Source organism: Prionailurus bengalensis, chromosome C1, assembly GCF_016509475.1.
Source record: "Prionailurus bengalensis isolate Pbe53 chromosome C1, Fcat_Pben_1.1_paternal_pri, whole genome shotgun sequence".
Taxonomy (NCBI): Eukaryota; Metazoa; Chordata; class Mammalia; order Carnivora; family Felidae; genus Prionailurus; species Prionailurus bengalensis.
Window position 1 is genome coordinate 177,274,316 of NC_057345.1, and position 72,089 is coordinate 177,346,404.

At 36.8% G+C, this 72,089-nt stretch overlaps 1 protein-coding gene and 1 long non-coding RNA gene across 3 annotated transcripts; one reads left to right on the plus strand and one right to left on the minus strand.

Annotated features, from left to right (window-relative positions):
* Nucleotides 1-18,390: 18,390 nt before the first annotated feature.
* On the minus strand, nucleotides 18,391-23,721 carry LOC122481559. The gene is made up of 2 exons (XR_006296887.1): nucleotides 23,460-23,721; nucleotides 18,391-18,560 (listed from the first exon to the last, which is right to left on the minus strand). It is a non-coding gene; the product is annotated as an uncharacterized LOC122481559 (long non-coding RNA).
* Nucleotides 23,722-23,823: 102 nt separating this feature from the next.
* Nucleotides 23,824-54,427, plus strand: WDR75 (WD repeat domain 75). Of its 2 annotated transcripts, XM_043577278.1 has the most exons (21): nucleotides 23,824-24,005; nucleotides 29,352-29,481; nucleotides 32,257-32,322; nucleotides 33,202-33,292; nucleotides 36,709-36,833; nucleotides 38,143-38,213; nucleotides 39,452-39,571; nucleotides 40,080-40,168; nucleotides 42,086-42,244; nucleotides 43,045-43,104; nucleotides 43,190-43,305; nucleotides 44,346-44,521; nucleotides 45,666-45,823; nucleotides 46,227-46,407; nucleotides 47,235-47,329; nucleotides 48,111-48,206; nucleotides 48,763-48,932; nucleotides 49,717-49,776; nucleotides 52,652-52,798; nucleotides 53,114-53,205; nucleotides 54,090-54,427. In XM_043577278.1, exons 1-21 carry the CDS (start codon nucleotides 23,920-23,922, stop codon nucleotides 54,292-54,294), a joined length of 2,493 nt encoding a protein of 830 aa, XP_043433213.1. In that variant the 5' UTR covers nucleotides 23,824-23,919; the 3' UTR covers nucleotides 54,295-54,427. The 2 variants fall into 2 exon arrangements, with proteins under 2 accessions (XP_043433213.1, XP_043433214.1); XM_043577279.1 differs by lacking the exons at nucleotides 23,824-24,005; nucleotides 29,352-29,481 and adding an exon at nucleotides 29,732-29,862.
* The last annotated feature ends 17,662 nt before the right edge of the window (nucleotides 54,428-72,089 follow it).

A 72,089-nucleotide genomic window follows, 5' to 3' on the forward strand; every position in this document is an offset into this window, starting at 1 on the left:
TATGCTCACTGAACAAGCATGCTCCTGCTGAACCAAGTTTTTGCAAAGCCACCAAAAGGGAGAAGAGAGAGCCACCAGGGTAATTTCCAGAACAAACCGAGCCAAGATGTATCTTTTCTCAGTTTTAAGCCCTAGTCCTACCATTATGTGCATTGTTCAGACACTTGGCTCCCATGGGCCTCCATCTCCTCTTAGTGCACTAGAGATAATAATAGAGACTTGATAAATTTAATTCCAGCTATGGTATTAGGACACTGTTTTCTAATTCCTCACAAAGTGTGGCCAGGCTCAAGCTTTGCATAACACAATTTACGCTTACTCTAATCTACTTAGATCAGTGGGTTCTCAGCCTTAGCTGCACGTCAGAATCACTAAGATGTCAATTTTCACTTTTATTACAAACTAGGTCAAACATATATAAGTAATTAGAAGAGTACATGAACGCTCATGTATCCATTACCAGACTTCAATAATTATCAATATCCGGCCATTCTTATTCTGTCCATATCTTCAGCCACTCCACACTCCATCCCCATTTAATTATCATTATTCTTAACAGTTTTAAGGTATAATTTAACATAAAGTACAAAAATCTTAGAAGTACAATTTTGATAAATGAGTACAACCATATAATTCACATCCCTACCACCAGGTAGAATATTTATTTCCACCTTCCCAGAAAGTTCTCACATTTGGAACTGCTTTTGAACTTCATATAAATGGAAACATACAGTTTGATTTATTTTGCCCAGCTTTGTTTGCTTAACATAAAAGCAAAGAAGTAATGTTTTTTTAAGATACATTCCAATGTATATTTTGTGGAAACAACACATTTCACAAATAAAATGAAGAAATGGTAGACTCCATCTCTGAGATAGTAACATCTCAGACACTACTAAAAGTTGACTAATGTCCAGGAGAAATATCCAAGGCCATCCAAAAGCATATATTGCTAAAATCTGAAAAATCAGTTTTAGTGCATATTTCCTGCCACCAATTATAGTCTTATCCTTGCACTTCACTTCAGTCTAAATGTTTATTTATTTATTTTTTTTTGAGAGAGAGAGAGAGAGCACATGTGAAAGCAGCAGAGGGGCAGAGAGAGGGAAACAGAGGATCTGAAGCAGGCTGTGCACTGACAGCAGTGAGTCCACGTGAAGCTCGAACTCACGAACCACAAGATCATGACCCAAGCCGAAGTCAGACACTCAACTGACTGAGCTAGGTGCCCCAGCACTTCACTTCAGTCTAAAATCAAGTTCTTTCCCCTGCCAAACCCCACCAGGAAATGTACCCCTTGAGGGTCTTGGGAGATAATATCTATATGAAAAAAGGTTTGTAACTAAACATGATTGACCCAGCTCTCACCTACAGCCATGTGTCTAGGAAAAAATGAAAACTGGCTTAGACTGGACTACTTATATCTTAAAAGCACCTTGGGCATGGTATTCTTCAGATACAAGAAACAGTTATTAATTTGTTAATACATCTAAAGTGTGGGAAATTCAGAAATGGTGCAGGCAAGACCTTAACAATGTTCACACAAGAGCCCGAGATAAATCATCACAAAAGCAAGAAAGATAGAGCTATAATTTATATGGTTGAAGAAACTGGAAGGATCATTTCCTATAAACTCTAAAGGGAAAGTATTGTAATTGGCTTGCCTGTTACAACCCAAATATCTGTGGACATGTATTAATTTGTACTGTTTGTGCTGGCCAAGTTCTTCCCAAGCAGGAAATGCATTTGAAAATGTGTCAATGGCTATACCTTAAGAAGGTGTTTTAAGATTATACCAAATTTTCAAGAAAATAATGTTTTTCAACCATTTTTGCTTCAAGTAAGTGTTCAAACTCCGTTCTGTAAAAGTTTTCTTAAAAAATGTTAGTTAGAAGGTAAACAGTCGTAGGAAGTACATGGTAAGAAGAAACTGCAAACTTTTTAAATCCTTTGCCTTGAGTCTGGAAAGTGTAAGAGTAAGGAGGAGGTGGAAGGAAATGTTTACATCTCTCAAAACATAGCTACAGCTGTTTTGCATCAAAGGAAATGTTTTTAAAATGTGCTAAAAGCTAGCTCAAAGTACCTAAAAAGAGATTCACTACACATTGAAAGGGATGTCCACCTTCCTCAAAACTTAGTTTTGTAAACTATTGTTACTTGGCATTGTATTTATGTGATCATGATCTAACATTTTAATCGCAAAAGATAAGACTGTTTTTGAAAAATCCAAAAGCCTCCAAGAGCTCAGCAGCTGTGGATGATTAAGAATGTAAATAGGCTCAAGAGACTGATTCCACTTCCAGGTTCTCTGTTTATGAATCACCTACCCAGAGACATAATTTTAATGGCAACAGAATTTCTTTCTAAAGCAACAAATAAATTCACTTTTGGAAACACTGCAGCAAGACACTTCTTTAACTAGTACTGTTGTACTGACCAAAATCAGACTCCATTTTCTTTGCTTTAAGACATTTGTAACAGTTGGCATGTCAGAAAATGAGAGATTCTCTGTTTTTCATTTTCTAGGAAAAGAAAAATATTAAGGTTGTATTTCCAGTCACACTTAAACTTCAGATCTTGTTATGGCAGATGAAAGATCTTTCACTGAGGATGGGTACAGTATTTTCAATGGTGAAACTAGAGTGCATTACTTAAGGCTGATCAAGCCAAGATTCAGTTGAGTGGTTCTATTAACCTGGGCTGTTAACCTGTTAATCTTGACCCTGATTCATGTGCTTGATTTACAGTTCAAGATGAAATCCACTCTGACGTCTGTGTTGTAAAAAACTGTGCTGTGTTCGTCAGCCAGTTATTTAGCACAAGAGGCCCACTCCATGTCAGAAAGCCATTATTCTGAGTGAAAGACAATGGGAAGCAAATGCAAATCTAAAGAGAAATAATACTAAGTTATCTGAAGTAAGAGGCTATACCTGAAGCTGAAGCTAAAGGTAATTAAATCTCATTGACATTAATACCCTGCTCATTACAAACCACAGAACTTGGATATATGCAGTTTTGTTTTTTGCCTCTCCGATGGTGTGATGTTGAAAATGTGTCGATAGCATTGCTATGTAAACAGACTTGGAATGCTACATTCAGACTTTTAAAAACATCTGTGTCTATCAAAACATCAAGTTATACACCTTAAATATATATAATTTTTGTTAATTATATCCCAAAAAAGGTGTTTTAAAAAAAAAATTTCTGTGACTCCTAATTCTTAATTCTGGTTTGAAGACCACAGCATATAAATTATAAAAAGGAAAGCAACACAGAGAATAAAACTCAGTGAATATGGTTACCTTTGATGGTCATTCTTTAATTGGAATATAATATAAATGTATCAAATAAATACATTTTACAGCTTAAACTTACACAATGTTATGTCAATTAAATCTCAAAAAAATTTAAAAAATAAATTGGAATATAATAAAAATTTAAATACCATGATTCATACATACTAGTTTATCTTTTTATCACTAGCCTTACTTTAAATACCCTTACATTTTACTGATTTCCATAAATCCACTCAATGCTGGGACATATGCCCTAGTCAATCAGAAATGCAAGTCTAATTGCTCAATTAGCATTGTCCTACAACATTGTGTAAGGAATTCAAAGAAACGAGGAATTTTTTTTTTACTTCTCCTCAATATGTTCTCTGACAAGCCCTAGAAATAAGAGTTAGATTCTACTTCTAACTAGGAGGTGAGGTGAGAAACCTTAAGAAATTATGAAAATTCAGATTGAAATTACCACTTAAATCCTTACTTTTCAGATTTACTTCATCTGAAAAACAGAACGTGGATGGAACTAGAGTGTGTTATGCTAAGAGAAGTAAGTCAGCCAGAGAAAGACAGATACTGTATGATTTCACTCACATGTGGAATTTAAGAAAGAAAACAGATGAACATAGGGGAAGGGAAGGAAAAATAAAATAAAAACAGAGAGGGAGGCAAACCATAAATACAGAGAACACACTGAAGGTTGCTGGAGGGGAGGTGGATGGGGAGATGGGTTGAATGGGGGATGGGCATTAAGGACTGAACTTGGGATGAGCACTGGGTGTTATATTTAAGTGATGAATCACTGGGTTCTACTCCTGAAACCAATACTACATCATATGTTAACTAACTTAAATTTAAATAAATAAAATTCAAAAATAAAAAGAGAATTATCTTAATGCAAAAAATAAAAAGCATAATCTTTATAACACCCCTTTGTAAGACTGAATTTATTTGTGACAAAATTATTAGTGAATTATTTTTTTCAAGTGGCTTTCATAAATGAAATTACTGAAGCTTTACAATTTATTTATGAAATCACTCAAGCAGACCAGAAAACCTGAAGAATATCATGTTAGTTTTCTATCCACTCCCTAACTGCACTTTGCTGAGAACTTTAAAATGGAAAGCTAAGTACTAAGAATTTGTTTGTTTTAGAATTATAATTCAGGCTGAAAAAATAAAGGAGTTAAATGTCAGCATTAAATGGAAGAAAGCAATATGAATGCTTTTTTCTTCATTTAGAAGTATGTTTTATTCTGATCCAATAGAAAGATGGGATATATAAAATACTCTGAAACATCCAACAACATTTTTTTAAACATCCACATTTGCCCCAACAAATAGCATCAGTCATTTCCATGTAAATAAGACCATGGTAGCAGGACCAAAAGATGTATGATTTGAGAATAAAACAAATACTAAAATCAAAAGTAGAAAAATTTAACTTATTTTTATAAAATAGGATTATCAAAAAAACCTACAGCTAATGAAACCCTTTCATCAGTGATCCTAAAAACTAAACAACATGGAATTTATTTTTTAAACATGAATTTCTCCACATATACTTTGAACTTGGGTTTTACTTTCTAAGGAAAATATTGTCCATTCTTTGTGAGGAAAACTCTGTTACATTTAATACATAAATTAAATTATTCCTGTTATATGTAACATATACAAGAGCTATCTTTTAGCTAAGTTGCCCATTAATAAAGGCCAAATTACCAATATCAATTACCAATACAGCATTATAATTATACATCTGCATAATTTTTCACTTAAACTTTGCTTCTTAATCTAGTAGCTAAATATCATGAACTTGAATGATTAAATATAAAGACAAATTCAAGGAGACTTTTGGGTTTATGTAACAAAATTATGTGAATTACATGGAATTGCATAAATTTTACTCAATTGATGTATTTTACTGATGCGTGTAGAAGGTAACTCACTAACTTTAAGACCATCGGCTCATTATGATATCTATCTAAACTTTTACTATACAGAAAAAGGTCACATACTACCACCCTGAAGTAACATAAAACAAAACATTATTATGAATCAAGAACATATTATAAATTATGTGTCAAAAATTTAAAACTATAATCACTAGTTTTTAATTTAAAAAAAGATTTTACATTTTTATTTCCAAACCGTTCGACCTAATTCTGGCCTCACCCTGTCTTTCCATTCTCATCACCTAATTACCACATCCCCCACCCCAGTATCCGAAGAAAACCGTAACAGAGTCCAGGTTCCACAAACCCACCCTATAATGCTCATATCATTCTGCTGCCTAGAAAATCTGCCTTCCCTTTCACTGCTAAGAGAAATTCTCCTCCATCATCCAATGCCTAGCTCCAATATTATCTCCTCTGTAAAGTCTTCTTTAGTTCCCCAGAATTGTGGGTTGGCTCTTCTGTGCTACCAGAGACTTTTAATTGTGCGTCTTTCTTTAACACCAGGATCTGTCTTTAAGGCTAGCATGGTACCTGGGGTAGGCAAGATTAACAAATATCTTTGAAAAAAGAAAAGGAGAAAGGAGAAGAGGAAGGAAATAAGATACAAAGAAAGTAAAGAAAAGTCAGATACTACTTCCAGTAACTCTACTTTTGGGTTTTTTTGGGTTTTTTTTTTGTTTGTTTGTTTTTCTGGAAATTTTTGGAATCACCAAGTGTGTGACTTGAACTCTATGAACTATTATCAACATAATTCAGTTTGGGAAGACTTTCAAATATGGTACATTAATATCTCAAAACACAGTAATAAGGTACATAGGTGTTGCAAAACATCTGCCTTTATTATTGCTAATCTTTAGGAAAATCACAGTTTAGAGTTATTATTTAAATCACAGTATCAGTAAGATCTAGTTTGGTTTGTACTGTTAGAGTGAATAGCTTCCTAATTAAAGAAGAGTTAAACAAAGCTTACAGAGAAGGAAATAGAATCATACGGTTATTAAAGAAGGACTTTAAAGCAGATTCTAACATTTATTTGGGGCAATTGTTTCCCAGGAATGAATTTCTACACACTAATGGGGTCAAAGACACTACATGATTCCCTAGAGGCCCTTTTCTATTCAAAAGAGCTTTCAAAATAAAGTAGGGGTAGAATAAGAGGCAAGGAAACTATTCCTTCGTGCACCAAATGCATTCTCAGAGTACTAACATCTGTTTCAGTTTACATACTTTGAGAATGACTTTATACATGGAATTAAACTTAGGCAACATGCCTAAGAAGCCTGTCTGCAAAAGAACTACATGTACCATCAACAGCTGGAATTTGTATAGGTCCACATTCTACACAGTCTAATATCCTGGGAGTCACCAATGACTCCAGTCAAAACCTAAAGGTCAAAGAACAGTCCCTAATGCTCATGAAAATTTTATAGTAGAGAGGGATAAGAAAGTAAAGGAATTTGGTTCTAAAACAACATGGCATGTTAGATTTTAAAGAGATGTTTTTGTAAATAAAGAAAAAGATACAAAAAGCTTTTTGAATTTTTTAAAATTAAGAAATGCTTATTCAATAACATTTCCCTAGTCTTATTAGGCATTACAAATCTTTTTCCTGTGCTAATAGGACAATTATAATTTCTCATAGACTGAAGTAGAATACAAAACCTGTAAAATTAATGATGTTCCTTTGCTGCCACCATGTGGTATATCTGTATCTTTGCAGTCATAGTTTGAAGTTTGTAAATAATAACTTTTATACCTAGTTCTGAAGTCTTCATCATTAGCTCAAACCGCTGGTATGCAAATATTATCAAAGTTTTAGGAACATAGGGTCGGTTCACAGATAATTTACATACTAATTTATCATCAACCAATAAGTAGGAACTATTTTCTCACAATGTAGGAAGCACTGAATTATGATACCTGGCAGAACAGTATATTGTTTTGATCACAAAAAAGCACACATCTGTTAACATCAAAAAACACTGACAAACCTCTGAAAACTATCAATCATTGGTGAAAGAAACTGAAAAGAACATAAACAAATGGGGAAACATTTCATACTCATGGATTAGAAGAGTATAGTTAAACTGTCCATACTATCCAAAGTAATCCACAGATTTATTCCATCCCTTATCAAAATACCAACCACATATTTCACAGTACTACAACAAACAATACTAAAATTTGTATGGAACCACAAAAGACCCAAATAGCCAAAGCAATCTTGAGAAAGAAGAATAAAACTGTATCATAATCCCAGATTTCAAAATATACTATAAAGCTGGAGTAATCAAAGCAGTATGGTACTGGCACAAAAATAAACATACAGACGAATGAAACAGAACAGAAACCCCAGAAATAAATCCACACTTATATAGTCAATTTGACAAACGAGGCAAGAATATATAATGAAGAAAAGACAGTCTCTTCAATAAATGGTGCTGGGAAAACTGGACAGATATATGCAAAAGAATGAAAGTGGACCATTTTCTAATACCATACAAAAAATAAACTCAAAATGGATTAAAGACCTAAATGTGAGACCTGAAACCATAAAAATCCTGGAAGAGAATGCAGGCGGTAATTTCTTTGACACTGCCTGTAGCAACATTTTTCTAAATATATCTTCTAGGTCAAGGGAAACAAAAGCAAAAATTAACTATTGGGACTACACCAAAATAAAAAGGTTTTGCACAGCAAATGAAACCATCAACAAAACAAAAAGGCAACCTACTGAACTGCAGAAGATATATTCAAATGATATATCCAATCAGGGGTTAATATCCAAAATATATAAAGAGGTTATACAACTCAATACTTAAAAAAAAAAAAAAGCAATCTGATTAAAAAATGAGTAAAGGGTATGAATATTTTTCCAAAGACATACAGATGGCCAACAGACACATGAAAAGATACTCAACATCACCAATCATCACAGGCAAATCAAAACCACAATGAGATGTCATCTAACACCTCTCAGAATGGCTATTAACAAAAAGATAAGAAATAACAAGTATTGGCAAGACTGTGGAGAAAAAGGAACCCTTGAGCACTGTTGGTGGGAATGTAAATTAGTACAGCCACTGTGAAAATCAGTATGGAGGTTCCCCCAAAATATATATATGATCCAGTAATTTCACTATTGGGCATTCACCCAAAGAAAATGAAAATGCTAATTCAAAAAGATATATGCACCCTTATGTTTATTGCAGCATTATTTATAATAGCCAAGACAAGGAAGCAACCTAAGTATTCATCAATAGACAAATGGATAAAGAAGATGTGGTGTGTATGAACGTATATATATGTATATATGTATGTGTATATATACGTAGTATACACATATACATGTGTATGTATGTATATATATATATATGAATATTACCCAGCCATAAAAAAGTATGAGATCTTGCCATTTGCAATGACGAGAATGGAACTAGAGTGTATTATGCTAAGCGAAATAAGTCAATCAAATACCATATGATTTCACTCATGTGGAATTTAGGCAACAAAACAGATGGACATATGAGAAGGGGGGAAAAAAGAGAGAGAGAAGCAGACCATAACAGACTCTTAACGACAGAGAACAAACAGGGTTGGTGGAAGGAGGCTGGGGGGAGGAGGGTGGGTTAAATGGGTGATGGGCATTAAGGAGGGTACTTGTTATGATGAACACTGGGTATCATGTGTAGGTGATGAATCACTACATTCTACTCTTGGACCCAATATTATACTATATGTTGACTAACTAGAATTTAAATAAAAATTTGGAAGCAAAAATAGAGAGAGAGAGAGAGAGAGAGAGAGAGAGAGAGAGAAGAGAGAGCAAACCAAGAAACAGACTCTTAGCTATAGAGAACAAACTGATGGTTACCAGAAGGAAGGTGGGTCGGGGATTGGGTTAAATAAGTGATGGTGATTATGGAGTGCACTTTGATGAGCACCGAGTGATGTGTGGAAGTATTAAAACACTATATTGTACACCTGAAACTTATATTACACAGTATACCAACTAACTGGAATTTAAATCGAAACTTAAAAATAGGGACACCTGGGTGGCTCAATTGGTTAAGCATCCAGCTTCCACTCAGGTCATGGTTTCATGGTTCGCGAGTTTGAGCCCCACATCAAGGTCTCTGCTGTCAGCACAGAGCCTGCTTCAGATCCTCTGTCCCCACCTCTGTCTGCCCCTTCCCCCCAAAAAATAAACATTTAAAAAAAGCTTAAAAATTAAAATTAAAAATGTAAAAGAATACTAAGTTTGGCAATAGGTATTCTATTTCTTGTCATGTTTTGAAAGTACTAATATACTTCACTTAAATATAAAAACTCATCTCTAACCTTATAGTAGGCCCATAGACCAAATTAAGATATTCTTCTCTGATATCTCTTCTACACACAAATGACCTCACTATAACTTGCAGCTTCAGAATCCAAATCCCTGTGGCCTTCAATTTCAACTTTTGTATCCCAAATTCCTATGTGGGAGAATCTGATTGGCTCCTTAGCTCAGATACCCTCTCCAATTGTCTGTGTCTTAAAGGGATATCTCTGAGGCAGTAGTTTCCAAAGAGGGTCACTTATAAGATGATGCCTGGGGGTATGAGATTTAAAAATTATAACTTCAATTTACCTTTATTATTTATCTCATCCTCATCTCATCTGGCAAGAAGCTTCCCTGCTTAAAAGCCAAATGTCCCACAAGAGACAATATTTCTTGCACCAAACCCATACGCATTACTTCAGAGTTCACAGGAGGGACATGCTCAATTACAAGATTGAACACACTCAGAGGAGCATAAAGCGTCCTCATCAGGTATGTATGGTTCATTTATGGTTCCTCCTTAACCAGATGCAATTTATTAATCAGGGGTCATTTTACCATAAGTAATATTGCCTGTAATATAATTGATATCCTATCTTTATATGGTTTCCAGTAGGACAGAGATAGAAAGTTAACTAAAGGTCACATTACTACAGTAGAAGAAGTCAAGGTTTTATTAATCCTTTGCCCACACTCCTCACAATGGGTCCTTTAATGTACTTACCTGGGATTGACAGATTTGATCTGAAGCTCCTCTCAAACAAGGAAACCACAGGCCAGAGAGTGTTAGTGGAATTAGGCACCCTCCTCTCTCCTGCACCACACCCACCTCCTAAATCTCCTGTCCAAAAATGCTCAGGGGACATATTGATTGCCCAGCTATATCTCAATGTGCATGGGACTCTTAAGACCCATAGGAAAGAAATGTATCCCTATCTACATACAAATTGATTGAGATATAGATACTCATCTGATGGAATGACTAAAAAGGGGTATAGAACAAAAAAAGGCCACATTATAAGGAGATTCAATTGCACCCCTGAGAGAAAAGATCCCCAGGACTAATAAATATTTTAGGACCTGAGAGTCAGGAGATCATTGGTTTCCAGTACTGTTTCAAACTGTTCTTAACTGCACGCCTATTCATCCTCCAAAAGTGCCTGTGTAGTAAAACGAAAGGATACATTGCTGCAGGTTCATATCATGCTCTTAGGGATGACTGAAAGCATAGAAGACTGTTCCCCACTGGTTGGAGACACAGGCAAACATCAATAGAGCAGCTATATTGCTGGCAGAGGCTCCAGTCATAGGAATCCCAACACCTGTATATACCTTGACAAAAAGTAACCTCACCAAGAACACACAAACTAGTGAGACCAAAACATTCCATAAAGGGAAGGAAAACCTGGAAAAGAGGACACTTCCTTTGTGTGAATATATACGCTTGAGGACTGTATTTTATAGAGATGACTATTATGTCTCCTGTCTTTTCTACAATATGATGGTACCGCTTCTTCCTTGGAAAAGTCAGTCAACTTCCCCTTTAGTTGAAACTAGGCAGCCTTGTGACTGCTTTCAAGTCTCCAACTCTAATAATGGATTCAATTTATTTCCTTGAAGTTCTAACAGTTTTTGCCTCACATATTTTGATGCTCTGGTGTTAGGCACATACACATTAAAGACTGTTGTCTTCTGGGAGAATTGACCCATTTATCATGATGTAATGCCCCTTTCTTGCTTGTAATTTTCCTTGCTCTGAAGTCTGCTTTGTCTGAAATTAATATAGTTCCTCCAGCTTTCTTCAAAAAGGTGTTAGCATAGCGTATCTTTCTTTACTTTTAATCTGTGTCTTTACATTTAAAATAAATCTCTTATAGAAAACATATAGGTGGGTCTTCTTTTTTTAATCCACTCTGATATTCTCTTTTTAATTGGTGTATTTAGACCATTGATGTTTAAAGTGATTATTGTTATAGCTGAATTAATAGCTACCATAAATTTTTCAGTTTTCTGTTTCCCTTGTTCCGTTTCTTTTTCTTCCATTTTCTGCCTTCTCGTTTCAATTAAACATTTTAACTGTCTTAGCATATCAATTCTATATATGTGTATGTATATACATATATATATATATTACTATTTTAGTGGCTGTCCTTGAGTTTGCAATATACATTTATGACTAATACATGTCCACCTTCAAATAACACAATACCAGTTCACAGGTAGTGCAAATACTTTAAAACAGAATATCCCTAATACCTCCTGCCCTTCCCACCCTCATGACATTGTTGTCATTTATTTCATTTATTCATATGTTATAATCATCCAATAATTGTTGCTATTACTATGTTGAACTGTTGCCTGTTAATAAGAAAAATGAAAGAGTTTCTATTTCCTTAATTTATTCCTCCTCTAACACTCCTTTTCTTTATTTAGAGCTGAGTCTGACTATCTCATTGTCCTACTTTCTAAAGAACTTCTTTTAACACTTCTTGCAGGACAGGTCTATTGGAGATAAATTTCCTCAGTTTTTGTCTGAGAAAGTCTTTCTTCTTCACTTTTGAAAGATAATTTTACTGAATAGGAACTCTAAGCTAGTGATTTTTGCTTTCAACATTTTATATATTCCACTCCACTCTCTTCTTGCTTTCATCATTTCTCAAGAGAAGTCCAATGTAATTCTTATCCTTTGTTCTATAGCTAATGTGGTGTGCGTTTTTTTTCCCCTTTGGCTTCTTTCAATATCTTCTCTCTGTCCTTAATTTTCCACAGTTTGAATATGATGTTTAGGCATAAATTTTTGGTACTTATCCAGTCTGGTATCCTTCCAGCTCCCTGGATCTCTTATTTGGTGTCTATCATTAATTCTGAAAACTTCTCAATCATTATTACTCCAAATAGTTCTTCTTTTTCTATGGCTCTTTCTTCTCCTTCTGGTATTACCATTATACACACAGTTATACCTTTCGTAACTGCATCACAGTTCTTAGATATTCTATTCTATCTTTGCATTATTTTTTCTCTTTACGTTTCATCATTGGAAATTTCTACTGACGTTTCTTCAAGCTCACTGATTCTTTCTTCAGCAGTGTCCAATCTATTAATGATCATATCAGACATTCTTCACTTCTATTACAGTATTTTTTATTGCTAGAATTTCCTTCTGATTCTTTCTCAGAGTTTCTAGCTCTCTGTTTACACTACATATGTGTCCTTGCATGTTATCCACTTTTTCCATTACAGCCCTTAGCATATAGTTGTTTTAATTTCCAGTCTGATAATTCCAACATCTCTGCCATCTCTGTGTCTGTTTTTAATGCTTCCACCATTCCTTCAAACTAGTTTTTGTCTTTTAATATGCCTCATAATTTTGTTGAAAGACATGATGCGCTGGATAAAAGAAACTGAGGTAAATAGGCTTAAAAAGGTTTTGTGTTTATCTAGCTAGGAGTTTGGCTGTAGTTATTGTTTATAGTAGCTTTAGTTAAGCCGTGTTTATGGCTTTGGTAGCTTTAGCTGTTATTTAGCTTTAGGTGTCAGAGGCTAACATATCCTATGGTATTCTTATTTTTGTCTCCCTTCCTGTATTTGGGTTTCCCTTTGTCTTCAGACTTCCCTAGAGATTTATCCTTATACAGGATCTGAGTCATGCAGTTACTTCAGTTATATACCCATTTTATTATACAGGAGAGCTATTGATGTGGTGGTAAAGTGTGAGGGAAGGGAAGTTTCTACAGTGATATGATCAGATCCCAGTCTTTTAGTGAATCTATTCCCCTACATTGTAACCTTCAGGAGTGCTTCTCAGATTTTTCCATCTTAAGTGAGACAAGAAGGCTAGAGAGAATAGAGTTGAGTAGTTTCCTTCCCCCTGGTCAGTGGGAATCCAGTAAAATCCCAATCAGTTAGGCTCTGGTAAGATAGCTATCAAGGGCAGGACTTGTCAAGAAGGAGAGAATGCTCTGGGCCTATTTTAAAAAAGTGTCCTGGACACATGAGGGACTTTTCTTCTCCCATCTTCACTGTAAGAATCTGGCAGAGTTCCTGAAGGCAAAACACATGAAAGTGTGAGGTATTTCTAAGACTACGCTCCCATGTGTTTTAACTCTTAAACTTGTCCACACTGATCCTCCAATAATTTGTCAATTACCGTTCACATTTTTTTTCTAGTACTGGCTCCAGCAGTGATTACTGCTCTTGGGCATCTGTTCTAATAAGTCATGATTCTATCTACCTATATTCATTTTTGAGAGCAGGGGCAGTACTTTTTCCTGTAACCTCAATTCTTTGAATGATCTAAGAAGAGTTGCTGATTTTTGGTTTGTTCAGCTTTTTCTTACTGTGAGGATGAGAGTAATGACTTCTAAGCTCCTTACATGCTGAATTATGACTACTTTGACACAGCAGTGGGGATCCTTAGGACTTCTGATACCAGGTCATAAAAAGTCATGAAGCTATTGATGATTTCCTTGAGATTCTCTCTGCAGGATGTCAGCCATCATGTAAAAATTTCAACTACCCTGACACTGCACATTGGAGAGGCCAGGTTATGTAGATTGATAACCCCAGCTAAGTTTGCAGCTGACAGCCAGCATCAACTTGCCAACTATGAGTAAGTCATTTTGGATGTCCAGTCAAATCAACCCTTCAAAAGACTGCAGCCCAGCAATGTAAGATTACAGCTGCATAACAGACACCAAGTGAAAAGTGCCTAGTCAAGCCTTTCCTGAATTCGCCACCCACCCAATCTGTGAGCAAAATTAAACCGTTTGTTTTATGCCACTATGTTTTGGGGTAATTTGTTACATAGTAGTAATATGAGAACAGACTTTTGAAATACTATTATACATGTGACAATTTATCTTCAGTGTGTCATACTCTTTTACCATGGAATTGATGAAGAGCAAATTAAATAAATGACTTCAATTTTTATGGAGTTTGTTCAAAGAAACTCTAAGTTTGGTCTAAAACTACTTACAACAACCCAATCCCTAATTAATCCCTGGGTCTCTGAATGAATGTATACCAACATGAAATAAGTCACAGAAAATATATAGCCCCTCTAAAGAGCAGTCTGCTAAATGCCCACCTCAGATGTAGCAATGGAGAACAATGAACAAGGTAGATCTTACCATACGCAGAACCAGAGACTGTAAGAATTAGTTCGAACCTCACTCAGGTCAAGAAACTTGAATCAAGTATAAACCAAGCATATAGGATAAGGGAGAAGTTTACAAGTATGGGGGCTTTCTGAGAAACACAGTGCCTAGGATGTGTGTGTCAGATAAACCTCAAGGTTACTTAAGAGTTCTTAATAACACAAAACAAAAAAATTGTTACAGCTATACCTTTTGAAAGACTTGACTGATTATAGAAACTTGTCACTGAATAAGAAATGTCCCTAAAGGGTCTGTTGACTGAAATATCAAGAGTTTGTAGGTATTCAGTCATGTGACCAGAAATAACAAGTAAGACCCAGCCTAGAGAGACAATGACAATTACATTATGACTTGTTCCTGAAAGTGAATTAAGATGTCATCAATTATAAGATTCCATTGACTGTAAGACATATCTCAATCAGAGATCTGAAAATGTTTCTTAAACTTCATGAAATATTTCAATGGTTTTAGATACGGAGTTACTACCCATAATCTAATTTAAGCAACTGGTTTCTCTCACAGTCTCAAAGGGAGGGGTTGGGGAAAGACCTGTAGTACTATCCTTGTCGTTTGGCCCAATCTAACTCTGATAAATATTAATTTTCTGCCTTTCTGCTGTATTCTCTCATTAACCACTTAGAGTAATGAATCCAGCTTTTCCATGTCTTTCCCTCTCAGCATTCAGTTGACCTAAATCTTATCTGCGTTAATCTTTTTCTTACAGAACCTTGCTTAAGGCTGCAAAATACAGGCAATACTCTCCTACCGCTTGACTTAGTATTATTGCCTTGGTAAATACATAGTCTGATTCTCAAGTAAGAGTTTAACCAAATTTAAAAATGCTCTGAAGTTTATTGTCCACTGTGAAATATCTACTGATCATTGTAGCATTAGTTTTATAAAACTATTATTATTGGATAAAAGCTCCTCTACTAGAGAAACTCTAACTGCACCATTTTACCCCTGATTATAAATGCTTGACTCTTAATTTCTTTTTTTCAGTAAGTTCTTTGAAGTAATAACTTTATTTCCTAATACCCTCCAAAGATGACCAATGACTTTGTTTTGTTTGTATTATTATGAACTCATTACTTCAACCATAACATGTTTCAATCCATTGCAATTATTATTTTTGATACTGAAATTGTCCCAACTCAGTGAGACCCTCTTCAAGTTGTTCCTGAGTCCATTTAACTCAACCTCAGTAGTCTTTGATAGCTCTCTTTCTTTCTGGTATGATAAGAAATCTTATACATCTCTGTCAGCCATTTCTTTAAGGAGCTTTGTTTCCTTTTAGTAGAAAATGGAAGTTATAAGCCACATCCAGGCTTAGTAGCAAAATGCATTTTTTAAAGTTTATTTATTTTTGAGAGAGGGGAGGGGAGGGACAAAGACAGAATCCCAAGCAGGCTCTGCTCTGTCAGCACAGAGCCCAATGCAGGGCTTGACCTCATGAACCCATGAGATCATGTCCTGAGATGAAATCAGGTGCCCACCCCAACAAAATATGTTTTTAAAAACAAAATAAGTTGTAAGCCCATAATGATGCTTCGAATTCAAATTTAGATCTATCTTCAGATGTTTCTAATAGACACTCAAGGTAAATAACCAGTAAGCAAGGTCTAGACTGTCTCCAAACACGGCAGTACTTTTGTCTTTTAGCATTAGGATCAACTGGGAAGCTTCTATAACCCTAATGCCCAAAAAGAAAGATCTCAAATCAACTAACTTTACACCTTAAGGAACTAAAAAAAAAAAAAAAAAAAAAAAAAAAAAAAAAAAAAAAGGAAAAAAAGAAAAGAAAGCTAAATTCAAAGACAGTTGGGAAAAGTAATAAAAGTTATAATAAAGATAAAATAGAATAGAGAGAAAAATCAATGAAACCAAAATTAGGTTCTTTAGAAAGATCAACAAAATGTTTCATTGACAAATGTTTAGGCAGACTAAAAAGAGAGAGAGAGAGAGAGAGAGAGAGAGAGATGATGCAAATAACTAAGATCAGAAATAAAAGTGGGGACATTACCACCAGTCTTACAGAAGTAAAAAAAAAATTAGAATGGTATGAACAATTATAAGCAAATAAACTAGGTAACCTAGATGAAATGAGGAAATTCCTGCAAAGTTATTAATTACCAAAACTAACAGAAAAATAAATAGAATATTTCAATAGACCTATGACCAGTAGAGACTGAATCAGCAATCACAAACTTCCCAACAAAGAAAAGTCCAGGGTCAAATTATTTTACTGGTGAATTCTACCAAATATTTAAAAAAATTAAAACAAACCCTTCATAGCTGCCAAGAAAAAAATAGAAGATAAGGAAACAATTCCTAACTCATTCTATTAGGCCAACATTACTCTAATTCCAGAGCCAAAAACACCACAGAAAAGAAAACTATAGGCCAATATTCCTCATTAATGTAGTCATAAACACTCAGCAAACTAGAAGTAGAAGGGAATTTCCTCAATAAGATAAAAGGAATTTATGAAAAACCCACAGCTAACAAGATGCTCAATAGTGAAAGACTGAAAACCTTCCCCCTCAGATCAGGAATAAGACAAGCATGCCCACTTTCACCACTGCTATTCAGCATTGTATTAGAAGTTCTAGTCAGATCAATCAGGTGAGAAAAAGAAACAAAAAGCATGCAAACTAGAAAAGATGACATGATATAATACATTTTTAAAAATCCTAAAGAATACACAACAAAAAACTATTAGATCTATAAATGAATTCAGCAAAGTTGCAGGATACAATATCAACACACAAAAATCCATTTTATTTCTATACACTAGCAATTGAGGGGGAATAAGAAGTGACTTAAAGGTAAAAAGTTTCCTTTTGGAGTGACAAAAACATTCTTGATACAGTGATAGTTCTGTAACATTGTGAATATACTAAATGTCACGAATAAAAACTTTATACTGTGTGTATTTCACCACACTTAAAAAAAAAAAAAAAAACCAACTCTGATGTCCAGGTGACACTGCAGACCAATTTCATCAGAATCTATGGAGGTTTCATTATTTTCTAAAGCACTCCAGGTAGTTCTTATGTATAGCTTATATATAATAATGAGAATTTAGTAAGAGATTAGTATAAATAGCTAGACTCTCCCTTGGGGATATAACAGGCATAAAGTATTAATGCCAGGTACTTAAGTATAGAGTTTTGTGTAAGTTCATTTTTATGGGGATAGGGCTTCAGAGACTACTGAAGAGCTTATTTTGCATAGCTGTCATTAAAATGTGCAATTATTTTAGCTTTATGAAGTTTTTCCCTATTGCTTTGTCTCTTAAATTGAGATCTGAGAGTTAAATTAGAATCTTCAAATTTTGAGATGTCATTTTGATAATCTGAGAAAAAAAAATTATCAGTATAACAACAAAAGTTGTCTTTTACAGTGAAACTCCCCAGTTGAATTATATCTTAATTCTGTAAAAAAAAAAAAAAAAAGAATATTATCTAGGTTTCTGGTCTTCATAGACACCCCCATTCTCCCTTCCTTCCTCCTAAACCGAGAGTCAGCATCACTCTTCTGAAAAGGACCAAACAGTAAATACTTTAGGTTTTTCATGACATACAATTTCTGTCACAACTACTCACCTTTGAAACTGTAGTGCAAGAGCAGCCATAGACAATATATTAACAAGGAGGCACGCCTGTGTTCCCAAAACTTTATTTTCAAGAGAGATGACAAGCCACATTTGGCCTACAGGCCACAGTTGGTTGAATGCCATCCTAAATGGTTATTCCATATCTTCTCTCTCCTCAAACCTCCAACAACTCCTTCCCAATCGTTACCTCAATTGATTGTCTTATTTGCTGTTTCACTGAAAAAATAGAAAGCAAACAAAAGAAAAATTTCAAATTCTCCCATAAATACATCTTCCCATCTACCTTCATCTTTATTTCTTTTCATTTCTATGGTTGAAGTGTCAGTGCTCCTGGCAAAGGCCAATCCCTCTACTTAAACACTAGATTCCATCCTTTCTCACCTATTTAAGAAGTGTTCCTGCAATTATTTGCTTACTTTCTTTGATTGTCAGTTTTTCTCTTTCTCCTATGTCTTTTCTATCGGCCTACTATCTGCTATATCTTTACCTTAGAAACAGAAAGAAAAAAAAAGTGTCTCTTGACCTCACTTTCCCTCTAGCTATTATCATGTTTCTTCCTTTCTCTGTACACCAAAACTCCTAGAAGTCCTCCTGTCTTTAATTTCACTTCTCTATTCTCTCCTGAACCCACTCAAATCAGATTTTCATTCCCAGCACTCCCATCAAGACTACTCTTATCAACACCCCCAGTGATTTCCACATTGCTAAGTGCAACAGTCAATTCTTTGTCTTCTAGCTATTTAACCTATCAGTCACAGTTGACAAAAAGATCAGTTCTACCTCTTTCTTCATTTGGCTTTCATGGCATCATACCTTCCTGGTTTTGTTCTTAAACTAGCTAATCTTTTTCATTTCCTCTTCATCTTCCTGATCCCTAAATATTAAAGTACCTCAGACTCAGTCCTTGGACCTCTTCCATTTTCTACCTACACACACTCCACTGGTGACCTCAGCCATCCTCATTGCCCCTCCATATAACCTATATCCAAATGACTCCCAAATTTATATCTCTGCACTAAATTCCAAAGGGATATTCAGCTGCCTACTCAACATCTCCATTTCAATGTCTTATAAAAAACTCATACCTAGTTCCACACACCCCCCCCCCCCGCCCTCCACCCCGGCAAAAAAAAAAAAAAAATCTGCTCTCTCACAGTCTTTCCTTCACAGAGCATGGTGATCTCAATATTCAAAATTCTCAGTTCTAACCTCTGGAGTCATCTGTTCTCCCATAGTCTTACATACAACATTTCATCCATCAGAAAACACTATTTGTTTTGCCTTCAAAATATACCCAGAACACAAACATTTCTCACCACTCTTACTGCCCGAGTCTAAGCCACCATTATCTCTCAACTGCACTATTTCAAGACACTCCTAGTACGGCTTCAAGCTTCAAAACTTTTTTCCATACTGTGGGAGATGCAGGAGAGAAGCATCAAAGGAAAAGACTTCAAATGGGAAGGGCTGGAGAAGGTGCAAGGCCTTAGGACATGTTTACATAGCACTGCAGCTGGCTTACAAGGAACGCCTAGAGCCATTAACAGTGTCCAAGGCCAGATCCTCCTTCACACCTGACCCTTCCTAGTGTTATAGAAACCAATTAACTCAAAATTCAACCTTGAAAAGCTAAACCATTAGACTGACCAACACACTTGCTTAGCTGACTTTATGCATGTAGTCTTTAGCAATTATCCTAATAAAAAGAAGCTTCATTCTAGAGTCGGGCTGGACTCATTCCGACTCGAGTATGAGGACCTTCACTTAACTGCACTTTGTTTGCAGACTCATCTTTTGCGACTCCGGCCATACTCCCTGCAACATCTCACCAGTCTCTATGTACAAGAATCAGAGTAATTCTATTAAGAAGTTAACCTAGAGAATTTCAGCTCCTGTCAAACTGGAATTAGGGTACTCTACTCTATCTCTCCCACTAACTACAGCTAAAATTTCTAAACAAAATACAAAATAAACTAACAGCTGCCTCTGCAAGGTAAACACAAGTGGTAGGGTAGGAAGATGAGGACTCCAAGGAAGACCTAGTAGCAAGTAACAAGAAATGAAGCAGCTCTCTCTTTCTCCTACCCCCATTTGGGAGTAATGTCCCCTATGAGATGGAGCTCTTTTAATTCTCCTGGATTCACCCCAGATGAAACCCAATAATAAAGGTACAGTTACTCAGCAGCAATGACAATGGTGGAGAGAGGGAGATGGCCATATGGCCCCACATATCCTTTGCCCTCACCACCTAGCCTCAGTACAAGGCCTCACTGTGGAAAAGTATGCAATAAGGTGGGAGGAAAAAGCCTGTGCTTTATATTCAGAACACCAAGAAGGAAAATCAAGGAAGCCCAAAAATATAGAACATCACAGAAGCAAGAGTTGGAGAGAGGTAACTTTTAAATCATTAATACTGGGCTCACTTCTGAGCTGTGCATGCATGAGACTACGCAGAATTAACATGGCCAAGGCTTGAAGGATTTTAATAGGATCCAGGATCTCTTAACATTACGTCTGAGATAAAATATGAAATTATTCAACACACGAAACCAAAACCAGAAAAATCTCAGTAACTCTTAAAGGAAAGGCAATTAACAGGCACCAACACCAAGATGACCGAAATGTTGAAATTATTAGAAAAGACTTTAATTCAGTAATTATAACAATACTCCAAAAAGTAGGCAAAATGCTCTTAAAAGAAATGGAAAGATAGAAATTTTCATGGAAAAAATAGAGGCTGTAAAAAAGAATCAAATGTAAATTAATTCAGAATGGATCACAGACCTAAATATTAACTATAAAACATAAAATTCCTTGTATAAAACATAAGAGAAAACCGTCATGAGTGTGGAATAGGTAAGAAGGTCTTAGGTCCAACAATAAAAGTATGATCCAGAAAAGAAAAAAAACTGATAAACTGCACTTCATGCAAATTTAAAACTTTAGTACCACGAGAGACACTATTAACAGAATGAAAAGACAAGCCGTAGTTCAGAAGAAAATATTCACAATTTACATATTTGACACGGAAAGTGTATCCAAAATAAATCATCTCAAAACTCAACAGAAAGAAAACCACCACCCAATAAAGCAATGAGTAAAAGATAAAACCCCACATTACAATCTAAATTTCAAATAATGGATTACCTAGTCCTGGCTACCTTTCAATTGTTGCTAATTGCCTAACACCATTTCATCAGTCCTTTTCCATCATGAGTTCTTAAGAAAACATACTATCTTATAACTCTCTCCTTATGTACCCCCCCCAACTTGAGACTACAAAGCAAAGTTAAATGTCTCCCCTTTTTTGGCTATCATTAGTTATTCCCCCTAGCTTCCCCAATAACACATATCTCAGTTCCACAAAATATTCCTTCAAAATAAAAATGTAGATACCTTCAATCCTACAATACTTATTCTAGGAATCTCTCCTATAGCAATGCTGTCACAAATTCATGTTCTCTATAGCACTATTTGTCACTTTACAAAATGGAAATGACTAAATATCCACCTTTGGGGAAATGCCTTAATCAATGATGGCACGTTTACTCTGTGGAATACTATGAAGTCACTAAAAAGGAGATAAAATCGGTATGCAGTGAAAAGCCTAGAGAGAGGGAAGAAAGAATTATGTAGTGCCTTGTACTGAAGAATAATGTGAAAGTATATGGATACCTAGAAAAATATCAAGAAGCATACACACCAAACTTTTAGCAGTGGAGAGATATTCGTGGGTGGGAGTGATCCTAATCATATTTCTGTACTGAATTATTTTACAGCAAATCTGTATTAACAATGAATTTTTAAAGTATTTTTTAACCTGCATAACTTTAACAAACATATTCATCAGGTTAAACCTAAACCTCCTCAGAGAAAACCATTTTCTCTCATATTAAAGTCTTATTTTCTTTAGCACACAATCTGTCATTAATTTGTAAAACAATTACATCGTCCCTCCCGTGGAAGGTTAACAGGACAGGGGTCCCATCTGTTTTGCACCGTCCCTCACAATAATTATTATTTGTCTCCAGAAAACTGATAAATTGTAACCTATCAAGAGGTAACACGTACAGGGCAGACCTGTTCCTGCTAAAATTAAGCTGTCAGGGGGCACCTGGGTGGCTCAGTCGGTTGAATGACTTTGGCTCGGGTCATGATCTCTGGGTTTGAGCCCCATGCCTCGCTCTGCGCTGACAGTGCAGAGCCTGGAACCTGCTTCAAATTCTGTGCCTCCCTCTCTCTCTCTCTGTCCCTCCCCCGCTCATAATCTCTCTCTCTCTCTCAAAAATAAAATAAGACATTGTTTAAAAAAGACATTTAGGGGCGCCTGGGTGGCGCAGTCGGTTAAGCGTCTGTCTTCAGCCAGGTCACGATCTCGCGGTCCCTGAGTTCGAGCCCCACGTCGGGCTCTGGGCTGATGGCTCAGAGCCTGGAGCCTGTTTCCGATTCTGTGTCTCCCTCTCTCTCTGCCCCTCCCCTGTTCATGCTCTGTCTCTCTCTGTCCCAAAAATAAATAAACGTTGAAAAAAAAAAAAAGAATAAAAAAAAAGACATTTAAAAAAATAAATAAAATTAAGCTGTCAGTGGCTCTTCACTTAGTAGTGGTACAGTGCCGGCAAGGGGATTGATAAATGTGTACTTAATGAGTAAATAAAGGTAAGTGTACACCTAATAAACCTGGACCACGAAGAGGATGTACATGGCATTATAAAAAGGAATGGTGATAGAGGCCTAACCATGCTCCGAGTTCGGGGCCTCCTAACCTACAGGCAAGGTGGACTAATGGAAAAGCTAAAACCAAAGCAACAGGCACAAAAACAAAAACAAAAAAACAAAAACAAACAAACAAACAAAAAAAAACCGTAGCCAAACAGGGAGCAGCGGTGTCGGAACTTGGGCCGGAGTGGGAGGGAATGTCAGATCGGTGCGAGCAGCTCCACCGAACAGGAAAACGGATGCACCAGAATTCCGGTGCAGGAGCCAGGTGTCCAAAGGAAAAGGCAAGGCCTTCGTTGTTGCGGAGATTTTGTAGAGACCTATGCTACGCTCGGCGGAAAAGGAGAAAATGACGGCTAATGAAAGGGACAAACAGCTATGCAAATGGTAGAAAGCTACCTTTCCACCCAAGAACTAAGCTGAGCGGTGAAACCAGGTGGCACGAATACGTTGGCGTCATCTCGCAGCGCCCGAATCACTACCGAGAAAGGAAAGGCCTTGGTGAATGGGAAAGGGAGGCCGTCTGGAGGTCACGTGATACACAATAGGCCACCCTTCCCTTCTGGCGAACGAAGTTGTAGGTGGAATCAAATTAACAGGCCAGAGTGAAACTTATTTGTACTAAGAGTTCAAAGATGTCTAATATAAATTCATTGTCTCACCTTTCCTACCTGTGTTGTAATTTAAAGTTGCCCCCAAAAAAGATGGCGGCACAGGCGCTGGGTCCTACCATAGAGACTGAGGCCTAGAGAAGCCCGTGCACGCCTTTTGTGGGCTGAGACTCGTGCCCTAGCGCCCGGCCTCCGTCAAGGAAGTTCGGGGCTTGCGGGCGGTCGTGAGTTCCTGCGTCTGCGCGAAGATGGTGGAGGAGGAGAGTGTCCGCGTGGTTCGTTGCGGCGGCAGCGAGTTGAACTTTAGGAGAGCTGTGTTCTCTGCGGATTCTAAGTATGGGGCCACCGCGCACTGTCTGCCGGGCTGAGGGACGTGAGTCCCCGGGGAGGGGGAGGAAAGAACTGTCAGGCCAGTCCGGACTCGCCAACCGGCGGTTCTGGGCTCTGGGAAGGGGGCGCGTGCGGGAGTCCCCAGGCCACGCGTAAGGGAACCGTTGCCTGAGTGCTGTTTAGAGGAGTGAGAAACCACTTAGTCCCGTGGCACTGCAGGCTGAGGCTTCTTTACAGGACAGTTTACCTGCAGGTGGTTGAGGGACCGGGGGCGGGCCCACGTGCCTGGAATCAGCTCCGCCGTGGGGCGGCGAGAAAGTCCGGGCAAAGATCTGTACATCACTGCCCTTGCAGTACTGCGAGGAGTGTTTTTTCGGAAAGAGTCGTGACTTTGAATTACTGAAAGATCAAAGATTTCCATTTTCTCCACACTCTTCTTTCCCCTAAAGATGTATTTTGGCAACCTTATTGCAACTATGCGTGATACTGATGTTAGAGTCTGTGCGGAATGATTACGTATGAAAGCCCTGGTCTCTATTCTCGGGAGTTCAGTATAGCTGGAAACCAAACTACTCCCTGGGTTCAAAACCCGCTTCTTACATTGTGTGACCTTTGCAAGTTCTTTATCTTTGCCTCAGTAGTCTCATCCTAAAACAGCAATAATATTTTGTAATCCAATTCCTAGGGTTGTTGAGAGGGTTAAGTGCTTTAATACATATAAATCAGGTCAAAACAAGCCTGGTACCTAATGGCTCAGTGTGCGTCAGCTGTCATTGTTCTATTGTCAGTATAATTTACAAACGACATCCCGTAGAAAGAGGTTTTCAAATCATTTAAGGACAGCGTGACCCTTAGTTATTTACACCTTTCTGTCTTAGAAGAGTAACGGTAATATCTTATGAAAGTTTGTATCCCCCACAGGGTCTTGCTTATGGGTGTATGATAGTTGTTGAATGCATGCATGACTGAAGGAGTTTTCATAAATAGCAGTAGAGGCAAGAAAAAAAAAGAATCCTTGGTCTTTACATGAAAGAGAGCTTTGTTGATATTCATCTTATAAATCAGGAAGAAACTGAGATTTCAAGGTGTCACAGTTCTTACAGCTAGGAATCCAGTTTCTTTTTCCAGTGTAGTGCTTCTACAACTTAGGATGAGATGCAGTGTGTTTCATTTACCAAGTCCTACAATTCGTTTTAAAGTATTTGTCAGCTACATATTATTTATAACAAGCTGGCATGACAAAAATTAAGGTAATTTTAATATTGATCCTATTTTCAAGATTTTACAGTCTGGTGAGGAAAAAAATAATTAGTAACAGATGTTGCATACTATGGTTCCTTGGGAGTTACTAAAGAGAGAGTACTTCAGACTGGTGAGGATGGACAGGTTGCTGAGGAAATGACATTTAGGCTAGGCCTAAATAGGTGAATGGTATTTTGACTAGAGGATATGGATGGAAGGCATTCCAGATAGTGGGCACAGTATAAGCAAGAAGAGTAGAAACCTAAATATATTGAACAGACTGTGGTACAGTTAGCTCATATAACTAGTATATGAAGAGAGCTAGTGAGGTTGAAAAAGGAACGTGAAGCCAGTTCTTGGCTGTTTGGTCCAAAGAGACTATTTTTTTTATTCCCTAGATGGAGGGCGGTGGAAGGTAACATGATTGTGTTTCTTCAAGAATGTTAATCCGAAGACTATGCATAAAACTAAGTAATAAGTGGTGGAGAGTGGCAAGATCAGAGGTAGGTTGACTTAGCATACTTGAGGTACACAGATGGCATAGAGGAGGGAGTTATATAGTGAAAGTTTCCCTTCAGTAGTGGGACCTTGCAAGACTAACAGGAGTTTGTTCCACCACTGATATTGGGGGAAGGCATCCAAGCGAAGTGCGCAGCTTGAAGTTGCTGGGGTAGGGTGGGAGGGGTAGGTAGTGTGATGTGTGTAAAGTCAGTATAGTTTGTAGCATAAAGTATAGGGAAGTGGTGGGAGAAGAATCTGGAAGAGTACAGACCATGGCTTAAAAGGCTAATGCAGGCATCCAGACAAGAAATTACTTTGGCCTAAACCAAGATAATATTGAAGATGAAGAGAATAGACAATTTTGGAGTGAATCAGCACTTCGGATTAACGAGATAGCGAGTTCACTTTGGGACCTGTTGAATTTAAAGTACCTATGAAATGACCAGGTGGACCTAATAAGTAGGTAGAAAATCAGTACTGAAGTTTGGGGAATTTGGTGAAGATTTAGATGTGGAGTGTTTGGGTTTTGTTTGTGTCTATATAAAAAGTAGTAATTAAAATCAGCTCTCTAGCAAATGAACAGGGTCATAATGAACTCATCAAGGTTTTGGATGTTATCTAAAAGGTACTACAGGTGTTGGCTAATTTATACAAAAAGGAATAAGGTAATTTTGTATTTTGCTCCAAGGAGGTCATCAAGAAAGCTGAGATAGTAAATAAGACTAGAATTTTGGAGTTTTATCTGTTTCCTCTTGTTCATTGGGTCCTCTTGGAACTAAGACAAAAACTCTATTCTGCCTACTTGAGGGGGTTGTTTTAAGAGGCAAGTCAAGAGGTGGGTATACGTGAGAGTAGCTTGTATTCCTGTATCAGTTATTACTGACTCCCAGTCCAGCACTGTTTATATTACATCCTTTTAGCTCCTACAGTTACATGGTGCTAAGCATTAGGTTGCTAAGGTATAGAAAATTTAAAAAGTAGGTCATTCTTGTCTTTTACATTCCTAAATTCCCACAAAGCTAGTGTCCAACTCTAAATACTCTTTTGCAGACCATTCTGTATATTGCTGTAATAATTTTCCTTAAGTGTTACTATCATAACTCTCACCCTTATTCCTAATCTTGCTCAGAACCCTATTAATCTTCTGTTGCCTTCCTTATCTACAGCTCTTTTCTCTGGCTTTCATGACTTTCCCTGATCTAGCTTGACTCTCCTTACCCAATTATTTCCTGACATAACCTATCATATACACTTTGTTAGGTCATTTCCTATCTCTTGTAGGTACTGTGTTAATTATTTCCCAGCTTATGTTTATGTTGGTATTCTTTTTCATTCCCAGCTCTTAAATTATGCATCCTTTGGAGCCTCATTTAAATTCTGGTTCCTGTTTGAAAGCATCCCTAACTTCTTCATTTCAGTAAAGTTGATTGAATCATATGTGGCAGGCATTGTGGTCTATGCTTTACATGCATTTCTGTCTGCAGGGTTTTAGGTATTCTGATTTTATGAAAGCATTTGAGTGTGCTAAGCATACTGTGTGTGCTAAGGGTGCATTTGCATGTGTTGTTTCCTTTGGTCCTCATAATAACCCTGTGAGAAACCATTACCTGCCTTTTACAGCAGAGAACAGTGATGTTTTAGAGAATTAAATTCTCCCAGCATTCAGCCCATATGTGGTAAAGCTGGCATTCAAACCCATTTGTTTGACTTCTTAAAACTGTGTCCTTTTTCTACCTACTATATTTCTATTGTTATTTATAATAAGTAAACACACCTTTCCTCCCCTCAAAGAGCTTACAGTCTAGTAGGGGAAGGCTTCAATATGCTGTGTGGTCAGTGCTCTTATAGCGCTAAGCCTACCATCTTGTGTAAGCACATTAAGAGTGGTGCTGCTCTAGAATGAGAAAATGCAGGAAGGCTTCACGTGTGCTGAATCTGTCTTAAGGAAGTAGTCAGAAAGAAAGAGTATTCTGTGTAGACAGCAATGTATACAAAAGCAGGGAGAGAGTGTTTCTTTTGGGGGCTTGCTTTCAAATTTAAAGCCATTCTCTGTGGAGGAGCAAGGAGAGAGGAAATTCCTTTTCTCTGGGGAAGCATATCAGAATCAGGGAGTTTTCCTGGCACATAGTACCCTTCACCCACCACCATCTCAGGGAATGCCTAGCCAACCTTTTGGTATAATGGGGTGTGTCTGTGGGGAGTGGGAGGGTAGTGGAGTTGTAAACCACTTGACTAGAGGACAGTTTTAAAATGACAAAGTAGCTCCACTTAGATCAGGTCAAATCACCAAAGGCCTTAGGAGTTTAGATCATATCCCAAAGGCAGTGGGAAAACATTGACAAACTGTAATTTAATTTTATCTTTAAAGAAGTAATGTCAAATTTGCAAAGTTAATCTGGTGTGAGTGGGAAAGATGAATTGAAGGGCCACACCTGGAGACTGTAAGAAGCCCTTAGGTCCAGGCTGGAGATGTTAAGACTCTGAATTAAGGTACTCATGGGAATGAAGAGGAGGATCCAGCCAGAGGGGTAACCATATGTCTCAGATGTTTTGTTGCTTGAACTTGCTTAATCTTTTAGACAGTGAAACAAGTCATTTCATGATTGCCTCCTGGCACTTAGAATAATGCGTCCTGATTTCAGAGAGGTGAACGTGAAAAAGCAGGTGTCTTAGAATTGATAAAATAGGGTAGTCGTGATCCTGGTCAGCATTAGAAGATTTACTCTTTTGTTATCTTGTAATTTTTTTTATTGGTTCATTTTATCCAGATAGTTTACAAAATCTCTGAGAATTGAGTGGGTTCTGTTCAACAAACGGATTGCACATTGGGAGTCAAAGATAAATTAAGGTATTTGCCCGATGGGAGCTTATGGCCTAATAAGGAAGGGGGATACATTTGTAAACAAGTAATGGCAACACAGTGTGAAAAGTAGTAGGATCAAGTCATGTAAGGTTGCTTTGGGAACACAGAGAAGATATCTGGCCTGGGAATTCTGTGGTTTGTACCTTCTGTACTGCATGGAAAAACACCCTATTAGACATGTATAATGTTCTACGTATTAGGCACAGAACATTTTTTATTTTGTAGAGACTAGAAGGTTTGTACTACTATACTACGAGCTCTGTTTTGTGGTTATATCCGTAATGAAAATTGTCAAATATTGCCCCCACTTAACTACTTTTAGTAATTTAGTAGCCTCTCCTATTTTGAAGAAAGCCACAAATCCAGAGAGACAAAAACAAAACTAACATTTCGGCAACAAGTGAAAGAACTGTCACAAAGTCTTTGTACTTTGCTATAAAAGAGGCCTTGCCAACTAGAGAGAGCTTCGACTTAGCGTTTGTAAGGTGGTGTCCCCAGTGAACAATGGAGAGCAGGGGGGACATGGGAAGATGCTGTTAGAGTAATGGTGCGTGGTAAGTGAGAACATAGCACACAATTTTTAGTATGTAGTTCTTGAAACTGTTGGTTTTATTTTTTTTTTTTTTTAAACTGTTGGTTTTAAAAGAAACCTCTGTTGCAAGTGAAAAAGATTTTTCATGAACTATAAAAAAAAGATTATGCTGTATACAGAATACATGAAATTTATTTTTTTATTATTTCCAGGTATATCTTCTGTGTCTCTGGTGACTTTGTTAAAGTTCATAGCACAGCTACAGAAGAATGTGTACACATATTGCAAGGGCACAGAAATCTGGTGACTGGAATCCAACTCAACCCCAACAATCATCTACAGGTGTCAAATGATTTATAATTAAATGTAATATTGGCTTTGTTGTTACCAGAAAATTATGATTTGATTTTAGCTGGGAAACTTACCAAGTTACAAGTAGAAAAATACATGCATCCCTTGCTTTTCAAAAGTTCGTATTGTGCCGCTTCGTTTTTATAAAAAAAAAAAACAAACCAAAAAAAGATGAAAATCAAAAATAGCATTCCGTGTTTATTTTGCGGCAGGGTGATGTAGAGGCAGCACGCACCCCTGGCAGTGAGAGTGGCCCCACCAGGCTCCTTCCCCAGGAACTGCTCAGCATCAAGCTACCATAGCTTTAAGCTATGATCATCTGTGCTTTATCTCAATATATGTTGTACATCCATTAGCAAGATGAATCCCAAGGTACCAGAAAAGCCTAAGAGAGGTTTTTCTTTGGATGTGGGAATGCTCAAAATTGTTTGTATAAATTAATGGTAATTGCTTCTTTGTTTTACACCATTTCCACCTTTCTATGAAAGGTTTCATAGAAATACTCTACTTTCAGGTAGCAGCAGAAACCTATATGTTGATTTTTTTGATCCAGGGTACTTTTTAACATTTTTAGTTATTAAAATAGGGTCACAGCCTAGATCTACATTGCCCATGCTGTATTCTGTAAAACCATTTATTCCAGAGAATGCTAATAGATGTTGCTTGAAAGAAAACATTCTTGGCTGTGTGCGTTACTGAAATTGAAGGTTAGGCACAGTTAGATAATTTCTTGGTTGTAGATCTTCTCAAATCCTTTTATATGCATTACAAATATCCAAAAAGGGTGCATACTGTTTGGTGTTTCTCAAGCTTAAATGTCCTTAACCCCTTTGGTTTCTGGAACCCATTTTTCAAAATGCTGGCTAAGAGGCATTGATGTTTTAGATCTTTTCCTTTACAGATGAGGCTCTTTAGTGTTGGTGCAGATGTTATCTTAAGGCCAGTGCTGGACAAGAAGGATTAGTCAGTGGATGGACCAGTTAATTTCAGGGCAAACTTGGGAATCTAATTTAGTCCAGACCTTCCCACTCACCCCACAAAGCAGCTCAGAATTCAGAAATAATGTCATTTTAGTTCTGTTCTTAAATTTCAGCAACCACTAAAGACATCTCAAAAATGGTTGACTCATGCTCTAGTTTGTTTTGTTTTTTTAATTATTTATTTTAGAGAGAGAGAGAAAGAGCATGAATGGGGAAGGGGCAGTGAGAGGGAGAGGGAGAGAGAGAATCCCAAGCAGGGTCCACAATGTCAGTGTAGAGCTCGATGCAGGGCTCAATCTCACAAATGATGAGATCATGACCTGAGCTGAAATCAAGAGTTGGATGCTTAACTGACTGAGCTACCCAGGCACCCCTCTCTTGCTCTAGTTTTTGATCAAGTTCCATTTTTCTAGATTACTTACTGCCAACATGGAAGTTATTGCTTGATACAAGAATGGGTTTATTTGTATCGCCATTCACTGTGTTTTTATCACAAAGAAGTCGGGCCTAATGTAACAGGGATCTTTTCTTTCCAAAATTAAATGAGCTACTACATGAAAGTCAAAGTTAAGTAGCTTTTCTGCAGAGTGCCAGCACAGTTTACTTTCCTTGCTGTCCTCTGGGGGTTTAACAGAACAGTTCATTGTTATGTGTAGCACTTGAATGTTTTTCATAGCAGCAGTATCCTTTCATTAAAACTGGAATTTGTGAAGTCAGTATGACTACGTTTTGTAGGCAAACAAAAACCATGTATCATTGCATAAAAATCTATTCACGTGAGTGAAAGTTAATAAAGTTAGAGAATGCTTTTATTGAAAGGTTTGGTTGAGGTGATGGGGAGTGCAGATTCTCTGGACTTCAGAGTCATAGGATTTGTTTGTTAACCATTGTGTTTTGACAGTGATTGTATGGTTGGTTGTTATCTTTCACTAATCCTTTTTCATGATCCTTTCTTTATATGTAGTAATTTTGATGTATATTTTCTACATGACATAATTCTTTTACTTGAATAGATGATACCATTTTCTGTTCTCTGATTCCATGTCCTCATTGGCAGAAATCTTAAAATTGCCGCTTTCAGAAAACTTAAAATTCTTTATAAATGTTCTAAGTGATGTATTTTCACCGTAATGGCGACAAGTAATCCAGTGTGGCCTTAGTAAAATTAAGTCCACTGGGACAAAGCTAAAAATACATGCTATTAAGGCCTTCTGGTGCTACCAAAGTGTGGTGCACAAACCAGTGCCACAAATGGTTGGTTACCATTCTGCAATGAGATAAGTGTGGAAATTGAATGACCCAGAACTGTAGACCACTGTGACATTGCCACAGCATTCGAGTGCATGATAACTTAATTATATTTTACAAAAGTATTGGTCTTTAGTGTGTTGGATTTTTTTTTTTTTTTTTTTTTTTTAAAGAGGACATTCTCAGATCATTTGAGAAGCAGTCCTTTAATGTATGTAAGATGAAAGTGGTTTTGCTAATAAGAGAGGACTGGGCTCTAGACAAGCTCTTAAGTATTTTCGTAGCTCAAGAACTTACCATCTTCTTGAAGATAGAGGATTGACTTTTTCCCCCTCATTTTAATTAAAACTTGAAATTCCTTCACAGAGCTCTGATTAGGTTTTCTATTTAAAAAAAAAAATAGGAGTAAGTGACTCTACCTCTTTAAAGCTAAGGATTTAATGAACAGAAAATGCCATCTGTATTGCTTAATTATTTGTTTAATATCTTAATGAAGTTGTATTTTGTAATAAATTCTGTACTGTTTTTACCCTTTTAGTTGTATTCTTGTTCCTTTGATGGCACAGTTAAACTGTGGGACTATGTAGATGGCATTTTAATAAAGGTACGTGGATTGATCTTCCATTTTTATCCTTTGGAAAGGAATGGCAACATAATGTAATGACAGACACATTGTTTTTTTTAGAAGGCCTAAGAGCCTTTTAAACAAGTTGTAAAAGTCACACCATAAAAGAAATTTGACTGTTTGAAAATTTTAAACTTTCAATGAAAAGATGAGTAATAAAATTGGAAGAAAATATTTACAAGAGATATTATCCCTAAAATACAGAAAATTCCCAAAATCAATAAGGAAAAACTAATAACTCAGTGGGAAAAAAATTGGCAGTAAGACTATGTAACTCCCAGGGAAAAAAATAACAAATAGCCAGTAAATGTGGAGAGGTGTTTAATCTCATAAATAAAAAAACGACACAGCATTTTTCCCTATCAGTTCCAAATTGGAGACTGCAAAAAAAAAAAAACAAAAAAAAAAACCACACTAGTAATAGGTAAAGTGCAGAGAAACAGATACTTTTGTACATAATCAGAGTACAACTGATAATGAAAAAATAACTTTACTCCAGCAATCTCACTTGTTAGGAATTTCTTGTTGAAATAACGACATGTATGTGTAGTTATTACAGCATTATTTACAGAAGAAAGAAATTTAATATGATCTTGAGGTCAGTTAAAATTTTATATTCATTCATTAGAATACCATAGTACCATTTAAAAGACATATGTGGATCTATATGTATTAATTGAAAATGTATTCAACAAATACATATTGAGTATATTCTATACACCACATACTCTTCTGACATTGGGATACAGCAGTGAGCAAAATGGGTTAAAAAAAAAAAAATCCCTGCCCTTTATGGAACCTAAGTTTGGGGGGTGGGGAGGACAGGTGTTAAATAATATGGTGCTTTTTATCTTTCAGACTTTCGTAGTAGGGCTTAAACTTCATGCCCTCTTTACTCTACCCAGTGCTGAGGATTCTGTCTTTGTTATAATAAATAAAGAAAAACCAGGTATAGTATAATTAACTTATTTTGTTTTATATAGCATGGGTTTACTGTTTCCATAGTTTTTCAAAAGTTAACATCTTGGTTTTAGTCTGAAGTTAACAGTTTTTGGAGCTGGCATTTCAGTTCCTTCTGTTATTGCATTTATTTCGGGGAAGCCTCATACCAGTTCTGAAATACATAGTGAGGGAATGATTACTGAATATATAGTTGTAATAATAGACTGCAGAGCTCAGAGTTCAAAGCTGTGTTGCAGAGGTGGACTAGAGTTTATCTTTCTACTGAACTTAATCTGTCATTCTTAAGTATCACTATAATTTTACCCATTATTGAACACCCCTTTGACCCTGAATCTGTTCAGAAATGGTATAGAAAACAGTTTGATATTAAGAGCTAATAGTGTGATTAAATTATTAATTACATTTTCATTATCATTGGAACATTATTTCATTGAAATTGCCATGTTTCAGAGCATTTTATGAATTTCTGGAATATCTTTAGTGGTCACAAATAATTACCCTATAGCAGAGAATTTGATACATCAGAACGTTGACATGAGGGATATATCCAAAGAATTTTTCTAATATCAGAATTCAAGAAGGTTGCTGCACCTCTGGTGTTCTCTCTAAAGTATAGCTGTATACAGAATTCAAAGATGAAAGCAGCTTTAAGGTAATTACTGAGCAGTCTGCTACACAGGCTCATGGCTCATTAGCTAAGTGAATCCTTTCCACGGTGTATTTTTGTTGTTTTGGGGGGGTTTTTGAGGGGAGGATTGGTTTTGTGTGTTGTTTTGGCTGGGAGAAATTGGAAGATTGTTTTCTATCATGGACTTTTATTAAAACTGTGAAAGTTAAATCTGTTTTTAAGCTAAAAATCATTTAGTGAATGAAGTCTGTTAATGATTAATATTTATCTGTCAAAAATGTGAAAGAATAAAAGCAGTAAGTTTAGTTATGTTAGCCCATAAACAACCTCTAAAGTATTCCAAAAAATGTTCTGGAAATGGCAACATTTCTTAAAATAATTAAGTCTCCTAGTTGACTATTTTAGATAAAACTCTTCAGTATTTAAGCTCTGTCTTATAGAAAAGTGTGTGGATTCTTAAGGTGTATTCACATCCTTACTAAAAATGTGGTTCCTAATCTCCCTAACTGACCACTGATTCACTAGTTGTGAGATTTAGTCTAGGAATCTACATTTTTATATTTCCCCGGGTGTTTATACTCATCACTCACAGTTGGTAACCACTCTGTATGCTAACACTGTGATTCTCAATTGCAAGAGTCGTTGCTATAGTTGTAGCAAAACTTGTTACCCGTATCAGTGAAATCAGCAGTTCTTAACACTGGCTGTACATTAGAATCACTGCAAAAAATTTAAAATTTTCAGATTCTCTGTGGTGGGGCCTGTTTACTTGAAAATTCCCTAGTTTAAGTCCAGTGTGCAAACCAGGGTAGAATACGATCTAAAGGAAAGACCTTGGCATTCTGTTGAGATGGTCCGTTTTATTCTCTCCAACAGAATAGAATGTGGCACATAGTAGGTTTCAGTTAGACATTAAATGGATAAATTACATATAGTCAAAAAATGATACTGTAAAAGATGACATGTAAATAATTTATTTTTAAACCAGAAGCACACTTCAATATGATTTATACAATTTCCTGACAGAGACTGGTTTTGCATTGTGGAACAAAGATGAAACAAATGAAGAATATTAATTTAAATCTATTCTATGAAATGCTAGTTCAAGCCCGGTTCACAATTTTATCTGACAGCTAACTAGATTTTCATATTCTGAGTGCTCATGATATGGGCCAAGTACTGGAGAGTAACATTAATCCCACCATAAACAGAATTCCAATTAGATTATAGCATTTGGTTTACTCCAAAAGGCTTCTGCTAGTCTGATCTAGCAGACAAATCAGTCATAAGATATAAGAAGGTGAAAGATGTTTTAGAGAAAAATATAGCAGGGAAGGGGAATAGGCAACATTGGAGAAATACCTAGTTAAATAAGTGGTCAGGGAGGGTTCTGAGAAGAATAAGACGCATGGTCATATTGGAGAAGCATATTCTACAGCATTTCTGACATGTTTGAGGACTAGGAGGGAGGTTGGATTGGAGTAATCCAAGGAAGAATAGATAATATACATCCTTGTATGCATTGAAAGGACTTTGGTTTTTATTCTGAGTAGATAAAAAGCCATTGAAGAGTTTTGAGCAGAAAAGTGAAATGTTGTTAATTGTAGAAGATTCACTGGCTTATTGAGAATAGACTAAAGGGGGGCAAGGATAGAAGTACAGGGTACAGTTAAGAGGTATGTCTTACCAGTTAGATGATAAGAAATGATTGAGTTCTGGGTATCTTTGGAAGAGACAGCCAACAAGATTTACTAATGGTTTGAATATGGGATATGAGAAAGAATTCAAAGATAACTCAAGGATTTAGTCTAAGCAACTTGGTAAATGGTGGTGCCACTTCCTGCAGTCGGCAGAGGGGAAGACTAAGTTAAAAAAAAATCAAACATACAGGGTTTGGGGATGTGAAGTTTGTGATGACTGAGAAGGCTAGAAGAATCAAGAGTTCAAAGCAAATACTAAACAGGCTGGAAAATGGGAAAATGGTAAATCGATGTGTTACAGAATTTCATATTCATTATAATGTCTGAGAGGATAAGGAAATAGCATACATAATAAAACAGCTATTTTCCCTTGTGAGTTTTTTAAAAATGGGATATAAAGAGAACAGCATGTCGGGGGAGCCTGGGTGGCGCAGTCGGTTAAGCGTCCGACTTCAGCCAGGTCACGATCTCGCAGTCCGTGAGTTCGAGCCCCGCGTCGGGCTCTGGGCTGATGGCTCAGAGCCTGGAGCCTGTTTCCGATTCTGTGTCTCCCTCTCTCTCTGCCCCTACCCCATTCATGCTCTGTCTCTCTCTGTCCCAAAAATAAATAAACGTTGAAAAAAAAAATTTTTTTAAAAAGAGAACAGCATGTCAATATTCTAGAAGAGATTTATCCTATAAATATGTGGCAAGCACATCGCATTTCTGAAAGCATTTCTGAAAGCTCTCCTCTGGTTTGTTGCCTTTGGCTGCTCAGTTCAGTGATATACTGTATCCATTGTAAAGGTCAGCCTAATACTTTGGAAGACAGAATGCACCAGTAAGCCAAATTGTTTTGTATTTCTATTTAGAGAGAGCATGTATGTATACAAGTTGTGAAATTAGACTGCCATTCAGAACTTGTATATTCAAATGAACAGTCCAGGGTGAAGGTACATTTTGTTCAAGATGGCCTAGAATTATTATCTTGGCATCAAATGTATCTAGAATACTAATTAACAGTTTCCTGTGAATAAGTGCACATGTTCATTTTCTCTAGAGAAGCTTTATATTAATATAGCTTCCTTTGGCTAGATGTATTTCAGCTGGTTTCAGTGAAACTGCCAAAATCATCAAGCCAGGAGATAGAAGCGAAGGAGCTCTCCTTTGTTTTGGATTATATAAACCAGTCACCCAAGTGCATTGCCTTTGGAAATGAGGTAAAATTTTAGTTTCCTATTTTGTACATAAAATCTCTTTTCAGCAATGTTTGCTCTGAGCATTTTATATTCCAGTGATTGAATGTTGCCTTGAGTTAAAGTATTTTTGTTAGCAAAGAAGTTTGTTCCGTTGCTTTAGCATGTATTTTTGGTATAGAGTTTTTAGGATCCTTAATGTTGTGTATACCTGTTGCTCTTGTAAATCCTCTAATTGTTCAAAAAATACCAATATTTTGGCATTTGTATTCTTTCTTAGCCTGCCTCATGTAAAAGCTACTCAAATCCTTTCATTTTGGACTGTGTCTTTAGAAAATTATGTCTTCCTGTCCATAATCAGTGTGCCCAGTATAGAAAATTTGCAAGTTAAAAATAAAGTGGAGAAATTAAATCTTACCAGTGATATTTGGGGAATGTCTTTCTAGACTTTTTCCTAAACATTCATAAAATAATTTTTCTCAAACTGAGTTAGGATCTGAAGACTCTTTACCTTTTTTCACCTGACATTGCAGCATGAATGTATACTTAAATGTTCATCAGAAATAATAACTCTGTTATGTTTATACCATGATTTATTTTTCCTCCCCCTATTACTAACCACTTTTTTATTTTAAAATCAAGTACCACCAAAAGCCCCTAGATGACATTGTGGTGGCATGTTTCTATAATCTAAGTTTATAGCATTATTTTGGCATTGTTCTGAAAAGGTTTAATTTCTTATGGTAGAGAAAACGCCGTAACATTAAAGACTGACAGTACTGAGCATTGGGAATATATGGAGCAAAGATAAACATCTGTCCTTACCATGAGCCAGAAGTTACACTCCTTGGTAGAGAAATGAGAACATGACCATAAAGTGACCTGTACAAGATAGAAATCACTGGTTGCTGGCAGGGGCAGCACCATTGGGAAATGACTAAAAAGAGTAGCAAGGAAGCATTTTTGAGGTGAAGAAAATGTTCTAAATCTTGATTTCTTGATTGTGGTGGTGGTGGTTACATGGATATATACATGTCAGACATTGCATTGTATTGTGTGTAAATTATGCCTTAATGGGAAAATTTCAAGTCATTATTCTTAAAGCTAGAGAGTTTAGTTTTCAGATATAGTACCTAGGTTTGTCTTTTAATTTTCTATGATTATTCTAACAGGAGTATCCTTTCCATAGCTACCTATATCATTTTATATTGATATACTCAATCTGCCAAAAAAAAAAAAAATTGTTAATTGTGTTAACTTTTGTGATGAGAACATTTCTTCTTAAAGAGTGTTGCCTATTTTTGTGAATGTTATCTTCTCTTTGAAATACCAGGGGGAATATGTTGCTGCAGTACGGGACTTTTACTTGTCTGTTTATTTTTTCAAAAAGAAAACAACATCAAGGTAAGAATTCCTTTTTGATCATTTTATTTACGCAAATTTGTTGCAATTTTATTTCATCTTCATACCTGTGATCCAGAGTTGTGTCTAGTTTCCTGTTGCAAGTGATTGTGAAACCACTAGATTTAGAGGTAGAGTTTTTAACACAACAATGCATGTGGTTGAGAGAATCAATCATTAGTCACAAACACCTAGGGAGCTTTGTCCAGCCAAAACTCCTTGTTCCCTTAGATTCTGGTGTTCATACACGATGTCAAAATTGGATGTAGTTGGAAAAGGCTACCCCAGGTGGTGATGCTTATTGGCCAGTTTTGGGGCTTTGGAGTAAATATAGGCTTTGAGATACCTGGGTTTATTTTTAAATTTTTTTTTTTTTTTTTCTTTTTTCAACGTTTTATTTTTATTTTGGGGACAGAGAGAGACAGAGCATGAACGGGGGAGGGGCAGAGAGAGAGGGAGACACAGAATCGGAAACAGGCTCCAGGCTCTGAGCCATCAGCCCAGAGCCTGACGCGGGGCTCGAACTCACGGACCGCGAGATCGTGACCTGGCTGAAGTCGGACGCTTAACCGACTGCGCCACCCAGGCGCCCCGAGATACCTGGGTTTAAAATGAGTCATATTTAGTTTCTGCAATCTCACTGTACCTCAAATTAGCATATATTTAAAATAGGCATAATACCTATCTAACAGAGTTGTAAAGACGAAAAAAATAACATATTTAAGGAGACTAGTGCGAAGCGCGCATGGTGACTCCTCAAGTGACACTCCCCTCTTCCCTTTTACCCTGTCAGGATTAACATTTGTTTTTCTTTGCAGTATAATAAGGATCCTGATACCTTTGGATACATTAGCCAGTTGTCACAGATATAATTTATTAGGCTTGTTCATACCTAATGTTAAAACTTAGCTTCAATTGACAAGAAATTTGAACAAACTTGGCTCGAGCAAAAGCCACTGAGAAGACTGTCTTGGCTTTATTTCAAAGTCAGTGGCCTCTGTAGCCAAGTTATCATGGTAGAATATTAGTCATGTGAAGTTTATACTGCGTAAGTGTTTGCAAATTCATGGTTCTTAGACACGGTATATATATTTTTTTAATCCTGTATTTGTATTCAGTGAGTTTTGAGAATTCTCCAGTTTGGTGATAAGGGACAAACTCCCCCCACCCCCCCCCCTTTTTTTTAACTACATCACCACTTACCAAGAAACTTTAATAAGGGACACTTTTTTTTCTTCTAGGTTTACTTTATCATCATCAAGAAATAAGAAACATGCTAAGAACAATTTCACATGTGTAGCATGTCACCCAAAGGAAGATTGCATAGCAACTGGTCACAAGGATGGCAAAATTCGTCTTTGGTCAGTTGACTCGTGAAGAGTATGGTGAATGTATATATTATATTAGTCCTGCACAACAGAGCTATCCCTGGGTTCAGGAAAAAGGATAGTACCGAAAAGCCATTACTGGTGATAGAGATTAGGCTTTGCTGGTACCCTGTTTCTTGTATTACTGTGCTCTTCATTGCATAGACTTACTATTTTAAAATTTGTAACCTTGAGCTTGTAGGAGGAGTTAATTCCATTTTGTCTCTGATTGCTTTATTGAGGAGAACTTTTTTATCAAGCTTTGAGTGAAAAGGAAGGACTAACAAGAGCATATACCTAATAGGACACCATGATGATCTATTGTTTGTAGAAGTGACTCTGGTTAGAGAGAGAAAATGTAATTTTTACACATTGAGACCTACAAGCTTAATAATATAATTTATTATTTTTGGCATATATTATGTGCATTATATTTGGCATGCCATTACTTTCCTGACTTAATGCCTTTGGTGAAAATAACAATTTTGGTTTTCTTCAATAGGAGGAATTTTGATGATGATAAGAAATACACATACACATGTTTACATTGGCACCATGATATGGTTATGGATTTGGCTTTTTCAGTGACAGGTAAGTGCAAGTTTAATAATTAAAATAATCTTTTGAAGTATGTGGATCAGTATTCACTGCATTTATAGTTTGAAAGGTGTAGAATTGCCTGCACCAGAGGAATCATAAACACTTTTCTCTCACCCCTGTGGTTTGAGCTTTTTTCAGCACAATACCATTTATTTTAGGTTTCAGAGCCCATCAGAGTATCAAAGTGTATACCTATGATAAAGTCCTTGTTGTTAACTAAAGAACCTATTTAAATCACATTAGTTGTTTAAAATGTATGTCTGCAAGGTTAAGTGCTTGTTCATAAGAATAGCTGTAGTTTATCAGAGCAAATGATTATGCTAGTGCTTTACATGCACTACCTCATTTAATTCTTAAAGCCATGACATAGGCATCGTCTTTCTCCTTTTGCACGTAAAGGAAGTGAGATTTGTAGTTGAGAACTAACTTGCCTAAGGTCACACAGCTGGTAAGTGGGATTTGGACCTATGTCTCATTCAAAAATTTACGTTTTCAAATATTGTATGAGTTGTAGCTGATTTACACAAACTCTCATGTAGCTAAAATGGAACACAAGGTCTGAATTATTAAAAATTGTGAATGTGAATGAGGCGATCTACTAGGGTGGAATGTGTGTGTGCATATGTATGTCATGTTCCAGGCAGTGTCATTTCTTCTGCCCTTCATCCTCACTTCTATTTTCTTTGCTGTGGCCTCTACCCTAATCTGGGCCAAGACCGGTTGATACTTATTGTCACCGACTTTTCTTTATTTTGTTACCTTGCCCATCTTGTCTGCCACCTCTCACAGCAGTTAGCAGTCACAGCTATCTGTGGTGGCTTTACTTAAGCCTTGGAACATTTAGGATTAGCCTTTTCAGATGGGTCTTGGGGAAGAAGGAGTAGTTCGGCTAGTTGGCACTCAAAGGGAAGAAAAGAATACAGGGCACCCTACCCTGCACCAAGGCTTTGATGTAGGCAGCTAACCTAGGCTTATTAGAGAGTTGAATTCTTGTTTTTATATTATAAGCCACGTGACTATTTCTAAGAATAGTTAAAATGGTATATGGTTGTCAGTAAAATGTCAGCATTGATCCTGTATATGTATAAGAGAATTAATAGAAAAAGAAAATTAGTTGCCTGTGTAAATGAGCTACAACTTCTAGTTGCTTTGAGAACAGGTTATAAGTTCAGGCAAATATGAACAGTATAAACTGGGCTGGTGCTTTGCACCCAGTCACGCTGTGTGTGAGCACTGAAGTTGCTGAGAAATTTTATCATGGGTGTAGAAGTTTATTTACTTTTTCTACATCTATTAAGATACTCATGATTATTCTCTTTATCCCATAGTAGGAATTGATTACATTTATTTCTCAAGTGTTAAAATAATCTCACATTTTTACAATAAACTCAACTTTGCAATATATTATCCTCTTAACATATCCTTGGATTCAGCTTGCTGATATTTTTGTTGGGGAATTTTCATCGGTCATGAAATTGGCTTGTAATTTTCTTAAAATTTATTAGTTTTAGCAAAGGGTTATGCTGTTCTTGTAAACAAGTTGAGAAATGTTCTCTTTTTTATTACCTGGAAGAACATAAAATTGGTTTATTTCCTAAATGTTTGGAAAATTTTGTCATTGAAGCTATCTTGCCCTAGATGATGTTTGTTTCATTTATTTTTTCTCATTGGCAGAAGAACTGGTCAACAAACGAGTCAGATATTGTTGGAAAGGAAAATCCTAGGATCACTGATTATTAAGTGTGTTATCTTAAGTTTATTAAAAGCTAGGAAGACACTTGTTTGCATATCTTTAAAAATAGTGTATTTCTCTAACATGGTAAGGAAATTTTAAACGTTGATTATATTTTTCTTTCGATTTTTTCCCCCCAAACACTTTGCTTTTCATTTCTGTGGGTGGATGAGAAGGCACCAGTCTGCTGAGTGGTGGTCGTGAATCTGTCCTTGTAGAGTGGCGCGATGCAACAGAGAAGAATAAGGAGTTCCTCCCCCGTTTAGGAGCTACTATTGAACACATTTCAGTCTCACCAGCAGGGGATTTGTTCTGTACTTCTCATTCTGATAATAGTAAGTCTGAATTTGTTGTGAGGAGATGGGGTTGTATAATGCCTAAATTATAACGCTAGGGATGGAAAATAAGAGATCTAATTAAGAGTAGCATAGGATTTAACGAGGATTTTTTCTTCCATTCTTCCTGTTTTCTCTACCCCCTTTCTGACTCTGCCACCAGAATCCAACATTTTCAGGATCATTTTTATGAAAATGTAGAGCTAGGTGTATTTGGTTCTTGTTGTACCGCTTCTATTTCGAAACCTTTACATGTGAGATGATGTGGGCATAGAAAGTGAGCATCTGTGCTTTCACAGATGTAATGACATTTTCAAAAAATGCTCATGTGGCCACTCTGCGTTAAGAGTCCTGTGCGTTCTGACGGGCGCAGTCTCGTACGCCTCCAAAACTTTTTGCGCATTCTCTTACTACGGAGCCTAAATGTAGATCTCAGAGCTCACTGCCTCCTTTCCCTTCAAAAAACATAACTGTGAACAATCTATTAGTGCCGTGACTTGTTTCAAGGTAAATTGTGTCTTTTAGGGTAAGTTTCTGAATTAACACTTGATATATTCATATGCACAACTGATAAAACTTAAAGCCTCCAGAAAAACTCCTTCTCCCCAACTCTAGTATTTTAGCTAAATCACAAAATAAATTCTTGACTTTTTAATAATACTCTGAGTAAATTGAACTTACCAGTTGTTTCGTATTCTGGTGTATTTTAGAATGACATAAATTCAATTGATTTTTTTTTTCCTTGAGGTTCTGACCAATCTATGATTTTTTATTTATTTATTTATTTTATTTATCCACAGAAATAATAGTCATTCACAGAAACCTTGAGGCTTCCGCAGTAATTCAAGGCCTAGTGAAAGGTATTGCAAAACCCAATGGGTCTGCACATTTTAGAAGTATGAATATTTGTATGAGTTTAACTGTTATTTGTCACTTCTTTTGCAGACAGTAATATCTTCACCGGTTTGATGGTTGATCCTAGAACTAAAGCTTTGGTTTTAAATGGAAAACCTGGCCATTTGCAGTTTTATTCTCTCCAGCATGATAAGCAGTTGTACAATGTAAGATTTTGATCCATTAATTAGCCTTAAATCTAATGAAAGTTTCCAATAGCATCACTAGGGTCAAGTAACTTATTTAGTAGCTTCTAAAAAAAAGACTCTGTGCCTTTGTTTACTTGAACATTATCAGTACTATCTGTGGTTACTTAGTTGAATTGTTTACAGCATGATTCTAATAAGGCCATGGTTGCAAATTAAATCTACATGTAAGTCAGCTCTTATGCTGGCTCCGTATTTTTGTTTCAGACTGCATTCTAAGTATCTGTCACACACATCTGTGCCTTTGAGTCACAAGAATACAGAAATAAGAATATGAGGGTTGTAAATACAAATATGTCTCTGTGGTAAAGTGTCATAAAATTTTTGGTGTAAAAAGGGATGCTTATTAATCCTGATAAACACAATCCAGACTCCCTACTTCTTTGTGCCCCACGGTACCCTTTATAGATTTAACATAATGGCTATACACTTGATCTGTATCACTCCCCTGCCTTTAAACCCTTTAAAGAAAGGAAATTTATTTCTTTGTACATTTCCAGTACAGTGCCTGGAAATAATAGTTACTTGATCCATATTTAGTAAATAGACAAGGGAATGGGATAAAAGAAACAACCATACATAAAATTCTGTCTACTTATAACGTTGCTGTCTTTCTTCACTTCCTAAAAATTGTAGGTTTTATTTTTGCTCCTCTCATTTTTAATGATACAGAATTTAACCTTGGGATTTTATGTAAAGCTCTTTGTTTATAGAAACAAGAGACAAGCATTATCAACTAAAGGTTCTGTTGTATCATGTGAATGGGTCAGTCATCACTAAAGTTTAAGGTCATTGGAGAATAATAATAATGCTACTGAACTGGTGCTATATAATGTCCTTAATAATGGCAGTTTTGGTATCCATAACTAATAAATATTTCCTTTTTTTCCTTTAAAAACCTGTTACTATAGATTCTGGAAATTATCTGTAATTCCTTGAAAACTTGAACATGTATGTGTTTACATTAATAAACATTTTGGATTCTTTTTTTAACCCTTCAGTTAGATATTATACAGCAAGAATATATCAACGATTATGGTCTGATCCAAATCGAGCTAACAAAGGCTGCATTTGGCTGCTATGGTAACTGGCTTGCAACAGTGGAACAACGTCAGGAAAAGGAAACAGAGCTTGAATTGCAAATGAAACTGTGGATGTATAATAAGAAAACACAAGGGTAATACTACCTATGTGGCTATTTCAGAATGGAAGATATGTGACTTTTTATTTTATGGTTTCATTTGTCTTTAAAATGTTTCATTTTGATAAATTTTAAATTTAGAGAAATGAGATGTTATTCTCCAAATAAAGCCTTTAAGCTTTCTGCTTTGAGAAAGTATTGGTGTCCTCCAAGTTTTAATGTCCTCTCAATGCATAAATGAAGAAACATGAAAAAGTGACACTGCAAGGACCTAGTACCTAATTGCAAGCAGATCCAAAATTAGAACCCAAGTTTCTTAGTTCCTTTGCTCTTTCATTAACATTATGCTACCTTCTTCGGAAATAATGGCAGTGGTAGGCAGCAGAAGTGTATTGTAGTATAACGTGTGTGTTTTGATTAGATGGGTTCACTAGTTTCATACGTTGATTATAGTAGCCATTTATCAAGTCCTTGGTGTGTGCCAAGAATTAGGCTTAGTGCTTTTGTCCTACCGATCTTCACAGAAATACTCTAAGATAAACTTATTTTCTACATTTTACAGGTGAGGAAACAGGCCCGGAGGGATTAATAGATTGTCACTAGTCATGCTTCTTATAACATGGACTTTTAAAAAAATCACAAGACAGTTTTCTCCTGATGTTCTTTTAAGTACACTGTGCTAGCACAGATTATCTTTCATTCATAGCAGCACCCTGTCAAGCTGGAAACAGGCTTTGAAAAAGTATTTTCTATGGCTGTAAATATTGAATACTGACCAGGGAAGTTTGAATAGGTAGTTCTCTTTCTGTATTTTCTTGCCACAAGTGGGGGCTTTCATAGCCGTTCCATTTTTTGCTTATTCTCTCAAAGGTAGATAGTAAGGCATCTGAGTTCTGTACAGTTTTCTTGCAGAGTTAATACAGTAGGCTTTCACCATAAGTTGACTGTATACATAATCATCTCTATATTGTGTAAGTTACATGAAGACAAAGATAATGTGTTAGAACTCTTTATATCTTGTGGCCATTAGAGATAGAACACTCAGTTGTCTGTCTAGATGATAATTGTCAGTTGCCCATTCCTAAAGATGCTCTTATAAGATGTACCATAAGAAATTCTTACATGACAGTATATATCATATTGTTCTGATGTAAAAATAAATTGATTTCCTTTCTGTTAGGTTTGTTCTTAATACAAAGGTTAACATGCCACATGAAGACCACATCACAGCTCTCTGTTTCTGTAATGCAGAAAAATTTGAAAACCCCACCTTGGTTACATCTAGTAAAGATGGTCACTTCAAAGTATGGATATTAACAGATGATTCTGATATATACAGTAAGTTAATTAAATAAGGTATATCAATGCATAATTTAAAAAATGTTTTAAAATATTTCTCTTTCATGAATTGTATCCATTCTGGAAGAACATTTTCTACATTTATTTAATGCATTTATTTAATGCTGTGGGTCTTGATTAATTAAGTGCTGATTGTTTTTGTTAGGGTACAGTTAAAAAAAAAAAAAAAAAGGCAGTTCCTTCACTGTTCCACTAGAGGGAGGTCAGGATCTCCAGGAATGGGCATAAATTTCAAACCAATGAATGCTTTGTAGCATTTCTAAAGTTTCAGGGAGGTGGTTTTTTTGTTGTCCTTCTTTTGTAATCCTTATTGCTTATAACTACCTAAAGTATTATCTGGCATTTATACCATTTCTGAATTATATGATCTGTGTTTTCACAGAAAAAGCCGTTGGCTGGACTTGTGACTTTGTGGGTAGTTATCACAAATACCAAGCAACTAACTGTTGTTTCTCTGAAGATGGCTCTTTACTAGCAGTCAGTTTTGAGGAAATAGTTACAATATGGGATTCAGAGACATGGGAACTTAAATGTACATTTTGTCAACGAGCTGGGAAAATAAGGTAAATAATTTGGGGAGTATATCATTTTTTTTTAACTTAAATGGGTCTTTCCACATAAACATTATTGGTAATTTATGCTTCTGCTAAAGGTAGTCTGTGGGTCAGTGAGAGTCAGCAGCAAACCAAAGTGGTGGGAAGCTAAAAATTCTGGGTATGTGAACCATTTGCTGTGATTTTACCCCTTTCTGAAATCCAGATTAACATTTAACTCTTGACCTACAGAAATTTTTTCTTTATAATAAATACTTTTCATGGTTGTGCTACATAATGGAAGCTGATAACCCTCAGTGGATCCAAACAATGCTTATCTTCTGTTTTCCCATAAAAACAATGTCGTACTGAAACTTTGTTGCATCTAAGAAGGGCAGAAGAAAAAGCATCAGTTATCTGCGATTTTACTTCAGGCAACTGGCATTTGAGGACAGACTTACAGATGGCTAACAAAATAGTTTTTAATTCCCAACATATTTTGCTTTGTAAAACGGCCTTCAGAATTCATATTGTTTCTTTCTCTACGTTAAACAAGCATAAAAAAGGGTTTTGTTAAATACCTTTGTACATTTCACATGTTGTCTATAGTATGTGTCAATTATACTGTGCAGCATATTAGAGAAAAAAATTGATCATAAACCTGTTTGTAAAGAAACAAAAGAGCTAAGTAAACCTTTCCTTTTGCTCTCTTTAGCCCCTTTTTTCTGCAGGATAGTTGTAAACAAAAATATGTGTCTATCTAAAAATCTGCATTGTGTAAAATTATACTAGAAGTCTGCAATTCCAAACTCGGTGTGCTGGAACTGACAGATAACTTCCTTGTGGTTTTACTATAGGCACCTTTGCTTTGGGAGATTGACTTGTTCAAAGTATCTTCTTGGTGCTACTGAAAATGGCATTCTTTGCTGTTGGAATCTGCTCAGTTGTGCATGTAAGATCTTGTTTTACTATAAAGTGATTTGGCAAAGCATATAATAAGTGGCCATCAAACTTTGGCATTTTAGGACTTCTGGGTCGTATCTTTGTGTCTCTATCCAGAGAGTATATAATTTGTCACATGTCATGTGATATCACCAAATTTTGGAGGGCTAGGCCTATAATAGACATACATTATTTATAAACTGCCTAGTTGGCCATAAATTGATTTCCATTATCCTGGCCTTTCTCTACTATGTATAATTTTCTGTTGCCTTCCATGATATCTGTCCTCATAACAATTTGAGGAATGTTTCTGCTAATTTGTAATGTGCATTATCCCTGACAGTATCCCTGACAGCAAGTGTGGACTTACTTATTTTTACTTATTTCATTCATTGGTATTTTACTCAGTTGAGTATGTTTGGAAGGCATGGTGGTTGCCTAGTAATGAGCATATGTGATAGTCTCTTTTTATATTCTCTACAGTGATTCTGGTTAACATTTTGCCCACGTTTAGCAGCTATGGTAAAGCACTGAAATAATAACCATGTCATAGTATGTGGAAGGAGTACGCTGTTTTTCCACTTCCTGCCCCTAGCTTTAGTGCAGCCTTCCACAGACATTTTCAGTTTGTTTCCATGTGTTATTTGGAAATATAAAATCCCTCTTCTTAAGAATAATAGAATTGATTGTCCCAGTAAAAATTGAGTATGTGCTTTAAATAACAGGCTTAAAAAAGCTTTTGGTAAATCTCAGAAGTAAATTGCCCTTTTTCTGCTCCCCCCCTTCCCCAGTGGAATGGAGTGCAAAATTAAATGTTAGAGTTATGGAACCTGATCCTAATTCAGAGAATATTGCTGCAATCTCTCGGTCTTCAGTGGGTTCAGACTGTAAGTACACACCATACTTTGATAACACGAGTAAATCTCTTACCAAAATTTTCTTTTTAACGTCTTTAATATAATTGAGTTAGACTTGCCTTTAAATCCAATGTTTGTTTTAGGCCATTTGGCCTGAGGTGTGCTATTGCCCTTTCTTGAGTTAAAGTTTCTTGAGTTAAAGTTTCTTGATTTTGCCCCTCTGAAGCATTTCAGGAAGCTTTAATCATTCTTCCTCTATCCTCTTGAAACACTTCTACAGATCCCTATTCTAGTACCTACAACAAAATAGTGCAATAATATCTTGGTGTCTGCCTTCTGCAGTAGGACCTGGTCTCTGGAACGGGGATTCTTCTTCCTCTTTTTTTATCTTCATATCCTCATTCCTAACCTTCTTGGCACGTAGCAGGCACCCAGTAGATATTTGTTGAATCAGAGCCTAAAATAATCATGACCTGGGCCATTTACTCAATGGGGTAAGTCCCAGGATTAGTGTGATCTGCCAACCTGAGGCTGGAACTGACCTTTGCCGGCAAAATGTTATTGTCTGTTTGTTTTTTCCCTCTAGTGTTTGTATTTAAACCTAGTGAGCCAAGGCCATTGTATATTCAAAAGAATATCTCCAGAGAGGAAGTCCAGTGGGGAGTGTTTGTTCCACGAGATGTCCCTGAATCATTCACCTCAGAAGCTTACCAATGGCTGAACAGATCCCAGTTTTACTTCCTAACAAAATCACAGGTAACCATCCCACCTCAAAAAGGGAACCACTTTATATATATAATTTTCATCTGATTTGATATTTGAGAGTAATAGCCCATAACGGGTGGAAAAGTTTCATTAAAAGATTACTTCCCAGGGGCGCCTGGGTGGCGCAGTCGGTTAAGCGTCCGACTTCAGCCAGGTCACGATCTCGCGGTCCGTGAGTTCGAGCCCCGCGTCGGGCTCTGGGCTGATGGCTCAGAGCCTGGAGCCTGTTTCTGATTCTGTGTCTCCCTCTCTCTCTGCCCTTCCCCCGTTCATGCTCTGTCTCTCTCTGTCCCAAAAATAAATAAACGTTGAAGAAAAAAAAAAAATTTAAAAAAAAAAAAAAAGATTACTTCCCAAAAGAAGGAATCCATTATGCTTCTTCACACAGCAGTCTTATTAGTGTAAGTATATTAACACCACTTTACCCCGTACCTTTGAGATTCTTCTAAGTAGTGTCTGTATTATCTCCATGACTGTGGAAAGGCAGAAGACAACTAAAATCCTTTGAATGGTAGCTATTAGTGTGGTTGATATATATATTTTTTAAATACAAGTGTGGCTTCTGGTTGATCCATCAGTTGAATTCTATTTCATTACTAGTCAGTTCTTAAATAAGATTTCTCAGAACAATCTTAACTGTCACAGCAGTTTGTCACTAAATATGTTTGAAGTTTTCTATTTGGGCAGATAAACATATCAAGATGAAATATTGACCTCCTTTTTTAACTCTACAACAAATTTTTATTTAGCTTTTGCATCATTAATCTCTTTTCAGAGTTTATTGACATTCAGTACAAAGTCTCCAGAAGAGAAACTCACACCAACAAGCAAACAGGTATGTTTTAGCCACTAATGGTGCAGACTACATTGCCTCCCTACACAGATAACCTTATCTGTTTGAATTCAGCTATGAGAAGAATGTTCCACCTGCCCTAATGTGGAATTAAACATATACTTGTAAGCTACTTGGCCTCTTTTGAGATTATATTTACTTTACAAATTAAAACTATGTTTTAGAAATATCAAAAATATATGCTTGTGATTTAAAGAGTCAAATAGCTATACAAGACTCTCAGGAAAACTTGTTAACATCACTGCCATCACCCACAAAAATCATCACTTTCAACTCTTCTAGCTGGAGTTTTTATTTGCCTCTCTAAGAAACATGTCTATGTTACTAATTCTTTATTTTTCAGATTAAGTTATTATCTCTTAACTGATCAAGTTGTTACTCTTTTTCACACCACCACTTCCCTCATGTACATAACATACACACCTTTCCTGTTCCCCAGTTTTCTCAGTATAGACAAATCAGGTCAGTATTCATTATAACCAATAGCAATTCACAGCTGAGTCATGTAGTAACCAACAGATTATTTTTCTTTTATTTGCAACTTTGTTTTCTCTAGGGTTAATGATTATCTTCTTATTTGTATAGTTTTCTATTTGCTCAAGTTGTATAAATATTCTCTCAGAATTTTCAGATATATTAAGTATTCTTTCAAATCTTGAGTATTTCCCAGGAGCCTGTGATTTGCTTCAGTCTGGACTGATTGCTCTATAAACTTATAAACTTGCTACACAGTAGTTGTCATAGGATCTACATTCACCATCATTTGGGGAATCATTTTACCTCTACTCTAGTAGATCTTATAGCTTTCCCCTTTCTTTGGTCACCCCTTTGCTTTGATGAAGCACATTCTGTTAGTGCGTGGGAGGCAAATTTAAGACCTTGGATGTTTGGGAATGTTTCTGTTCTCTCCCACTTGAGTGGTTGGTTGAGTTATAAAGTAATAGGTTGAAAATCATTTTCTCTTAGAGCTTTGGCGGTATTGTCCTATTTTATAGCTTTGGGTGTTACTGGAAGTCTAATACCATTCTTATTCCTATTCCTTTGTCTGTAAACTAGCTTTGTTTTCCTCTGAAAACTCCTTGAATTTGTTCAACAATTTATTGTTGAATATCTATAGGCCAGGAACTGTTCTAGATGATTGGAGTACACCAGTAAGCAAAACACTCAAGTCTCTAAACTTAATGGTGTTTACACTCTAGCAGCAAGATACAACAAGCATGAAATAAGTAAAATATGTAGTACTTTAAGAAGTGGTAAGAGGGTGCCGGGGTGGCTCAGTCAGTTTGGTGTCCAACCCTTGATTCCAGCTCAGCTTATGATCCCAGGGTCGTGGGATCGAGCCCCACATCAGGCTCTCCTCTGAACATGGAGCCTACTTAAGAGTCTCTTTCTCTCTCTCTACCTCTCCCCCCCCCCCCGCCATTAAAAAAAGCGATAATTATGGATGGAGGAAAAGAGGAAATGGGTGTGGGGTGCAGCTTGCCATTTTATGTGGGGCAAAGTAGGGCTTGATGAATAAGAGACTTTGGCTTTTCCTCCAAGTAAAATGTGGAACCCCGTGGAGAGTTCTGGTTTTTTTAATGTTTTTTTATTTTTGAGAGAGAGAGAACCTTGGAGAGAGAGGGAGACAAGAGATCCAAAGCTGGATCTGCACTGTTCGCGCAGTTTGATGCAGAACTCAAACTCCTGAACCTTGAGATCATGACCTGAGCAGTCAAAGTCAGATTCTTAACCAACAGAGCCACTCAGGTTCCCCGCCCCTTCAAGAGTTTTAATCCAAGAAATGACTAAGAAAGAATTCCTTCTTTGCCTTCAGTTTGTCTATTTGTTACTTAGTGCTGGACCTTCTCGAATGGTGCTTTAATATTCTTATTTTTTTACCTGTTTTCTTTCTACTTTCAGGGAGATTGCTTCATCTTTATCATCTTATCTGCTTTTTTCTCTTTCGCATACTCCCACATCCTTCATATGTGTGTTTTCCATCTGTTCTGGTGTCTTTCATTTCAGAGGTTTTCATCAGAGTCTGATGATTTCTTGGCTGTTTTTATTTAAAAGTGATCAAAAAAGTCATTTGGAAGGTCTTTGCCTAAGTAGAACTTCTCTGCTGGCCTCCGCCATCTGGCTATTTTTAAGAAAGTCTCCAAAGTCATTATTTTTAGGTCTTTTTATGATTGCCCAGATAAAATTCTTCTAAGTTCTTGCCTAGAGGATATCAACCTGGAAGCACGTTCTGTGAAGTACAACTGCCTGCAGCTGTGACGACACTGCCACCAGCCCCCACCAGGCAGTTCAGTTTAAAGTCACACTTTTGTTCCACTCTCCCAAGAATGTACTTCCAGCCCTCTGCTGGGGCTCAAAAGAAGATCTAGGAATCTGAGTCCTCTCTAAGCAGACATTCAGCCTGGCTCCCTGGTTATTTGTTTAGCACCAATTCCTGGGCCTTTGCAGGATTCCACAATATAAATCAGAATGCTTCCCAGCCAGCTTAGGATTCTTTCTCGGGTCTACTAAATTACTTATCACTCTTGAACCTGCTTTCCACCTTCCAACATGTTATTTACCCATTTTCTTTCTCCTGTGGGTTTATGTCCTTTTGAAAACCCATTTGCTGTCATTTGTCATTGGGGGAGAAGCAGTGTTACGTATTTTGTTCTGTCAAGTGTCCACTGTTAGCTTTTCCCATAGTAAGTGGGCTGCTAGACCTCAGTTGCTTTACCTATAAAGTGTAAGAATCATGCTAGATAGTTTTTAAAGTTCTTTCCATCCTTGACATTTTATGACTCTGTAGTACTTTTTTATGGAGTCAAAGGCAATTCTTTTTATTGAAGAAATTTCCCGTTGTCTTAAATCTTTATAGCTACTAGCAGAAGAAAGTCTTCCAACAACCCCATTTTATTTCATATTGGGAAAGCACAGGGAACAGCAGGATGAAAAAATAAATGAAGCTTTCGAGAGTCAACTGGTACAACTACCCTTAACAGAAAATATACCTGCGATTAGTGAGGTAAGTGATTCACAACATGAAACAGATTAAATACATTAAAGCACCTTATAGTTTTTATACAGTTTATAATTTTTGAATAATTATTTGTATACTGTGCAGTTTTAATACCTAAACCAAATAACATAAATTTGCAATTCCAGATTATTGTGGTCTGACCTGACAGGAGGGGAGAGATTATTGTTCGCTTAAGTATAGGAAGGCGGGAATAAATTTTTTTTTTGGTTTGGTTTTTCTGTGGAGAAACCCTGTTACATTCAGCTGGTGGCATTAAATCATTTAAATGAAACTCTATTTTTCTTGTTTTTTTTACTCTAGCTTCTTCATACTCCAGCCCATGTATTGCCATCTGCTTCCTTCCTGTGCTCCAAGTTTGTAAGCTCATTGCTGCTGTCTAAGGAGACCAAGAGGTAAAGCAGTTTTTAAAATATGTTTAGATATTGTTTTGGGAAACAAAATGGTTATGTTAGCCTTTATTAGAATGTTCTTTCACTTTGAGGCTTCAACATGTGTGGGTTAGGACACTGACCTGCACAAAAATCAGTGTGTAACTTTTGACTCCTATAAAATTTAACTACTAATGCCTACTGGTGCTTGGAAGTCTTACCAATAACAGTCAATTAACACACATTTTATGTGTTGTATACTGTATTCTTACAGTAAGATAAGCCAGAGAAAAGAAATTAGGAAAATCATAAGAGAGAATACATTTGCAGTATTGTACTGCATAAAAAAAAAAAATCCATGTGTAAATGGATCTGCAGTCCAAACCCATGTTGTCCAAGGGTCAACTGTATTTCTCTTTATTTAAGCTTTAACATGTAGTTAAAGGATATATGACGATTAAGCCAAGTAAATAAAATACATTGAAAATAACTTTCAGGAAGACCTCATGTGTGTACGGTTTAAGGATTTGATCTATGATTAAAAATTATACACCTCTTTTTTATAATAACCCGTAATTTATTAAAAAAAAATTTCATGTTTGTTTGAAAGAGAGCAGGGGAGGCATAGAGAGAACCCCGAGCAGGCTATGTGCTGTCAGTGTAGAACCCAACATGGTGCTCAGTCTCATGAACCGTGAGATCATGACCTAAGCCCAAGAGTCAGATGCTTAACTAACTGAGCCACCCAGGCGCCCTAACCCATCATTTTTAAAGTGCACTTAATAAGGTTTTTCATTTACTTTCCCTGTATGGTTATATTTCTACATAGGTGTCTTAAATTAGAAACTTATTGTTTAGTTAGAAAAATGTTTGTTTAAATTGTTTGTTTTATTCTGTTGTAATGAAAGTGGTGAAGAAATTCCTGAAGACGTAGATATGGAAGAAGGAAAAGAAAGTGATGATTCAGATGAAGAAAATGATTTTACTGAAAAGATCCAGGATACAAATAACACAGACTTGGGAGAAGACCTTCTACATCAGTTGTCAAAATCTGAAGAAAAAGAACTAAGAAAATTCAGGAAAGTAGACTACAGCTGGATAACTGTCCTTTGAGCCTTGGAGGTGGGGGAAGGTTCTTGCACTTTGTGTTTTTTTATTGTACATTGATACTCCAAAAACATCTAATGTTATTTCTTTTCTTAAAATATTAGATATGAACAGGATTTACTTTTTAAATAACTGGTAATTCAAAGCTGTCTTTGCATCATTCTTAATGTTCCTGGGTGCATTCACATAGACACCATCTCCTTTTTATTTTGAGTAACATCAGCCTTAAAAAAAAAGCTAGTTTTCTCACAGGTGATTATAGCATATGTCCCCTTATTTGCAATTTGGGGATATAAATAGTCGAAAATCAAAAGATTTTGTTGATGATACTATTGTTAAATTTAACATCAAAACTCATTTGATAACCAAATAGGACCTGAACAGATGTGATGTTTCTGTAGTCCTGCTTCATACCTTTTGGTGTATTTATTTCTCATAGAGAAATGTGGAGCAATTATTTGATTATGTGGTGTTCCACAGACCCCACTAAGGGTATTAAATAATATGGGCTGCCTACAATCTGAAAAATTCTAAATTCAAATCATTTGGCTCTGAGCCTTTTGACTAAAAGCTTATCTACTCACAATTTTTAGGAAAGCCTTGGAAAATAAGAGCTGATATTACTTTGTCAGTGTTTTGGCTATGTGTACTGAGTCAAAGAACAACTACCTTTTTTCTGTTTTGTTTGTTTTTTTAGTGTTTGTTTATTCTTGCGAGAGAGACAGAGCATGAGCGGGAGAGGGGCAGAGAGAGAGGAAAACACAGAATCCAAAGCAGGCCCCAGGCTCTGAGCTGTCAGCACAGAGCCCGACGTGGGGCTCAAATTCACAAACCGTGAAATCATGACCTGAAGTCAGATGCTTAGCCAACTGAGCCACCCAGGTACCCTAAGAACAACTACTTTTTAACCAAAAGTCCCACTGCTAATAGAGGAGAATGCAAGTATCTGTTTTATATTAAAGTACTGAAGTGGCTACTTTCTAACCATTTAGCGTTTGGAGTTTTCCCAGTCTATCCCTATTAAATTGACATTAAAAAATTAACACAAAAACAGTAAAATACACAGCTCTCCAGTCCAAGACCATGACATAGGATGACCCGGAACTCCACTTCTCCACAGACACACCAAATCTATACATATTTCTGGTGCAATTCCTGAGGACTAACTGAACAGCTTCTGCACAACAAAAGATAAACCACATACACAACAGCCAAAGAGACAGAGACACAGTAATGGAGAGAACATCTACTCCCCACACTGCAAACTGCAGTGGAGGAATAGTACTGAGGAATTGCATGCAAACAGTTTTGTCTGCCCTGGAGCACAGGAAAAAAGCCACGGTTTAAAAGAGCAACTAGAATAGAAAGTGTTCAGCCCTAGAACTCTGTCAACCAGTAGGAGAGCTGCTGCCCTCACTCCAAGTGAGGGCTTGGTGAGTGTCATGGTTTATATTCTCCCTCCATATTGATAGCATGGATGGGAGCAAGGTCAGAGCACCCTAACCAGCTTAGCACTTTAATGAGTCCCAGATCCATAGCCCCCATCACCTCCAGTTATCCCACCAAGGTGGCCCCAGTGTGATACTGAATACCCCTGGTCAGTATGCCTGTAGCTGCAGGCATCTTGCCAAGGTGACAAAGTACTTGGAACACTCCAGGCCCAGCCATCCCACCAGGGCATCCCCAGCCCATGCCAAAGTCAACAGGCATTCACAGTTTACACAAAAGATGACCATACACAGAACCATTGCTTCAAGTTTAGAAGTAGCTGATCCACTTAATTCATAGAAACAAACACAAAATGAAGCAAAATGAGACAGTGGAATATGATCCAAATGAAAGAACAAGATGAAACCTCAGAGAAGTGAAATAGTGATAGGCAATAATCTGATAGAATTTGAAGTAATGATCATAAAGATGCTCACCAGACTGGAGAGCAGAGTGGAAGAACTCAGAACTTCAACAAAGAGAAAATCCAGAAAACCAATTCGATTTGAATGCATTGACTAAAATGAAAAATAGATGGAATTAACAGATTAGCAAATGCAGAAGAACGGATCAGCCATCTGGAAGACAGGCTAATGGAAAGCACTCAAGCTAACAGGAAAAAAAAATTACAAAATGAGGATAGGTTAAGGAACATGTTGGACAACATCAAACCAAAAACATTCACATTCTTGGGGGCCCCAGAAGAAAAGAGAAAGAGAAAACTTACTTGAAGAAACAATAGCTGAAAACTCCCTAACCTGAAGAAGTCTGGTTCAGGAAGCACAAAGAGTTCCAAATAAAATGAATCCAAAGAGGTCCATACCAAGACACATAATTAAAATGTGAAAGATTAAAACAGAATTTTAAAAGCAGTGAGAGAGAAGCAAATAGTTAAGTACAAGGGAAACCCCATAAGGATAAAAGCTGATTTTTCAGAAACCGCAGCTCAGAAGGGAGTGGCATGCCATAATTAAAGTGCTGAAAGGGAAAAAAACCTATAACCAAGTATACTCTACCTAGGGAGGCTATTCAAAATAGGAGAGGTGTAAAAAACAAAATTCTAGTAAAAGTTCAAGGAATTCATCACCACTAAACAGGCCTTAAATGTTAAGGGGTGCCTGCATAGCTCAGTTAAGTGACTCTTGATTTTGGTTCAGGTCATGATCTCACAGTCATAAGGTCAGGCTCTGTGCTGAGCATGGAGTCTGCTTGGGATTCTCTCTGCCCGTCTCCTGCTCACACATGCACTCTCTCAAAATGAATATTTTTTTAAATGTTAAAGGGACTCCTTTAAGTGAAAAAGAACATAATTAGAAATAGGAAAATCAGGAATAAAGATATAAAATATACATAAAACATGGAGTAAAAATGTTCTTCTAGAATGTGTTCGAATTTAAGTGATTATCAAATTAATGTAGACTGCTATATATTTAGGATGTTATAGATGAACCTCATAGTAACCACAAACCCAAAACCTGTAACAGACACAAAAAAGTGGAACGCCAACCATAACACTAAAAATCATCAATCACAAGGAAACAAGCAGGAGAAGAAAGGAACAAAGAAGTACTAAGAAAACCAGAAAACAATGACAATAAGTACATACCTATTAATTACTTTAAATGGTCTAAATTTGTCAATCCAAATACAGGGTTGGGGTGGGGGGACATATTTATGTGTTACATGCAAGAGACTTCTATCAAACCTAAGGATATACACAGACCAAAAGTGAATAGGTAGAAAAATACTTCATGCAAATGGAAATAAAAAAATAAAACTGGGGTAGCAATATTTATATCGGACAAAGTAGACTTTAAAACAAAGACTATGACAAGAGACAAGGACATTACCTAATTATAAAAGGATCAATCCAACAAAAGATACAACACTTGTAAATATGCACCCAACACTGGAGCAACTAAATACATAAAGCAAATAATAGACATAAATGGAGAAATTGACAGCAATAAAAGTAGGGAATATTAACACCCCAGTTACATCAATGGATAGTTCATCCAGGCGGAAAATCAATAAGGAAATGGTGTCTTTGAACATGTTAGACCAAATGGATGTAACAGATACGTACAGAACATACCATCCAAAAACATCAGAACATTATTTTTTAATTTTTTTTAACGTTTATTTTTGAGACAGAGACAGAACATGAATGGGGGAGGGTCAGAGAGAGAGGGAGACACAGACTCTGAAACAGGCTCCAGGCTCTGAGCAGTCAGCACAGAGCCTGACACGGGGCTTGAACTCACAGACCACGAGATCATGACCTGAGCGGAAGTCAGACGCTTAACTGACTGAGCCACCCAGGCGCCCCAGAACATATTATTTTCAAGGGCACTTAAACATTCTCCAGGATAGTTCACATGTTAGGCCACAAAACAACACTTTAATCAATTTAAGATTGGAGTCCTATAACACACCTTTTTCAACCACAATGGTAAACTAAAAATCCTCCCCCCACCAAAAAAAAAAAAAAAAACTAAAAAACAAACATGGAAGCTAAACGTTTCTAAATAACCAATGGATTAATGAGGAAATCAGAAAGTACAAGGGAGGCAAGTGAAAATGAAAACAACTGTCCAAAATCCTTGGGACACAGTGAAAGTTCGAAGGGAAATTTACAGCAATACAGACCTACCTCAAAAAAAAAAAAAAAAAAAAAATCTCAATCTATCCTTATACCTAAAGGAAGTAGAAAAACAAAGTGTAGTAGAAAACAGGAAATAATGATCAAAGCAGAAATACATGAAATACAACAAAATAGAAAATACCAATGAAACCAAGAGCTGATTCAGAATATAAAATTGATAAACCTTTAACCAGACTCCTCAAGAAAAAAAGAGGACACAAAATCAGAAACAAAAAAGACATAACCACCAACACCACAAAAATACAAAGGATTATAAGAGACTACTGTGAAAAGTTATATGCCAATAAATCAGACAATCTAGAAGAAATGAATTCCTAGAACCAATTTTCCAAAATTGAATCAGGAAGAAATAGAAAACCTGAAACCTAATTACTAGTTACAAATTGAATTTGTAACCAGAAAGCTTCCAAAAAAGTCCAGGGTTCCAAAATGAATTCTACCAAGCATTTAAAGAGCAGTTAACGTCTATTCTCAAACCATTCCAAAGAGTAGAAGAGGAAGGAAAGATTCCAGAATAATTCTCCAAGGTCATCATTATCCTGATACCAAAATCAGACAAAGACATTACAAAAAGAAAGCTACACGCCAACATCTCTGATGAACATAGATGCAGAAATTCTCAACAAAATATTAGCAAACTTGATTTAAAATGCATTAAGAGTATTCACCACAATTGAGTTTATGGCCAATGTAAGGAAAATTCAGTATTCACAAATCAATCAATGGGATACACCACATTATCAAAATGAAGGATAAAAATATAATCTCCATAGTTGCAGAAAAAGTATTTGACAAAATTCAACATCCATTCATGATAAATCTCAACAAAGTGGGTATGGAGGGAACATACCTAAACATAATTAAGGCCATATATGGAAAACAGTGAAGATCATACTCTGGTGAAAATCAGCTTTTTTCCTAAGAACAGGAATAAGATAAGGATGTCCACTCTCACCACTTTTATTCAACATTGTATTAGAAGTCCTAGCCACAGCAACCAGACAAGAAAAAGAAAAGGCATTCAAATGGGTAAGGAAGAGGTTAAACTATCACTATTTGCAGATGACACAGTACTATGCATAGAACCTAAAGACTCCACCACAAAACTTTTAGAAATAATAAATGAATTTAGTAATGTTGCAGGATAAAAAATACACATATATCAGCTGTGTTTTTATACACTACCAATAAAGTAGCAGAAAGAACTTGAGAAAACAATCCCATTTACAGTTGCACCAAAAATAGTAAAATTCCTAGGAATAAACTAACCAAGGAGGTGAAAGACCTGTACTCTGAAAACTATAAAACACTTATGAAAGAGATTGAAGACAACACAAATAAATGGAAAGATATTCCATGCACATGGAATAGCAGAATATTCAAATGTGCACGCTATCCAAAGCAATCTACAGATTTAATCCAATTCCTATCAAAGTACCAACAGCATTTTTCACAGAGTTTGACTAAATGATAAGATTTATATGGAAGCTCAAGAGACCCCAAATAGCCAAAACAATCTTGAGAAAGAACACATGGAGGTATCACATTCCCAGATTTCAAGATACACTACAAAGCTGTAATAATCAAAACAATATGGAACTGGCACAAAAATAAGACACATAGATCAATGGAACAGAGAGCCCAGAAAAAAAAAAAACCCATGCTTATATGGCCAATTAATCTATAACAAAGGAGGCAAGAATATACAAATTGTTGTCAGAGGGAAGGAGGTTGGGGGAATGGGTGAAATGGGTGAAGGGGAGTGGGAGATACATGCTTTTAGTTATAGAATAAGTCATGATGAGGATAAAAGGTGCCACTTAGGGAATATAATCACTGATACTGTAAGGTTTGTATGGTGACATGATTGCTTATGGTGAGCATAATGTATAGAGTTGTCACATCACCATGTTATTCCCTTGAAACTAATGTAGCATTATGTGTCGTCAGAACAGTCAAGTAGACAAATTATAAGAGCACATTTCAAAGAATGTTAACAGAATTGCTATAAATGGCTTTTTAGTGTGTTTGAATCAGTATCCAAGTAAGGCCTACACAGTTTTTTTAACTAACAGATTGAGATATAACTCATACACTATACAACTTAAAGTGTACATTCGGGAGTTTTTTAGAATATTCACAGGGTTGTACACCATCACCACAATTTCAGAACATTTTTGTCACCCCAAAACTCAGTTCATTAGCAATCACTTCCCATTTCTCCCAACCTACCCGACCCCACACCCTTGGCAACCATTAATACTTCTGTGTTTATAGACTTGTATATCTGGACATTTCATATAAATGGAATCCTATCATATATGTGGTCTTTCTTGGCTGATTTCTTCCACTTAGCATTCATGCCATACCATTTTTTTCATTTTTTTCATTTTTCATTTTTTTCATTTCACCTGGGTATATACCCAAGGGTGGAATTGCTAGGTTACTCGGTAAGCCTGTGTTTAACTTTTTGAAGAATCACAAGACTCACAAATCTATTTTATATTATTTACATTCTGTGGAGCATTCATTCTTCTATAATCTAGTCCATTGAATTTAGGTCCATTTGCAGGGTTAATTTTGAGGTCAGATTTTGAGGTTTATTCTGATCCCAGGAGGATTCTTTTTAGCTGTCTCTTTTCCTGATTCTCGTAAACTATTTGGTTTATGTTTTAGTTTATTGCACTCATGGAGCTACTTACAAGCCCTCTTTTAATTGTGTACCACCAAAATCTCCATTGTTTGCAGGGACACCCTTAGACTTGAACTTTACTCAAATAATGTCAGAGCTCTCTATTCTTATGGACTGCCTTTTGTAGACACAATGGCCTCTTCTCTCATAGTGACACCCCGCTTTATAAACTGGGAGAGACAATAACCTTGACTTTGCTTATCTCTGGAACCTGCCCAAAGCAAGCTGGGGTAAAGATGACCAGGATTCCAGTATTCCCAGCCTGCTCTCCAGCCTAGGGAATGGGACATATTGGCATAGTTACAAATAAATTTATTATTTTGCTATATTCAGACACTAACATGGTACTTCCAAGTTTAAGAAATACTTATTTTTGCAGTTATATATAAAAGATTCCAGAGTTTCAAATCAAATAAATTTGGAACATGTATTTTAAAAATAATGATTATACAATCTGAATAGTTGGTTTGTAAGTGTGGATTTCATTACTTTTTCTAAAAAGTTGATCACTCTAACACTAAAACATGACAACACTGTTGTGAATAATTATTCTAATTAATCCTCCTCTAATATTAAAAAAAAAGTTTATTTTTCCAAAGGCATTTCTACATATAAAAGGAAAATGGCCACTCTAGTCATTAAAATCTGGACCTACCCAGCAGATTTATAGTTCTGGCCCTTAGGGTTTTTTTCCCCACACACAGAAAACTAGTGCCATCATAATAAGTGAACTGATAAAGATTATTCACATTCTCTCCTCCCTCATTGTATCTAATTTATCTGTCCAGCATGAACCCATTACTTGGTGCTTTCATGAGAGCAGGCTGTACGTCAGGAAGTAGACAATCTCCACCCCACTGTGGGATGGACAACATGTTAACCACTTACTACATGCCACGCATTTCACACACATCACACTTTCTCCACGACAACTCCATATGTCAGGTAGTCACCCCAATTTGACAAATGAGGAAACTGACTCCAGAGACAGGAAGTAAGTTGTATCTAAATCACTGGCCTCTCAAGAAGTGGAGCAAAGACACAAACCCTTCCCCATCAAATCCCAAATCCTGTGCTCTTTCTAGAACAGCACATTGTGTCCCAGACACTTAAGACAGCTAGTTAGCATTACAAATGCATCTGTAACTTTGGAGGAAATGTGATAAGAAACCAACAGAAGAGAGCTCAGACTTAGACTGTCCTAGCCCCAGACAAGAACTAGCTAGCTTGCTTTGTGACCTGGCTGAAGTCCTTTAATCTGAACTTTAGCTTCCTCATCTGTAAAATGAAGCACTCCCTCCCTATACAAATGGTTTTGATTATCTGACTAGTGCTATTATGTTCCAAATATAGGAAAAGTATATAAAATTTAGATATTGTATCACACAAGGTACTTGATTGTATGCAAATTTTTAACGGAAAGTCTAAGCTAACTGAACACCTACATATTAATTAGAATAAGCTCATTGTTTTTTGACTTTTTTAAATGTGTGTTTACTTTTGAGAGAGAGACAGAGATGGAACGTGAGCATGGGAGAGGCAGAGAGAGATAGAGACAGAATCTGAAGCAGGCTCCAGGCTCTGAGCTGTCAGCACAGAGCCTGACACGGGGCTTCAGCGCACAAACCATGAGACCATGACCCGAGCCTAGGTCGGATACTTAACCGACTGAGCCCCCCAGGAACCCTAGAATAAGCTCATTGTTATTGTGCTGGAACGATGTTCCTCTTTGTTGTTGTTTTCCTTCTCATAGACTAGCAACCAGTAAAGAAACTATAAAATATGTTATAATGTTGTAATAATGTGTCTTAAATAATTCCAGTTCTTTGTACTATGACTATAATGGAGTCTTTAACAGAAAGAAACCTATTATGTTAATCATAACCATTTGGTTAAAATTAACTAAGGCACTGATTTTTCCATGAGGCTGCTTTATCTGAACTATAACTTCTGAAAATTGTGCTTTCTTCTGTTAGCTGCATTTCTTGGCAGCCATGAAAATGGCAAAATTGTCTTAACAACACCAAAGTCAAGATACTGTAACATCACACAATCCTAAATGAAAGAGTAAAAGATAAGACCCAGAAAGGACTTAGGATCCCAGGTAGATTACTTATCATTGAGATTAAGGAGAAATAAAAGTGAAGTGAAAGTAACTAGAAGTTGATAGTAGTATACCACAGAGGGGATAATGTGAGTAGAGTAGAATCGACCAGAGAGATGCAATCAATGACTGAACTGTTAAAATTGCTTTTGCTTTTCTAAAACCATGAGCAAACCACGTATTCTCTGAATCACAGTTCCTTCATCTAAATTGCATAATTAGATAAAATTATCTCTTCCAGCTCTGATACTCTGTGATCACAAAACTAAGAGCCAGAGTGGTATATTACAGCACCCATTCCCACCGCATGCCCCCCAAATGCCAAGAATCTGATCTTACAAGTACTAAGTTTGTGGTATCTGTATATAAATATATAGAGCTATAGCTATCTTAGTTTTGCATCTTCAGGCATAACATACCTCTGCCTTGGAAACTCCTTGAGAGATCAGAGCACTTAGTTCACAAAATGAAATAATCAGACATGAAAGTGCACCAGTTCCTCCCATTGTTGTGTGGAGTTTTGATAATCCTTGCTACACAGTGGTTGCCTACTTTAACGGAAGGACGAATATAAGTGCTCTGAAAACAATCACTTTAAATGTAAATATTGATATTATATTCTAGCTCACATAGGAAGGTAAATTTAAACTTCTTGTTCCCTCAGAAATGCCTGTTTGCAGTTCTGAAATATGAGTCCACTAGCCAATCTTTATCTGGTGAGCAGTATCTCATGCCAGAAAGATCATTGGTCTAGGAGTCAGAAGGCTACTAGTTCCAGCCCTGCCTCTTTCTAGGTATGTGCTTGTATTAAGTTTATTTGAGGACCTAATTTTTTACCTGTAAACTAAGAGGGCTGTGTTTCATTAGATGGTCCTCTAAGGCTTTTTTCCCCCCCTCTCAGATTATGCTCTCAAACATATCCAGAATTCTTTTAGTCCTACTCAAAAAAAAAATATATATATATATATATATGTGTGTGTGTGTGTGTGTGTGTGTGTGGCTTTGCTGATTTAATTACAGCCTCCTTTGGTGCTAGACAAGAGCAAACAAGCAGCTTAAAAGATTATTTCATTTCTGAATAAGAAAGAAGATCCTGTACCTACTTAGGCTTGAGATGCACTCGACCTGAATCTCTGCAGACCTTACCCAAGAGAACAGATTAGAATTAGAACTCCTTTTTTAAAATATATACATATATATATATATATAATTTTTATATTTTTAAATACAATTTATTGTCAAATTAGCTAATATACAGTGTATACAGTGTGCTCCTAGCTTTGGGAGTAGATTCCCATGATTCATTGCTTACATACAATACCCAGTGCTCATCCCAACAAGTGCCCTCCTCAATGCCCATCACCCATTTTCCCCTCTTCCCTGCGCCCCCCCCTCAATCAACCCTCAGTTTGTACTCTGTATTTAAGAGTCTCAAGGGTTTGCCTCCCTCTCTGTTTGAAACTATTTTTTCCCCTTCTCTTCCTCCATGGTCTTCTGTTAAGTTTCTCAAGTTCCACATATGAATGAAAACATATCTGTCTTTCTCTGACTATTTCACTTAGAATAATACCCTCCAGTTCCAACCACTTTGTTGTAAATGGCAGGATTTCATTCTTTCTCATTGCCAAGTAGTATTCCATTGTGTGTATAAACCACAATTTCTTTATCCATTCATCATCCATTGATGGACATTTGGGCTCTTTCCATAATTTGGCTATTGTTGAAAGTGCTGCTATAAACATTGGGGTACATGTGCCCCTATGAATCAGCACTCCTGTATCCTTTGGATAAACAGAATTAGAGATCCTCATTAGTAATTTCCACAGAAACTGAACAAAAGCAAAAAATGGAATGAGGAAGCAGGCTGTATGACACACAAGCAGCACCTATATTTGTTGAATGAAGGAGACCATAAGGTAAAGATGATGAAAAGGTAGGTTTACAGTTTTTGTCCTATCTAATCAAATCTATTTCCCAGGCTACAAGTACTCCCAGAAATCAATGAGGAGTTATATATTCTGCAACATAGGCAGCACAGTCCATGAATTTTAGTCTGTCAGTGGGGTAGCTAAAGAAACTTGAATACAGATTGGGTTTTTCTAATCTTAGAATATAGGGCTGCACTGGATATTTGAGGCTGCTCTCCACTCCCCACATTCCTCGGTACCAAGAGAAGGGGTTGGCTTACTTTGTGTTCCACACTGACAAAAACCATTGCTGCTTCATCCTTGTATACCAGCACATCCTTTGAGTTGATGAGGGACTAATTCTCACTCCCACCCTCTTGGTTTTATCCCATTCTTTCCAGTCTGCTTGGGACTCTACTTCAGCAATCATTACCCCTTACTCTTCTAATTTTCACTTTCTCCTTTCCCCTTGATAGGAACATGCTTACATGAAGTACCTTCAACCTTTAAAACAAAATCCCACAGCTTACATGGTATTACCTATGAATCTTGTTGGCATTCTTTTCCTTTCACCCCCAACTGTGTTTACTTACTTTTTCTCTTCTTATTTTGTTTTGTGTTAAGCCACATGTATTTCTGTAAGTGATATTAAATCTTTTTGGATACAGACCTGAATACAGGACATGCAAATATTCATGTACCCTAACAGGTATCATATCCGACTTGTCAACCTAGATCTAGCAAAGTGAGCTCCAAATGAAAGTTTGAAAACTGAATGAGCAAATGAATATCTTCACTTATCAAGTAGCATGCAATTAAAACAACAAATTAAAGTGAGATTTTTGTTTTAGAACTAGCCTTTTTCTACAAAAATTGTGGATTGAAAGATCTCGGTTAATCTTATTTCTCTGGTAATCTGATCTTTCCAGTAACCAATTCTGAAACAAAAACCTTTCTCAGGCAGGCAGAGGGGAAGGTAGTGTGTGTGTGGCTGCAAACCAGTCTCAACAAGCAAAGATGGGAGTCTCACTGGAAATTAGGACCATCCGAATCTCCTGAGGCTCCAGTCATCTCCCAGCCTCATAGGATCATTGTGAGCATTAAATACAATCATGTGTGATAAAGCTCTTCACAAAAATATAAGTTTTTACATAAACGTTAAGCAAACTAGTTGGCAGATTTAGCCACTCTAGCTAAAATGTATTGCCTTGAAAGTGGAAGGATTTCACTTTCACTTAAAGATGAATCACAGCAAGACTCAGATCTATCCTGAGGCTAATTCTTGATGTTTATCTGATATAATACAAACATATTGTTTGATACAATACAAACATATTGTATCTGTTTTATAAATTGGTTCCTTTAAGACAAAGGAAAATACAAAGTATAAGCTCTAAAATGGAAAAGATTTGATTATCAGTAATAGAAACCACTCCTCCGATTCCTGAGCTATATGTAGCACAGAGTGAGGTAGAATTTTGACATGAATCCAATTTATGTCATGGAGGTCTAGATCTGCTTTTAGCATATCCCTTTTGCTCTTCCCAAAACACATATTCCAGATGAAAAGTAGAATCAGCAGCAGGCTTATAGGACTTTGGTGCATTGTGACTTACCATATAGTTTATTGTCCATAGTATTGACCATTTATATGGTACTGCTGCAAAAAAATGTTTAATCTAAATTCAACCATGAGAAAACAGACAAGTGCAAATTGAGGGACATTTTGCAAACCAACTGATGTGGAGTAAAAAATGGCAGTTTTGAATGAAAATAAAGTTAGGGAACTATTATAGACTAAAGGAGACAATAGGTATAACAACTGATTGCAATGTGTTATCCTTGGTTGGATACTGGATTGGAGGAGAGGAAAAAGCCATCAAGGACATTTTGGAGACACCTGGGGAAATTTGCATATATACAAATTTTAGATATAGGATTATATCAATGTTAAACTTCCTGAAGGTGATAAGTGAATGTAGTCGTGCCCTTATTCTCGGAAAATATATGATGAAATATTTAGGTGTGAAGTGTGATATAAACCATTAAAAATTCACAGGTAATATAAATGTTTTGTTAAATAAAGATGCATAGATGGCTCAGTTGGTTAACTGCCCGACTCTTGATTTCGGCTCAGGTCATGATCTCACAGTTCATGGGTTCGAGCCCTGCATCGGCTCCATGCTGACAATGCGGGTCCTGCTTGGGATTCTGTCTCCCTCTCTGTCTGCCCCTCCCCTGCTCATTCTCTATATTTCTCTCTCAAAATAAATAAATAAACATTAAAAAATTAAAAATAATAAAAAATAAGGATGCATAGAGATGATAGTAGCAAATCTAGCAAAATGTTAACCACTGGTAAATCTAAGTAAAGGATACTTGGATATTTAATGCTCTCTTGCAAATTTTCTAAAGGCTGAAGGTTTTCCAAATAAAATTTTTTTTAATTTCAAAAAATTTTATAAAAATTCTACTTCTGCTATCTCTATTGCTGCAGGACTAAGTGCTTTGCAACCTGTCTAGCTATCTGATGACAGGTTTGTCATCAGAACTGCCCAGATTCCTCACCTGATACGCCTCTTGATGACTTCCTTCTTTCCTCCTAAACTATTAACTACCCTCAACTTCCCCAGCTACAACCTCCTCTCAAGCAATTTATCTAGCTTCAACTTTGATAACACCCCTCCTTGCTTATCCTCTTACTCTCTGCTCCTTTATCCTCCTTTGTGTTTATCTCGCCTTTCTATTCTATTGCCTTTGAACCAGTTTTTGTCCTCCAAGTTGAATTCTAAGATCTTTACCATTTCCTTGCCTCCTGCATTCAAGGCAGTAAGCACTCCTGCTCAAATGGTTCCCACTATGTGACATAATCTGTTCTGCCTTTCTACACTGTCTCCCCTATAATGGGGGAGATTTTTGGAATTCCTGCTAACTTAATATACCTAAATCCATTTCACTCTACCCTCCAGGGTATCCAATGTGTAACACTCCTCTCATCCCCCCAATTCATAACCTTGGTAGAAGAAATCCTAGTGACTTTATAAGACAACCTAAAGAAAACGTTGAACATTACATTGAACACTACAAAATATACCAATATGTTCAGGTCCCTTAAATAAAGGAGCAGAGAGATGTATGACTGGCTATAGAGATCAAACTACCCAGAAAATAGAACTTTATTGGTATGTCCAATAATTGGGAGTATCTTGAACCAAGAATAATTGCTATTCCATATTTTGCCTTTGTCTCCTAACACTTTCAAAGTCCTCTTTTAATGGGAAATTAAGTCACCTTGAATATCTCTACATCTTTTGGAAGAACTCTAGCATGAGCAATCTGTATGCCAGTTACTAGGGGTCCATATTTCTGATTCAGGATGTTATGGAATCTATTGCCAGGATGCTCTTGGAGCACAAAGAAAGTATAGCTCAACCCCTGACTCAGTCATAGTGGCTCTACTGAATTGCTTGAAAAACTCACTTAAACTTCCATGGCATCCATTTCCTCGTCAGTAAAGTGGAAGGAGACTGTCATCTCTGAGGTGACTTCCAGCTCTAATAGTCCTTGACTGCAAGAGTACAATATAATATCTTTTGCAATTAAGATAGTAAAAATAATTTTAAAAGGTGTTTACTCGTGATAGATTTTGACTAATCAAAATTAGTATGATTCATGTATGATTCATACATGAAGCATTATATCTGTTCTCAATTGAATTACTGTAATGAGAAAAAAAAATGTTACTTTAAATCTATTTGTATAGCCATGTAATATAATGTTTGGGAGAATAGACTCTGGAAACAGAGGCCTTTGGCTGAAGTCCGTGACTCACCAGCTGTGTGACCCTGGGCCAATCTTACCCTCTCTTTAAGGACAATTTCCACTTGAATAAAGCAGGGATACTTTTTTTTAAAGATGGCAATATTTTGATAGCAATAATTCATTGTTGAATATGTTAATAGACTGGGGAAGCCTTCTATGGTGTGCAGAATTCCTTATACAATTAAGAAAGAAGCAAGATTTGACAACTATCTCTGCCCATGCCACAATGACACTGGCCCTGGTCCTGCTCTCTGGGTGTTTACATCTAGATGTGTGTGCACGTTTGGGGAAAGGGGGTGGAGGGACAGTGAGACATGAAACAACTCATTGCAGAAATAATTCCAATTTTCTTAAGGGCCCCACAGGTACAATAATGACTAAACAATGAGAATAATACCTACCATTTATTTAGGGCTCACCATGTGCCATCTAATCCTCGTCTTAGGATTCAGTTACACATTCAAATGTAGTCTTGTTATCTCTCTTTTGCAGGTAGGACTGAGGCCCAGAAAGGTTAGGTGAGTTGCTTGGGGTCACAGTGCTAGTAAGTCACAGAATGGAGGTTTGAGATACATTTGAGGCTCTTAGAGCCAAATGGACCAGCACCCTTATCCACTGCAGTTCCCACAGCCAGCTAACACAGCACCCCTCTGGAGGGTCCTCCCTCTGACCAGGCTGGGTCGGCGCTGGGACCTCTGCCTCTCCTAGCTAGCTGTGCTGTGGTCGAATGGTCGCTACCTCTGCCCCATCTCCACCCTATGGAGGCCCTTTGGTCTCCTTCTTACCTCTTCTCAAACTTGTCATAGCCTTAGCTGGTGTGCAAATCCTGGGCATCCTCCTGGCTCTTCCTAAGATAGTTCTTCTCTGGAGGACCTATTGCTGCTGGGGGGAGGAGCCTCCCTAGACCTGAGGGGACACACACCCAAATTTCCCTCTGGCCTCTGGAACTCCTCTACCCCTACCCAGGGGTGTAGCTCCTAGAAGAGCAGCAGATAAGTTACCAAAGAACCCTCATCTTCAAGTTTTGTGACCCCTCACTCCTGTGTCCTCTTTAACTTGTTACCACGTGCCTTCTGGGAGTGGAGATCTCTGGCCCTCCCCAGGTCCCAGCTGTGCTGTAATCTCCTACCCTTTCAATTCTCCCTCACTGCAGGCTCTGCCCCATACTCAAAGTTTTTTCCTAAACTAGGTGTGGGGCTGGATGAGACATATACAGTTCAGGCCACATCTTGCCCATCATTCCCCTGCACTAGAAATTCAGTATTATTTTATAATTATGCCAAAACCACTGGGTTTTAAATATTTATCTTTATTATTTCATGCTGAATATGCACATAAGGTATTCTGGATCAGAGACAGAGTTCATGTCAATTACCAGTGAATAATAAGTATACTAGCCTCACCCCCCTCCAAGGGTATCAAAAAGAGAGCAAAGTCAAATGTCTTACACAAATATCTGGATGCTCCATAGGTGAGTGGTGATGAAAAGTGTAGAATGCAGCTGTCTCCTGCCTTCCTGAAATACTCTTCTTAGAAATGTAATCAGTCTGAGTGAATAAAATATCTCTAAGGGCCATATAGCCCCATGTATCTTAGATTTTATGACCTAGAGGTGTTGCCAACGTCTGGGCTTCATACCTTATCTTCATATGGAGATAGATAGCACTCCCATCGGTTTATCTGCACACTGTGGCCTAACTTAGGGACCTGGTCTGTTGTGTAACCATTTGGCTCTCTCAGGGATATAAAAGAAATTTTATTATCATTTCAGATAAGAGCGATTAACCAGACAAATACATACAGATCTAATTCTTATGGTATGTGAAGAGTGCAAATAAGCTAGGGATTTCTACTGGAGCAAAACAAAATCCAGGGAAGTTTTATTTACCTGAAAAGACCCACAATGTTTTTATTATACCAAAAGTGCCTGGAAATTTCTGGTGCCCCAAAATTCATTTCACTTAACAAGTTTTTGGGTTTATACTCTGTGAAAAGGTAAGATGCAGTCCCTGTCCCTAAGTTGCAACGGTGCATACGGTCTATTTGCTATAGGCCAGTGGGATCTGAAACTGCAGTTTATAGTTTTAGAGCAGGCCCATCATCATCACGTATAGGCAAGCTTCATGTGAAATAGAGAAGATTCTAACCAGATGTCCTGCCCCAGAACAACCACATACAAATTGCTGCCTCACTCTGTCAGTGCACACATCTGTTCTGAGGACATGCACTATTAATAGAGATTTACCTATCCAGACCCCCCTGCAGTTTACCAAATACAATGCCCATTGAATACCTCACTGGTATCTGTAACTATACAGTAGGCAGAAGGATGGTTAGTATAGGCCAAAAGAAGTTAAGTAACTTATTCAAAGTCATATGATGAATAAATGATACAACTCAAATTCTAATTCATATTTTTATTACAAAGCCAGAATCCTTTTCACTAAATAAGTTCTGTATAAGTTTATGTAAGCACCCAATACTGCCGATGTCATGTCAATTATTGTAATAGTTGCTGTATCTTTCATTCAACTTCTTAGGATATGAGGATGTTAAAGATTCTTAAACCAGTCTAGTTGAAGAAATTGTGTAAGGATGCACTGAAGCCCCACTTGTTGCCATATGGCATAAACTGAATACTGGGAAATGGCAGCAGCAGGTAGGCTAATTAAGTACGTGACAATCTAAGATGACATTTTTTAATCTCTCCCATCCTCACCCCCACAGCACCCAACAACCATTGATCTTTTTACTGTCTCCATAGTTTTTTCTTTTCCATGATGTCATACAGTTGAATCATACAGTATGTAGCCTTTTCAGATTGTCTCCTTTTACTTAGTAATATGTATGTAAGGTATCTCCATGCCTTATTATGGCTTGATAGTTCATTTATTTTTAGTGCTGAATACTATGCCATTGTCTGGGAATACCACAGTTTATTTATCTATTCACCTACTAAAGATACCTTGGTTGCTTCCACATTTGGCAATTATGAATAAAGTTGTTATAAACATCTGTGTGCAGGTTTTGGGTAGACAGAAGTTTTCAGCTCCTTTGGATAAATACCAAGGAGTTCAATTGCTTGATCATATGGTAAAAGTATGTTTAGTTTTGTAAGAAACT

Bases quoted from the DNA above. Each gene is read 5' to 3' on its own strand.
- WDR75 (XM_043577278.1), top strand. From the start codon at position 23,920: ATGGTGGAGGAGGAGAGTGTCCGCGTGGTTCGTTGCGGCGGCAGCGAG. The intron at 38,214-39,451 runs GTAAGAATTCCT...TTTTTCTTCTAG, and splicing joins AAAAAGAAAACAACATCAAG to GTTTACTTTATCATCATCAA. The intron at 44,522-45,665 runs GTAATACTACCT...CCTTTCTGTTAG, and splicing joins TATAATAAGAAAACACAAGG to GTTTGTTCTTAATACAAAGG.